This window comes from Cibotium barometz, chromosome 31 (assembly GCF_041138505.1).
Source record: "Cibotium barometz isolate CiBa-2024 chromosome 31, ASM4113850v1, whole genome shotgun sequence".
Taxonomy (NCBI): Eukaryota; Viridiplantae; Streptophyta; class Polypodiopsida; order Cyatheales; family Cibotiaceae; genus Cibotium; species Cibotium barometz.
The window spans coordinates 16,719,871-16,791,191 of NC_141076.1; the positions used below are offsets into that span (position 1 = coordinate 16,719,871).

The window sequence follows — 71,321 nt, forward strand, 5'->3', positions numbered from 1 at the left end:
TCCTTTGTAATACTCTAGTTACACTATCACGCTTGGTGGGTTGAGAAGAACCTATCTCAATTTCATCTTTACATGTAGTAGGTACATCTAGCTTCTTCCCATGTACAAGCCTTGTTTGAGTCACATGTGCTTGTATTTGCCGAATGCTTCCTCTCTTGGGCATGCTGATTGCTCTGGGTGCAAGTGTTAAGTTGATGCATGAAGTTAAATTTTTGAGAAGGATCACTTTTCTGTAACTCTCCTCCTTCGATCTTTGAAAGGATGCGTCTCACTTCATTGACACAAATCAGGACTTGAATATTGGCCACTCCACAACTTGCGGTCACTACTTTCATGAGTGCTTGTGCCATTATCTGAATCAACCTCTGAGAGCACAAAATCACGTATGTAGTCTTCAAGGCATTCCATGTACAAAAATTAGCAAACAAGAGCAAAGTGACTAAAGGTGATGGGAAAGTGAGGTAAGAACATGTGTATGATAATACTTTCCAAAACCCCTAGTGTACTTAATCGGTTCACCCCTAGTTTACTCTATAACCAACAAGAAACTCCTAGTTCACTCCTAGTTTACTATATAGCTAAGAATCTTCAAGTTCACTCTTAATTTACTCGTAGTTTACTTACTTAGTTCACTTCTAGTTTACTCACGGTCCCGTTTATACTTTGGTGTCACTTATACATGTCAAAAATATAGTGATTGTGAGCTAAGACAGTTATTTGCAAACTTTTAGGCTCACTTTTATGAAATCTCCTTTTACATCAAGTATTCACTTGTAATCTCCGTCAAAGTTTGTGCCATACCTAATTTACTTAGCTGCCAAAAAAAAGTTACACATAGTTGACTTATGCATCTAACGGTGCAAATGCATCCACGATTGTGATGCCTCATTTTAGCCATTGATTCCTCCTGCGCCATTTAGTGACGAGGGTGACAGGTCCCCTTTAAGTGTGGGGTCAACACGCCTGTCCGTAGCCCTAGCGCTCTGTACTAGACTAGAGTCTAGTACACAGAGTCTATTCTAGTGTATTTGTACTTCCCAGAATTAAGAAAGAAAAACTGGTTGTATTGCTAGAATTAAGAAAAAACTGGTTGAGATATTAGACAACCTTTATTTTAATTTAAGGAATGAATTTTCATATATATATTTTTAGCTATAAAATTTTGGCATATAGTAGAAATTTCGAAAACAAAAACCTAATAGATTTAAGACTTGTCCTTATTTCAATTGGTTGAAAATATGTTTTTCTCCAGCACTGGTGCATGGCTTCCTTACATGCTCTCAATAGTCCCACCCGATTGTTTAGGATTATGCTTGCAGCAATGCTCAATGATTGTCCCTATTTTGATTGGTTGAAAAATATGTTTTTTTTGAGCACTGGTGCATGGCTACCTTACGTGCTCTCTATGGTCCCGCTTGATTGTTTAGGACTATGCTTTATAGCAATGCTCAATGAGCATTGTTCATTTGCTAACGACGTCATAAGGTTCATACAGATAGATCAATGAATACATGTGGCCTTCTCTAATTGATCTTCTATGGTTTCAAACAGGGCTGTGGTTGCTAGCCTTAGGGCTCATGGCATCATTTGAAACACTTTCAATTTTCCCATGTATGACCCACAAACTAGCACAAGGACATTTGCCTTCTAGCTATGTAAAAGGAATGTGCTCTCTTGATGTGCTAGTGATTTGCCCACTAGCCTTCCATCATCCCCTCATTTTTTTTTCACTTGTTTCATTCTTGTGTGATAGTTCAATATAATGATGTTGTTTCCCTAGTCTCTAATGTCTTATGTCTAATCTTATGTTTCCACTTTGTTTGAAATTTATTTTCTTGCAATTTATTTAGCCCCAACATCAGAAGACTAATAATGCAAATGAAACATTAAAGAGGTAATACAAGAATTTGTGGAGAAAGTATTAAGAATAAGTATGAGGGGATCATTATTGAGAAAGTATTTACTCTCTAATGATATAAACGGGTTGCATCGGATGGAATTGCAAGGAGAATGCCTTATAGTTGCAAGAAGAAAGCACAAGGCAAATGCAACGTTTTAGTTTTAAAAAAATTAAGTTGCTAAACTTAAGGTGCATTAAGGTTGAGGGGATTACTATTGAGAAAGCATTCACTCTCTGATGATATAAATGAAAGGTCACTTTTGCAAAAGGAGCAAGCCTAAGGACAGATGCATCAGATGCAGTTGCAAGGAGAAAGCACAAGGCAGATGCAACGTTTCAGTTTTAATAAAAAATTAAGTTGCTAACCTTAAGATGCAAGGTTAAGGGGATTACTATTGAGTGAGACAGTATTCACTCTAATTATGGTATAAATGCCAGGTCGGTTGCGCGCAAGGACAGATGCATCGGACGCAGTTGCAAGGAGACAATTTAAAAAAAAACCTTTATATTTAAGATTATCCAAATTTACTTAGAAGTCACTTCCATTAATAAATTGATTTTCTTTATTTACTCATTTTGTAGGTCCATATTCTCTCAAAAGATGTTAATGCACACTTTGCTTCTACATGTGTAACTTAAATTTGACTTGTGTAATTTTATTATGTCCACACTCATCATACTCTTTTCTGTTTGCGTGCATGTTTTTCTTGGTGCTTTTCACAATGAACCCCATGAGGTTACACCCCCATGATGCTATGCTAATTGTGAGATGTGGGATTGCTTGGTGTAGCATACATAGACTTATTCAAGATCCTTTATACTTATGGTTTTTTTTCCTGTATGTAAAAAGACTCTCATTTTTTTCCATTGTTTTGGCTCTCATAAAATGGCTTGTCGCTTATATCTAGCTGAAATAAGGTTATTTCAGCCAAGTGTAACCGTGTTAGACTTATTCAAGTTCCTTTATGCTTAGAGCATTTCCCTATATGTAAAAGACTCTCATTTTTCAAAGTGTTTTTAGCTCTTTGGGAAGCCCTAGTGCCATGGAAAGAATGCAGGAAACAACCCATTATCATGGGGCTTTGTCCAACCGCACTTGGGAGTACAAACAGCTTAACTGAGAAACTAGTATGCCGTGGCCTAGCTCACAAATGCAAAATTAGGATGTGTCACTCACCTCATGAAAGTCAGTTGCCTAGGATTCTTGTAGGTAGCATTGTCGTTGTGCAGAAGCACCCAAAAGCTCCACTCTATCGCCACCTGTCGTACTCTAATGGAAGCTCGACCCGCCTCACAACTCAATCTCACACACTCACTCTCTCACATACATGCAAGCAAGTACACAAGAGCTCAACAAGCAAGAGGCAAGCAAGTAAGCAATATTATAAGATAGTAGAGAAGAAGAGCAATCAATAGCATAAGATAGTAGAGAAGAAAAACACTCTATCAAATTAGCAGACAATGAGAGGTTGGATTTCCTTTTGCCTTCTTTCCTTCATTTCTAGGGTTTACACGATTTGGGCAGACAAACTTAAAAAAAAGATTCTCGGGCTCTCTAGCCCACCTAGGCTAGTGTAAACACTCATTCAAAGGTAGTAACCTCAACTCCTTGATCTTGTGATGTGCCTTTCATACACAAGCGACAAGCACAAAATATATAATACATGGCTTTTAAGTGAATTCTATCCATTCTGGTGCCTGTGGTACAAAGAAAGTGAAAATGATACGGTGGCCAGCATCAACGCCATAGACGTCTCTAGCAAGGATTAGCATGCCCCCCTTCCTGATGTAGATTCCACCCTCATAATATGTCGATGTGAAGATGAGTTAATACCACTTGTGAGATGGAAGGTGACGATAGTGGGATAGACAAATCTTGTGACATGAAAAACGATTCAACCAGTAAAATGTTCCTGTAAAAAATAACATGAAATATAGATTTGAAAAATAGCATGTTCGTTTGTTGGTTATGACTAGGTGAACTTAACTAATGCTATGAAGAGGAAAGATAAGACCAATTTAAATTATAGGTTAGTAAGTAATAAGCTTATATACACCTAAACTACCCATAGTCACATGCCTATGGTTATGGTTTTGTCTCAAGATACTCAGACCCTTCTGTACTTAGTGGTAAAAGTGAAGGTGATTCGACTTTTGTTTTTTTCTTTTTCTTTTTTCCCCCTTTTTTGTTTTAATAAATAAATATAAATAAGGATAAGGCACCAACCTGCAAAAACCATGGCAATGGCCTAGAGACCTTTGCTAAGAGTATCTAAGGACCACCAGGAATCTCTTGATTACGGCGATGGCTTAGCCTTTTCCTTTTATTTGCTTATTGGTGACATAAGGTCCTATCCCATGAGAACCAAGGCATCGGTCTCAAGGCACCACGATGGGTAACCAAGAGTCCTGCCCCATGATCCTATATGATAGCGATAGTTATCTTCTTAGTCCTTGTTTTTTCTTTTCTCTTTTTTTTTTAGTATTATAATTTTTTAGGCCTCACCTAAAGTTCACTAAAGGCTAAGTGGGAGTACTTGGCATACTCCATGGACATATTGTAAGGTCAATAATAGTCGAATAGGGAAATTATGAAGTCTAACAATAATATGGGCTTAGATTTCTTCTAGGAGACAAGTAGAAGGTAGTTCTAGAGTCATTGAGTTAGTTTTATGAATGCAAGTTTGCAAAGTAAAGAAATAATTTTAAAGTTGAAGTTAAGTTAGGGTACACATGAGAAAGTGGAAGAATTCAGTCCATATTGAGGTTGTGTGTCCTTTGCTGCATGGGTTCTTCAAGTCATAGTATCTGGATTTGGTGCCTAGATTGCAACTCGATAACCTATAAAACAATTCTATCTAGAAAGCTCATCGTCAAATAACCATAATGGATAAAGCAAGCTGTGATCTGACATCACTTGGATAATCTTCCCCCTCACTTGGGCTTCCTAAAACATAACCTTCTGGTGGATGTGTAGGCAATGGTCACAGTGTATTGCAGCAGCTATGGAAGGGCTTAGGTATTATAGGTAAGTTGGCCAAGCATCTTACTCCCTGAAAAGCATCGATAAACTCACCTACTATGCTACCCAAAATGGAGATGGTGTTGGTAATAGCATCTCATAATGTGGTGACATGAATGCAAGGTAACACTCTTGCCTCCATTGCTCAATTGCTTCCTCTTGGAGTGTTTGTATACTTGGTTAGGTCCACCAACCACGTATAGAAGACTTAGGTCATCATGCCCTGTGGTGTCACTCCTACCATGGATTAGAGTAAAGTAGTCCCATAGCGTCAAAAATATGTCCTACATTGCCAACAAAGATGGAACACAGAAAAGAGCATACGTCGTTTACATGCATGGCATGGAGAAGTGGGATGGAATTGTAATAAAAATAAATCAATGAAATTATATCCACAACAAGCCACTCCTAAAGGTGCATAAAAGTAATGAGAATAGGTCTGCAAAGGTGGTATGCTAGACACTCCTTGTTTGATAATACCATTCTTTGACAGCTTGGATCTAGAATAGGTGCACTAGTGTCACACGCCAAGTGAAATCCATTGCTTGAGACTTGTAGGTTACGCAAACAAGTAATGATAATCCATTTGCTATCTTTTAAGCATTCTCTTTTTCTTAGATGTGTGCTCAGCTTCTCATCTTTTTAGTTTTTTTTGTTTAATGTTTTTTGTTTGTTGGTATGAGTGCTATTTTACTGTACATGTGGGAATTGTTTTTTCCAACAAGTTACCACTTTATGTGAATTAAGTTATCAAGGAACAAAATAGTATTTTCCAAGTTCTTGCTTTATGTGAATTAAGTTATCAGGGAACAAAATAGTATTTGGGTTACAAATATAAAAGTTGGTTGTATGACCCCTTCCTATTTCTCATCATTCATGGACTTCTTGAAGGGTGATTTATGCCTTTTGAAGCTGGTTTTTCCATTTTTCTTGATGATGAGGTAGGTGCGATGAAGAAAACTTTGGCATCATAGGACTGTTAACATTGAGGCGTAAGGGTGGCAAGGGACTTTCATAAGATCGAATCGAGCTTATTGGTTCTTCCTATGGAAGAGATGTGGGAAGTATTATTTTGGGTGAACATCAAGCATCTCCAATGTAGTAGATTCATTGTGAGATGTTTGTTGAGATAAGGGTGATGTTGCTGAAGGAACTACATGTGAAGCTTCTCTTGTATTGAAGTAGAGGAAACTAAAGTAGAAGCATGCTTTATTTCCCCCCTTCTTGACGTAGAGTCCAATGTTCGAAGGTTTTTGGGAATCCAAATTTTTTGAGGGAGAGATGGCAAAGATTCCATCATGACCTGCTTTCCCTTGTTTGCTTTTGAATTGTTGGAGTTGGTAGCTGTTGGTGAGGCTTGTATGTTAGCGTCACTTGGAATGACTGGTTTGTGCTTTAGAACCCAAATTCAATTGTTACCATGGTGGAAGCCTTGAGCTTGAAGAGGATGAGTGGGAATCCACCTTGAAGTAATTTTAGGTTTGGCTTGATTATAGCAACAATTTTGCCTAGGCTTTCAAGCTTTTGGTGGTCGAGGTAAATCAAGTTGAGTAGCTTTGGAAACCCATTTGAAGGTAGGTTGTGGTTCTTCTTCATGGAAGACACGGATGCAGAGTTGGTAGTAGATGTTGGTATGAAGGATGTAACCTTGGGTTAAGTTAATGGTGAGGCTTCATCCTTGTAGCACTCATCAAGTGCTAGGTGTTGTAGCACATTGGAAAGGGATTTTTTCCATGGAAACATTCCCTATGGTCAAGTCAATTCTACATTGAGCTGTGTTTATCTAGGTCCATCCAAGAATGACATGTTTCAAGGTTTCAGGAGGCATGACCAAAAAATTGCCGACCAAGTGTGTTATCACCATATATGATAGTTTTAAGCGAGCTAACCACTTTGGTATTTTTGGTGCTGATAGCTTCTACTCTCGAGTTTTTTTTTCAAGTTAAAGTTTACCCAACTGATTCTATGTGCAAAAGAGAGTAAATTATAACTACCACCTATATCAAGCAGTGCATTGTAGAAAACCTTACCATAAGGGCTAGGTAATTCAATCAGTGTCCTAAGAGGTGGAATATGATCCTCCTTATCATTTACTACCTCTCCAATATATGCTTGTGCAGTAACACGTTGATATTTACTTCCCAATGATGTTGAAGTTTTATTTGTCTCTCTCGTGCTTCCCTTTTTAGGCTTGGATCTTTTTTAGTGCAGCACATTTCTTGGTAGCTAGTTTGTCATAAAAAATATGCAAGTCATCTTATCTTTAAATGCAATGTTCATGAGTCTTTGAAATGTGGCTGGTGCATTGGTTAGGCTATATGACACAACGTGATAGGCATACACACCATCTTCAGTGATAAAAGTAGTTTTAGATTGTTCCTCGGGTGTAATAGAGATCTAATTGTAGCTTAAGTAACCATCTAAAAAGTTGTAGGCCTCCTTGCTTGCGACTTGTTCAAGCACATGTTTTGAATATGGTAAGGGGTAGTGATCTCTGCGCATGGTAGCATTCACTTTCTTGAGATCCACATAGAATTGACGTTTTCTATTTTTCATGGGCACAATTATAATGGGTGAAACCCAATTTGAGTGTTCAATCTCATAGATAAACCTGCACTCAATGAGTTTGTTCATCTCTTCTTTCATAATTTTGGCTTATTTGGGATTCATTGGATAAGGTCGTTTATTGGACTGGTCTAGCATTGGGCACCATAGGGATGATATGTTGTACCACCTCTGCATGCACTCCTTGACTTTGGGTGAGGTCTTTTGCTATAAAGACTAGCTTAGGGTCTTCCCAAGGTTTAGTCAAGTCTACTTCTTTGACTTTTGTAGGTCTATCAGAGACTTCTCCATCCTCACTATCACGTTTGGAGTTTTCAAACACTAACTTGCGAGATCCCCAAATGTGTAAGACTTGTAATGTTTAGGTGATGGATGCAAATTAGGTTCTTGTTCCTTTTCTTCCTCTGCCTTGGTTATTGCATCCTCTTCCTCTCGCTCATTTTGTGCTAGCTCATAGTTTTGTTTCCATCGTGGCGAATGACTAAGTTTTCGTTCATCATAGACTTTCACTTAGGCTGTATCAACTAAGGGTGATCTACAATACATGACCTTTGTTAACTCTTCTCCCCAATTGTCTATAAACTTTTGGTGAATGTCTACTACCCCAATACCCCAATGTATTGTAGCCATTGGATCGTGGTTGTTCTTTCATTCAGTCTCACTCAAGTGTTTGTTTGCCTTATAATGTTTTCTTTTCCTATGTTTTCTCAGTGGATCTCCTACTTCGTGTTGAGAAGATTCCTCTTTTGGTTCTGTTTTAGTTTCAATTTCAGGTTTGGTTGTGGTAGTTTTAATCTCTAGTGTTTATTGTGGTCTCATTTTGGTCTCAGTTTCAGACTCTTCATCAAAGATGTACAAATTAGAGGTGGTTGAATCAGAGTCTTCCTTCCATGTGGACTCAAGCTCACTGTACTCCCTAATTTCCTTAGTGTTTGGGTGTATGGCACTCATCATTTGCAATGGTACAACCTTAGGAAGTTTCTTGCCATCTTAGGAGTCACCCATGTTCACTTACCCCATGTGTTTAATGTGGCCATCACTTGAATCCAATTCAAATCATATCCCTCGTCTATAGTGTGTGGCTTTCTCTAGGATTGTGTCAGTATCCTTTTTGTTGCAAGTGAAGCAGTATTACAATGGAACAGAATGGATTATGGTATTATATTGATTATAGGTTGGATCTTTCTCTAAGATTGTGTCAGTATCCTTTTTGCAAGTGAAGCAGTATTGAAATGGAATAGAATGGATTGTGGTGTCAGATTGATTTCTAAAAATTCCACCACTACCCATAGGATATATGTGGCCAGTCACAAGATCTACTCTAAGGATTGAGTCATCAAATTGTAAGCAGACATGGTTCCTCGCCCAGTCAAATGAACCATCTTAGCTTCATGCATAAAAGGTCATCCTAAGATCATCATCTCATAGGAGTCGGGTTATTTGGTAAAATCCATCATAATGAAGGTATCCTTCACTTGATGTTTCAACACTTTAATTTTAAGATCTCGTAACATCCCAATAGGCTTGGCAATTTTTCCATTAGCCATCTTAACTACAATGTCAGAGACTTCAAGCCGAGGTCTACACATCTTTTTTCAACACTTCCTGGTGATTAGACTCACTCATATGCCACCATCTACTAGGACTCCCATTACTATGATTACTTTAGTAGTGACGCAAAGGGTTACATTAGTCTCATCACTCTCAACGTATTACCCCAATTTGTTCAATAGAATTTTGACTACAGATTTAGTCTGGTCATCATCCACTTGAGGCTCTAGCACACTTCCATATGAAGGACGTGGCTTATGCATGTCTTTGAGATTGGTGGTAACCCAACATGAAGTTTCCCATTGAGGAGAGATTTCAACGCATCAAAAAGTTTTGGGTCTCCACGTAAACGTGCAATGATTGTGGTTTCTCTTTTTGAATCCATGATTCCATCAATTTGGGAATGCTCAATATGGAGTACCCACCATCACCTCTCTACCATATAAGGGCACTAGGGTGAGGTGGGAATCTTCACCTCTTTGATGACGAGGTCAGGGATCTCATAATTGAACATTCTCCTAAAAAGATCAGGATTCATGTTGCTTGGGATAGGTAAGTTTTCATTTTCTTCCACGATGACACTAGGAATGTCATCCGAAGATTTGTGGGTTCTGATGGGTTTTAGATTATTAAGATGAACAGTGCCTGAGACTTGCACTAGTTATTCACTATCGCCTTTGTATTTAGAAGGTGCATTATGAAAGATTGTGTAGATAAGGTTTGTGTGGAAAGGAAGAAATTGGAGTAGTTGTAGAAATTTGTGTGTGTGGAAGTGTGGGTGAGTACTTGGTATTGCTTAAAGGAAAGCTACAATTTTGTTGATTTCGTTATCGTGGGATAGCAGTTTGGTAACACTCGTTTTTCTATTTTTTTTCCAAAAAAATCATGAAAATCACAAAAAACAAGGGGTCATTGGTTGTGTGGGTGACTTGCATTACATTCCTTTTGATAGGCACAACCTTTCTAGATCTTTTGGGCAGAGAAATCATACTCCAAATCAATCAAAACATCATTCTGTTGACTCGACTGTTAACACGTGAACGTGGAGGAAAGCATTTCATGGTGTGAAACACATTTCACGATGTGAAACATCGCCCGCCCTTAGCGCCGAAAATTTTGGGATTACCTTACTAAATTTAGTACGTCTTGACGACATGATTGACATAAGAAAATGGAAAAGTTTTCTCGTGAAAGTGCAGCAAAACAATTCACAACGTGAAACACAATCTGCTATTTCATGACATGGAACGAAGATCTGCTATTTCACGACATGAAAAGGGTTATTCACGGAGTAAAGGATTGTCAGATCAAAGGTAAGAGAGGGTCATACATGCATTATAGGAGTCTCCCTGAACCGGATTAATGCAATTCTAAACCGAAAATTCAAAGTGTGAAACACAAGTTGTTCATGGCATGAAATACATTTCATAACATGAAATGCAGCCTACCATTTCACGACGTGAAACATAGCCTACTATTTAACGACGTGAAAAATAAGTCTAACAAAAATCCAAGCTTAACAATTGGAGTAGTGGATTAGCCTTTTGAATTGTATTCTCATGCACTTGAGGTTAGGGGAACTTATTGGAGACAACCTTACCCCCAAAATGACAGTGCATCTAATCACCCAGGTTCCTCCTACTAGAGAAGTGTTGGTTTAGGTCGCTCAGCAGGTACTCAATTCAGTGTTGTAGCTTGGAGAAATCTGACCACTACAGAAACTAGTAGTAAAGAATCTACGGAAGAAGGATTAAGATTCTCCAAATTTGGAGAGGAAGGAAAACTAGCTTCTCTTGTGCAAAGTCTAGTGGAATCTTTGATATGGCCAGGGGATTTTTTGGTCTCCAACACGGCACAGAAGATGAAGCACAATTTGTGGACACGGGCCCGTCAACAAGCACAAGACGTGGTAAAAAACCGAACTTACCAACACATACATCCCTAACGTTTGGACCCAGAAACACTAACCCCTTGAGACCTAATGAAATGACTCCTAGGGTCAGACGGGACAAGGAAAATGCTAGCAAGACGGGTCAAATCTTCTTCCCCACATCTGAGGAATTAGAAGTTGAAATAAAGATGGTAGAAGTAGAGCATCAAATGCGAATTCTAAGCTTACAAAGGCAAGTGCTTGATACATGAAGAATGATGGCAGAACAGAGGGCGATTTGGTAATTTAAATCTGTTATGTCTACGTAGCAAGGAAATAGAAACATTTAGAGAAGCCATGGATAATATGGGGATGGTAATGGCATAATGAGGAATACCAGCCCTAGAACCCATAAATGAGGAGCCCAAGGCTGAGGAAGACCTTAAATTTCCCAAAGAAGTGGACAATCTACCTAGGGCATCTACCGACGGAGAGAATCGGCTCTACACAAGAGAGGACAGAATCGTCTCTACTCGAGAGAGGAGATAAACGAAGTGATCAATAACTCCACTTTCTTGCAAAGCATGGAACTCTTAATTCAACAAAGGTGGGTTGAGGCCACTAATAATGAGCCAGGTGATGAGGAATTTCCTAGACCCAGCCATAGACCTGGACTGGATAGATGGGAACTACGCAGGTGGAGGATGAGGTCTAGGTAGGGGGGGTAGCTCCTCAGAGGCCAATAATAGATGAGGTCTAGGTAGGGGGGTAGCTCCTCAGAGGCCAATAATAGATCCCCACATAGATCTAAATACAGCTACAAGGGCGAATTTATTGAATATGGATGCAGAAATCCGTAGAGGCATGGTAAGGGAACTAGGCATGACCCTTGAATCCATCTCAATCCATCTCAGATGAAGCCACACATTATTTTAAAACTCTTGAAGAAATTCACAGGAGATGGGGACCCTATCCAACACATAGAGATCTTTGAATCAACATGCGAAACATGTGGGCCGGTGAGTGACGTGACTATGATACATGCCTTCTCTCTAACTTTAGAAGGGAAAGCTCACCAATGGTATCAAACCTTAAAGCCTGAAAATAAAGTCAATTTCACACGGCTTAAGAATGTGTTCATACCGAGCTTTGCTCAAAGTGATGATAGGTGGACTTCTATGGCTCAACTCCATAACATAAAGCAAAAAGAAAACAAATCTATGCAGGATTATATTTCTAAGCTCAAGCACTTAAACTCAAGTGCAAAGCAAGGGAAAGGCTAATTGATGATCAATTATTCCATTGCTTCCGGCGGAGAGGAGCCCGAGATCATAAGATGCATGATTATCTGGTGTTAGCCTGACCGACTGCTCTCGATACGTGCTATAAGTTGGCCATTGAATATGAAGATAAAATGCTTGAGTCGCTGTCGCAACTAGAGATGCAAAGGCAGCTTCGGTGATAGCAGCATCACGAGTCTCTAGTCATCACTTAGGACGTGGGATCCAAGAACAAGCAAGTTGGCAACATGACAGTTGAAGAACTTAGCACTGCCATTTTGGAAAAGTTAAAAGTCAGGGATGGGATAGAAGCATCAAGGAATGCTTATCTCTACCCCCGAAGAGACTTGATTTGGTGCTGAATCTGTAGACAAAATCATACAAGCACTAAAGGTGCAGGTACCCGAGGATCTAGCCTATACTAACAATTGCCAGCACCCAGGGTGCCTCTAGCCTTACCAGCACCACCATTGCAATCCAATGTGGCTGTAGGGCAGCCGAATACATCCTACTTTTACTAAGAGGAATGTTTAGGATGAAGGACATGTCGCCATTACCGCCACATGTTCTACCACCACAACCACCACAAGCCAAGAACAACCAGGTGTTGATCGAAGAACCCTTGGAAGAGGGGGAAGCTATGCTCGAAGTAGAAGTGAATAACGAGTTATACGAGGAACCAATTGATATTACACCGGAGTATTATGTCTTACAAAATAGCATGCAAGTACCAGTGTTCCAAACCACGATAGTGGAAGGGAAAAGACATAACATCAACTATATGAGAAGGGGACCCATGCAGTGTTATCATTGTAATAAACCTCATCATTGAGTAGCGGAGTGTCCTTTTAAAAATGTGGCTAATGCTATTCAAACTCAGTCGATATAGCAGCGTAGACCAACACAATGCCCACTCTTTCGTGTGTTAAGTATGGTGTTGATCATCTGATCAAGGACTTCCCATATCGCGCTAACATCAATGCCTCTACATCTAACCATGCCACCATTAGGATTGCAAGTGTGCAGCCTGGAAATATCGCACCAATAAATCTCCTGACACGTGCACAAATGAAATAGGTGGACAAAGGGAAAAACCCATGTGGTATTAGAACCTCTAAGACTAGGAGAAGAACAAGAGAGAAAAAGGTGGGTAAGGATGACACCTTGGTCGTAATTCAAGATAGATCCGAGGAAGATACCATGGACACCAGTTCCACCCAATCAAAGGAAGGAGGCGATCAAGTGTTGAGGCCAGATGAGCAAGCAAAAGAGAGGCCAACAACCCCTAAGGGTGTTGGAGAGTATCCAAATGCCGAGGAGGAAATAAAAAAGCTTGAGGAAGCAAGGTCCTTGTATAGGAGTGTCAACGTAACCATGAAGTCAAATTGAGGGCTAGTAGGGCTAGCAATATAGTGTATCCACGGAATGAGATGTTAAAGGAAAGAAAATTGGATGTGCCTACTCCAATCCCAGAAGAGTCCAAGGAAGGGAGACTCGTAGTGATTTGATGGCAAGAATGTTTGCACAAAGGAAGACCACAAATTGTCAAACCATTGATTCCCTAAGATTGAATATGAGACAAACACGTGGAAGGAGCTCTCACTTGCTAGAGAACCTAGAGACATAGGCAGTCTCTCAGCAATACTATCTACGATTGTCAAAATGTTGCTTAGACCATTACTACACAATATGCTGGCATTGTGGGCAGATTTTAAGGATTGCGTAGAAGGGAGAATGAACCCAATGAAGCCAATGACCACGACAAAGGAGGACCAGACACCTCTCTCAAGGATTGGGTGGAAGGGAGAATGAACCCAATGACCACGACAAAGGAGGACCAGACACCTCTCTCAGGGAAAAACCAAGAACCTAAGAGCACCCAGATTCATCCAAATACTTGTCAACCAATTGGGAAGGTATTATGAGAGTGATGATACAAACACCACAATTCCAATCCACCATAACGGGTATCAAGAACTTGCTATCCTAGATGGCAGCATTATCACCAAGTGATGTTGGGAAAAGTGGGAAAAATCGGAGTTAGATAGAGCAGACATAATTATTAAAATGGTAGATGGATCCTCAAGACTAATGGGGTTATTGCAAAACCTTAGGTTAAAGGTATTTTCATTCCATTATCATCACACATTTGTTGTAATGGACTTTCTGTGCGCCAACCAAATTCATATGATATTATCTTCGGCAAACCCTTCATGAGGGAAGCTAAGGTGGTGCATGATTGGGCATTAGACCAAGTGTACATCCGAAAGGATTCAAAAATTTTGAAGATCAATCTCCATACATGGAAGGCACACCCCATGGAAGGGTAATTGTTTGGGGGAATGAACCACATCCTTATAAGTTTGTCAACCAGTTAAAGAACAATCATGGGAAGAGGAAGAGAATGAGATGTACACATCACTTCCACCTCTCTGGACTTTAGTGAAAATTGGATGCATGTACTTTCCACCATAGATGTGTTGCCTCTCCTAGAGGAACAAAGTATGTTGAATTGAGAAAGATTCCCATAACCTCAGTGCATATGGTGGACATGCAACTCATGGAAGATGAAACATCAGGATGAAGCCTCAAGCATAGAAGTACTTGATCCACATGGTCACAACAACACTCAGTGTCTCAAGAAAAGAGGTATATCGCTTAATGCAATGCCCTGTTTTTATGAAGTAAACCCACGAACGCCCAGTGGGTAAGATATCTTGATGTCACTAAGGTGCATGATGAATTCTCTAAAAACTGGGGTGAGGAGTTAAGATAACCTTGGAAGGAAAACAAGAGGAGAAAACTACGCTTCAAAAGCTTGATATGCCTAAACTCACTAAGGAAGGACAAAGAAAACAAAATGAGGCTCTGCTGAAGTCGAGCGAGAAGCAAGGAAGGTGATGGCTTGGACAGAGATGATGAGGATGACAAGCCGGACCTGCTCTCTCAATGCCAGACCATTCCAAAACCTACACCATTGATGAACGGAAAGTGGTCCAATTAACTGCCAAAAGAGTAAAGGAAAATGGCCAATCCACGTCTTACGACGAGGGGTCAGCAGAAGTTAAGGAGGTAGACATTGCAGAGCCAAGGGAGGATCCCAAACTTGTCTACATTGCTAATGACTTGACTACTGTTGAAGAAGATGAACTCATTGCCCTCCTAAAAGAGTTCAAGGAGTGTTTTTCTTGGAGATATACGGAAATGAACGGCGTACCACCCGAGGTGGTTCAACACACTGTCCTGATCATGGAAGGATCAAGACCATCTAGGCAAAAACCATATCAAATATGCAGCTATTTAACGCACAAACTGAAAGGAGATGTGCAGAAAATAGAGAGAGAAGGGGGAGATGGAGAGGACACAGTATTGGGTCCCAATTACCCTCTATAGGGCCCCCACCACGGATGGTGTATTTGCTTTATTAGAATGATGTAAATCTGAAAACAAATACAGAAAACTTGACCCTTTTCTTGGCTGTAAAATCCTGCCCTTGACCTTCAGTCTCCTTCACCCCTTTGCGTTAGCAACTTCTTGGCTGTCCTGGCCCTTGTTTGCTTGAGCACTTGGTGAATTATGAGATGCCTTCATTGTTTCTTGGCTGGAGTATTTATACTCCCCTTATCATCCAGTCGGCCAGCTTTATAAAAGCCTCACGACTAGGTCTTTAGAAATAAAATGCTTTCACATTATGCAAGTTGCTGGCCACTCTGCGCATGCCTGCTGGGACAGTGCCAGGCTGCTGGGCACTCTGCGCATGGGTGTGGGACTGCCCCCTACACCTGGCCGACCTGTTGGGTAGGGTTTTTAGCCCTATCAGCTGCCTGTCCCAGAAGCACTAGGGCTGGCCGACAGCCCTTCCAGCCCATGCCATAGCTGGTGGTGGGCACAGCTTGGGCCCTCCTGGCCCCTTGGGGGTGGTTCTACATCTCCCCTATGGGCTGGCTCCATCTCTACATGCAAACCTACATGCCCACAGAGGTCTGGCATCCGGTTGCAAACTAGATACACAGAACATCTGACATCATTCCAGAGGGAGACTCACAGCGCGGACTGGCACTGTTTCATGTGCAGGACAGTGCACACCTGACCTTGGACTCATGTGCAGGACAATGCACACCTGACCTAGGATGACTGAGATGGATCCCTGGCTGACTCGTCCCGGTCTGGGCTCACATGGGACCAGTTCACCATCCCAGGTCCTGCACCTTCTGTACAGAAATGTCTACGTGGCATCCAAGTGCGGGATGCACGTGACATCCCCTTCTGCTTAACTTGACGGAAGCTGCATAGCCTCCAAATAATCCGTCAATAATGCCGGATAGTCTTCGAAAAATTCTTTGTCGAGCCATACCGCTTCATGAGTTCCTCGGTCCTGAAACTTCGTGAGGAACTGTCGTAGTCTTCGGCCTGAGCCATGCTTGAAATGGTGCAGAAGGATCTGTTCTGGAACCATTACTTCTGCTTCATCAATAATGTCTGGTTCCGCTTCGTCTTTGACCTCTGAAGGGGGTGGACCTGCATATGGCTTTAACCAACTGACATGAAATACATCGTGCATAGTCCAACTCGAAGGTAGCTTTAACTGCATAGACACCTCATTAATCTTTTTTCGGATGGGAAATGGTCCGAAGCTCCTGAAAGACAACTTTGGGCATCGCTTGCCCACCTGCTTCAATCTTTGCTTCATAATCCGAAGATACACCCAATCCCCTTCCGAAAACTTCATGTCCCTTCGGTCTTTATTGGCCTGTCGAGTGTAGGCCTCTTGCGCTTTAGCCAATCTGTCTTTAACGGACTCTAGGATCTCCTAGTAAGACTCCGTCACACTGTTCGCCTCCGGTACTGAAGACGAAGTCCTGGTTAACAACGACTGGAAAGGCCTTCCAAACGCTGCCTCATATCGAGTCCTGCCAATAGCTGAAGAAAAAGAGTCATTCAAAACAGCTTGAACTAAAGGCAAAAACGATTCCCACTTACCTTGCTGATCGTGGACATAACACTTCAGCACATCAAAGGCCAACTGGTTGTATATCTCTGTCTGGCCATCTGTCTGTGGGTGGAATGCACTGGAAAAATTCAACTTAGTACCAAAATTATCAAACAATGCCCTCCAAAAATGACTGGTAAACTTGGCATCTCGGTCTGACAATATGGTCCTAGAAATCCCGCCAATCGAGTACCAATGCCGAATGAATAGCTGGGCAACATCCTCGGCGGTCACATTGGCCCTTCAAGGAATAAGCATAACAAATTTGCTGAACCTATCAACAATAGTTAAACACTGCGTATTATGCTTACTCGGACTGGGAGGCAGATTTGTGACAAAGTCCATCGAAATGTCCTGGAAAGGACCCTCAGGAATCGGCAAAGGCTGTAACAACCCTATCTTCTTTCCACGAGGAGCTTTCACCTTTTGACAAATGTCACAGCGTTGTACATATGTAAACACATCACGCCTCATCTTTGGCCAATAGTATTGCCGTTCTAATTTCTCTAGAGTCGAATTCATGCCTCTATGACCACCTATAATGGTGTCATGGGCATTGTTGAAATTTGAGCTGAATGATGAGCTATGGTGGATCAAACACTAGAATCAGCATAATTAACAAAGTGATTAGCAAGTGATTAAGACGTAATTAGTGAATAATTAGCACATAGATTAATGTAGGCATGGATACTCAAAAACCAGCAAATTCTCATTAGGGCTATGCCTCAATTTATAGTGTTTACATCAAGCATCAAATCCCCTTGATTTCTCCATGATTCACTCCCTGAATATCTCCACCTCTTGCCTGATTCTCTCCACCTCTTCTCTTTTCCCAGATTATCTCCCAGAATATCTCCACACTCCTAAATTCCCTCATGCTACCCATTATTCTCTCCCAGTAGATTCTTCTAACCTTTTCACAGGTTCTTTCACAATTACATCTCCTCTTTTACAGCCTCTATCCAAGAGCTTGTTCCCACACACACCCTTTTCACTTGTATATTTCAACACCTCCCCTCAAGTGAATAATCCTAACACACCTGGACCCTGTATCAAGTTTCCCTCTTACTTGATAGCCCGCGACCAGTGCCTCAAGTCCCTAAACTCCATAGTCCTTGACACTCTCTCTCTCTATGTGTCCAAGGCTACTATAAGTGCCCGTGACCTTGACTAAAGTGCTCACACATACATCTACCACTTGGCCTACATCATCGGTGGCTCAGAGGTGGTTTTACTTTGTTGGGGCAGGTTACATTGGGTTGTGGGCTCTCTCTCTCTCTCTCTCTCAGAAAAGATGATCCGACTCCACTTCTCTTGGAGCCTCCATGAAGTTTGCCGATGTCGTTCCTTCTTCACTGGGTTTGCTGTAGCAGTCTCTCGCCATGTGTCCTGGCTTTCCACATTTGTGGCAAGTGAAGGTCCTCCCTCCTACTCTGCCTCTTCCTCGTCCTCGTCCTCGAGAGAATCCTCCTCGTGTGAAGAATGCTTTTTCCTCTCCTGCTGTTGAGTCGAGCTCTTTCTTCTCTTTGCCTCTGCTCTCTTGCTCCAGTAGAGCTGCTTCTATCTCGTGTATCTTCAGTTCAGGCACATTCTTTAGTGTTGCTACAATGTTTTCATAATCTCCTTTATCCACACTCTTCAAAAGTACAGCTAATGCTTCATCATCTTCTACCTTTTTGCCAATAGCTGCCAGCTGTTGCTTAATGCTTTTATATTTGTTCAAGTGTGTGATTAAGGGTTCACTTTCCTTCATGTCCAATTTGTAAAATTGCATTAATAGATTTATCTTGGAATTTTTTGCTTGTGTACCAAATAATTTATTGAGTTCATCCCATGCATCTTTTGCCCACTGTATCCCTGTGATATGATGGATGATCTCATCATTTAAACTGAGTGCAATAAGCCCCAATGCTTTTTCATTCCTACTCTTCCACTCATTTTCCCCTCTCTCTGGGCATTCATCTCTCCCTTCAACTAATCCCCACAGATTTTTCCTCATCAGCAAATACATGGTTTTTGTTTGCCATGTATAAAACTGTTCTCCATTAAATTTGGCTATTTCCTGTGCTGAATTCATGGTGATGTGAAGGGGGTCTTACCTCTTGATCCAAAATCAAGATTCAAGGGCAGTGTCTACCCTTTTACAACTCAATCTGGTGTTTAATAGATGATTACAACAATTTTATCAGCATAAAATCACCAGAAATTACATTAAATTGAGAGTAACCAATTTGTACGGGATGGTTGGAGTATCAAACCAACTCCGATTTGCAATCTGAAGCTTTAGGGATCTGTATCAGATACCTAATGGTTAATTTGAACCCTCAATTGCACCAAAGTACAGTGATTAGCACTGATTAATCACTGATTAGCAAATTAATGCTCTGGTTTGTGTGCAGAAAACAGAGTATGCGGGGAGCTCAGATCTGGTGCCTTCCACTTCAAATGAGCTCAAATGCTTTGAAAGGCATCAATAGCAATGAGTCTAGTAGAGGATTAAGCCAAGAAACATAAGATTTGAGCAAATAATGAAAGCTTAATCTCTGTTTTACCAAAGTCACCTGCAGATTTGATGAAGAGCTTTGGTCTCTCTGTAGACTTGATGAAATTGATTTCTGTCTTCACCAGCTTGTAGAGCATGCTTGATTACCCTTTGTGCTAAGAGGAATTAGAGAGTTTTGACCTGAGCAAAGAGCAATCTTCATTCCACTTCAGAAAAACGGCGCCGGTTCAAACGTTGATTTCTGCTTCATTTCTGCGCGGTTTGCAGCGTGGAGTGGATGAGCTTGAAGCTAATGAGGTTAGCTATCTTGTGTATAAAGCATGTGCCCTAATTTTATGTGTGCTAGATGCTAGAGACCCTCCACTGGCTGGGGGTGAAGGGGAAGAGTGAAAACTCACTAAAAACTGATTTTTTTGCTAATTATCTTACTAATCCTGATTAATTCACTAATGGGCTCATAAATCTAGTTGATTCTAGGCATGGCTCTGATACCATGTTGAAATTTGAGCTGAATGATGAGCTATGGTGGATCAAACACTAGAATCAGCATAATTAACAAAGTGATTAGCAAGTGATTAAGACGTAATTAGTGAATAATTAGCACATAGATTATGTAGGCATGGATACTCAAAAACCAGCAAATTCTCATTAGGGCTATGCCTCAATTTATAGTGTTTACATCAAGCATCAAATCCCCTTGATTTCTCCATGATTCACTCCCTGAATATCTCCACCTCTTGCCTGATTCTCTCCACCTCTTCTCTTTTCCCAGATTATCTCCCAGAATATCTCCACACTCCTAAATTCCCTCATGCTACCCATTATTCTCTCCCAGTAGATTCTTCTAACCTTTTCACAGGTTCTTTCACAATTACATCTCCTCTTTTACAGCCTCTATCCAAGAGCTTGTTCCCACACACACCCTTTTCACTTGTATATTTCAACAGGCATCATGGAGAAGAGCTGCCCGGAATGACTTCATGACACATAGTCGGTCTTTGTAGAAAAGCCAACCATCGCGTATCAGAAAATGGCATGGTCCTGTGGCGTCCAATGCCTGTTCCCACTGTGTACTGAATTCCTCGGAATCCGCGTACGTATGCTTCATGTCTTCTAGTCCTGTACCAACAAGGTCAAGTCTAGTGGTCTGAATCGCAGATACTTGTCCCTTCCTACTCAAAGCATCGGCCACTGGATTGGCCTTTCCTGGAAGGTACTCAATCATGCCACCGAACTGCTGGAATATCTGACTCCAGCGGTGTTGTCGATCACTCCACTGTGCACTTGGCATCGTCTGAATCCAGCGCAATGCCTGATGGTCAGTGCGAACCTCAAAGTCACGGCCATACAGGAAATGTTTCCAATGTTCAAGGCCTGAATAACTGCTAGGAGTTCACGATCATAGACTAAGTAGTTCTTTTCGGCGGGCAATAACTTACGAGACATGTAAGCTACTGGATGACTATTCTCTTGCAATACACCTCCAATTGCGATGTTACTCGCATCGGTGATCACTTGAAATGGTACGTCCCACGAGGCAAGGGCTAAAAAGGCGCTTCTGACAAAGCCACCTTGAGGTTCTGGAATGCCTCCAACGCTCGTGGAGTCATTCGAATCTTTTGCCTTCTTGTTTTCACTCCCTTTAGCAGATCGGTGAGGTCTGCCGAGAGATCAGAAAACTTGTCAATGTGGGTGGAATATGCCTGGCATATACCCACAAATGATCTAATGTCATAAGCGGTCTGAGGTACTTCCCAGTTAACAATCTCGGCCACTTTAGCCGGATCAAGTTGAATGCCTTCAGCACTAATTATATATCCCAAGTAATGTACCTAAAACAGATAAAATTCTGACTTCTTTTCATTGACATAGAGCTCGTTGCTTTCCAACAACTTAAGGACTTTCTCCACATCAATGTCATGCTGCTCAACTGTAGCTGAAAATATGAGTATGTCGTCCAGAAATATGAACACACACTCTCCAATCAACTCCCGGAAAATACGCATCATCATGCGGTTAAATGTAGCTGGGGCGTTCGTCAATCCAAATGGCATAACCACAAATTCATAGTGGGCCCGTTCTGTACGGAAGGCTGTCTAGGGGATGTCCCCCTCTACAATCCGTACCTGGTGGTACCCACTCTTTAAATCTAGTTTGGAGAACACCTTAGCTCCATTCAGCCTCTCGAGAATATAGTCAATTCGAGGCATCGGGAATCTGCTCTTGATAGTTAGCTTGTTGAGTGCACGATAATCGACACACAACCGAGAAGACCCATCTTTCTTCGTGACAAACAAGATCGGTGCTGCAAATGGCGACAAGCTGGGGCGGATGAAGCCAGCTTGCAACAATTCTTGGAGTTGGCGGTCCAACTCCGATTCCATTGCCTTAGAAAGGCGATACGGAAACTTGCTCGGGGGTTCCGAGCCTGGGAGGAGGTCAATCCTGTGATCCTCCGGTCTGGACGGGGGAAGCTGGGGAGGGAGAGTGTCCCGAAGAAAAATCTTCTGGAACTTTTCATGGAGAACCGAGTACTTCTCGGAAGCACTGGCCACCGTCTAGGTTGTCTGGATGTAAATCATCGCACACTGTGTGCCTTTCCTGACTGCTCGCTTAGCCTGCAAGTGGCTTATGAGCGGAAAGTTTGGAATGCCTGGCTCACACTTAATGGTCACCGGGGTGTTTGACACATTCCGATCTATCTGGAACGTGTGCTTGTCCCACTTGACATCAGGATGAAACTTGTGAAACCACTGGATACCCAAAATTATGTCTGCTCCTACAAGAGGGACAACCATAAAGTCACGCACAAACTCTATGCCCTGAATCACTAACTTAGCACCTAGAGCTTCATACTTGATGCTTGTTGTCATACCTGTGCTAAAACCCTCAACTTGTTTGTCCACCAGATCAGCTCGAAACGGGCACGCCTAGCGGCCTGTTCCGTGATCACTTCCTCCGTGTTGCCGCTGTCAAACAAGACAACGACTCTCTGGCCACCTATGTAGCCAAAGGACTTGAGCAATTCGTTGCGCTCATACTCCTGGTCATGGGCACCCTTATCTTCGAGCTCCCGGCTAATAATTGCTCTAACTGAAGCACGGGGGTTGAAGAACTAGGGGTAGCCGCCGCTGGGGTCTGTGTGGGAGCTGTGCTCACCACCACGGAAGCTGTGGAGACGGCGGCGGCCTTTGGAGGCTTCTTTGGACAATCCCAAGAAGTATGTCCTTTTGTGTGACAAAAGAAACATCTACCCTCCTTCTAGTACTGAGAAAGCTCCTCAGCACTCAACTTGCCACCTGTCTTGCCTACCTCCGCTTTCTGGTTTGGAGTAAGCTTAGACGCATTGTTCGAGTTCTTGGAGCCAGAGGCTCCCGGGCTCTGGCCTGGGGAAGACCCCGTCTGGTTCTGGCTTTTGCCCCCCGAGGCGTTAGCCTTGGGAGAAGCCGGCTGGGAAGTCTTGGGCTTGCCACCATTGTGTTTCATTTCTGCACTCTGCGCAAGCGAGAGTGCGTCCTCAAAGGTGGCTGGCCTAAACATACGCACCTCCCATTGGATTTGCGTGTCCAGGCCATACAAAAACTACCCTTTCTTGTCCGTATCAGATAAGCCTGATTGCAGACACAAGGTCGAAATTTTATTGGCAAACTGAAGGACTGGTTGCGCATTCTGACGCGATCCCCTGAACTCGTCTTCGAGTCGCTCAAGGTAGTGGGGCGGTAGAAACCGCTGCTTAAGGTCGCGGATGAACTCGTTCCACACATAAGCTGCCATACCTGCTCTGGTGTGGGCATGAGCCCACTGAGTCCACCAAGGAATGGCCTCACCTTCCAAGTACCAATTAGCTAAGATCACTTTGTCAGTATCTGTTTTCCTAACTACGGCAAAGTAAGCTTCAAATTGATGTAACCATGAATAAAGAGTAGTGGGATCGAGTTTACCATTATACTTACTGAAATTCATTTTCTCGGGAAAATTATTCGAGGGCGCTGCCGGTGTCAATCTGGCGTCCAAAGCTCTGAGATAACGCTCGTGTTCCACTCGTTGCATGGCGTCGTCTTCTCGTTGTCGAATCTCCAATGCACGCATCTGCATCTCAAGCAAGGAGCTTGGCTGCGGCTGTGACCCCGCGAGAGGGTCCCTGTGATGAGGATCTGGTATCTGGGATACGGAAGGAGAGGGAGGAGGAGATGGAAAACGCGACACTGGAGAGCGAGAACGCTCCTCCAGAGCCAAAATCCGCGCCTTCTGCTCATCCAACTTGGTTGTCTGGTCTGCGATTGCTCGCATCATCTGCTGGAACATGTCTGTGACACTCAAGCCGGGTGCCCTAGCTGGGCTGCCTGGTGCACTCTGGTCCCATGGTTCTGGTTCTCTCTCGTCGCCGAAACTCGCCATAGCGGGAAAATGCAATTCCTTTTCGGAACGCAATCTGACCATCCACTATCTGTGTGGGAGACTTCCGGAGGCTTCCGGAGGCTAAAAACCAACCGTCCTTCGAGGGACAGGAGTCACTCCGAAAGGGGTAATCCACCGGCGTCTAAAAACCAACCATACGAGCGAAAAAATTTTCTGGTTTTCTTTGCTGAATCTTTGTCCTTGAAGTAGGCTCTGATACCACTCTAATATGCGGAAGCTTCGGAGAAGGATCGGTACTTCAAAACTCAGAAATCTGCACTCTTTTCGCGACGGAATTAACGCACAAACTGAAAGGAGATGTGCAGAAAATAGAGAGAGAAGGGGGAGATGGAGAGGACACAGTATTGGGTCCCAATTACCCTCTGTAGGGCCCCCACCACGGATGGTGTATTTGCTTTATTAGAATGATGTAAATTTGAAAACAAATACAGAAAACTTGACCCTTTTCTTGGCTGGAAAATCCTGCCTTGACCTTCATTCCTTCACCCCTTTGCGTTAGAAACTTCTTGGCTGTCCTGGCCCTTGTTTGCTTGAGCACTTGGTGAATTATGAGATGCCTTCATTGTTTCTTGGCTGGAGTATTTATACTCCCCTTATCATCCAGTCGGCCAGCTTTATAAAAGCCTCACGACTAGGTCTTTAGAAATAAAATGCTTTCACATTATGCAAGTTGCTGGCCACTCTGCGCATGCCTACTGGGACAGTGCCAGGCTGCTGGTGGGCACTCTGCGCGCATGGGTGTGGGACTGCCCCCTACACCTGGCCGACCTGCTGGGTAGGGTTTTTAGCCCTGTCGGCTGCCTGTCCAGAAGCACTAGGGTTGGCCGATAGCCCTTCCAGCAGCCCATGCCAGGTGGGCACAGCCTGGGCCCTCCTGGGCCCTTGGGGGTGGTTCTACATCTCCCCCATGCCCACACTAAGGGTGTAAATCTTCGCACTGGGGGGGGTAGCCCTATGGGCTGGCCCCATCTCTACATGCAAACCTACATGCCCACCGAGGTCTGGCATCCGGTTGCAAACTAGATACACAGAACATCTGACATCATTCCAGAGGGAGACTCACAGCGCAGACTGGCACTGTTTCATGTGCAAGACAGTGCACACCTTACTTTGGACTCATGTGCAAGACAATGCACACCTGACCTAGGACGACTGAGATGGATCCCTGGGGCTGATTCGTCCCGGTCTGGGCTCACATGGGACCAGTTCACCATCCCAGGTCTTGCACCTTGTGTACAAAAATGTCTACGTGGCATCCAAGTGCGGGATGCACGTGACAATCACTAATCGTAACTGTATCAAAAAAGAATGGGAAGCTAAGAGTTTGTGTTGATCTCAAAAATGTCAACGCAACTACTAGGAAGGACCACTACCCATTACCATATACGGAGTATGTATTAGAATGGGTAGCACAAGTGAGGAAGCTTATAACTTCTTAGATGGGTTTTTAGGCTACAATCAGGTGTCCATTGCACCAGAAGACCAACATAAGATGGCCTTTAACACGATGTGGGGGACCTATGCTTATAAGATTATGCCTTTTGGCCTCACTAATGCAACGGCAACTTTCCAATGATTGATGTGCACGGTCTTCAAGGACTACTTGAAAATGTGGATTGAGGTATTCATTGATGATCTTTGTGCACACTCATGATGGACGGAACATATGGCTTGCTTGAAGAAGGTATTTGAGAGGAGGTGTCGATTATATCGCATATCCTTAAACCCTTTAAAGTGTCAATTTTGGGTCAAACATGGTGTTATCTTAGGGCACATTGTCTCTAAGAATGGTATTTCCACTAATGAGGGCAAGGTGAAGTTAATTTCCCCCACCAACAAACTACAAGGGTGTGCAGTGGTTTATGGGGCACATTGGGTATTATCAACGATTCATCATATTCTATGCTAAAATTGCCAAGCCATTGTATAGACTACTCAATCATCATCTTTGAATGCCAAGAAGTATATGACAAGTTGAAGAAAGCACTGGCAAGTGCACCAATTTTGAGACCACCCAACTAGGACCTCATACTCCATGTACACATTGATGCATTGAATTTTTCCATAAGATGCGTATTAGCTCAACCTGGGCAATTCAAATTGGACTATCCAGTTTGCTTTGCCAGTCGTTCGCGACAACTAAATGATGCAAAAATAAACTACACCACAACTGAGCGGCGTGAAGGGTTGGCTATAGTTTATGCTGTTAAGAAATACATACATTACTTGTTAGCACAAATTTGTATTCTTTGTTGATCATCAGGACTTATTATATCTACTAAAAATAAGCCATGCACCACGGGGAGAATCACACAATGCTTTCTTTTACTCCTGGAATTCAACTTTACGGTCATGGTGAGAAAAGGAACACGACATGTTTTGGCAGGCCATATGTCTAGAATTCAAAAAGGAGAACTTGCAAAACTGGCTATGACGATGACCTCCCAGATGCATGTCTGTTCAAAATTAATATGGCGTCTGAGTGGAGCGAGGAAATATTTGAGCACCTAGCTCATGGTTTTCCACAAGATCGGCCCTTGAACAAAGATAAGATGCATCGGCTTATTAACCTGGCTGCACCATATCAATTGATTGCGGGAGAACTATACAAGTTGGGCAAAGACGATATCCTCAGGAGGTGTGTGCAAGAAGATGAGTTTGTCACGGTATTAGAAGAGTCACACTTGGGAATAGCCGAAAGACATTTTGCTTAAGAAGTTACCGCTTGCAAAGTACTTCAAGCAGGGCTATGGTGGCCTACGTTATTGGAGACGCCATAGAATTTGTGAAAAGATGTGAGGAATGTCAACCATTTACCATTCCACAACAGGACATAATGCCCCTTACCCTTGTGATTGTGAGACAATCCTTTGAGAAATGAGGTATTGATTTTATTGGACCCATTAGTCCAGCAACGTATCTGTCCACCACAAACTCGTTGTGATCATGGCCATGGATTATTTCACCAAGTGGGAAGAGGCGAGAGCCTCTAAAAAAGCTGATGCTCGAACTACAGCCAAGTTCTTGTCTGAACATATCATTTCTAGATTTGGCTACCCACTAGAATTAGTCAGTGATCGGGGTTCACATTTCATCAATAAGGTGATTGAAAATTTACTTATGGGATTCCTTGTAATCCATTGGAAATCATCACCTTATTCTCCACAGGAAAATGGCCAAGTTGAGAGAACTAACAAGATTTTATGTGCTATCTTGACCATGACCTTAGAAGCCAGTCGAACGGATTGGGAACACGAGCTAATTGCCGCACTATATGGGCCTATCTATGTCGTGTAAGGTAGTGACGAGATACACTCCCTTTTGTCTAACTTATGATATTGATGCGGTAATGCCTATGGAATTCTTAGTTTCGAGCCTGTGTACTGCAATACAAGAAAGGCTTACAAAAAATGTGTTAGCCGAGAGGCCGATTGACTTAGAAAAACTTGATGAAACGAGGCTTATTGCATCGCATGGGCTTATGGTTGAGAAATTACGGAGAAAACATTGGTTTGACCATAACCTAAAACACAAAGAACTAGAAACGGGGGACCATGTCCTTATGTATAGTATTAGAAGCACCAAGAAAAAGAAATTAAAATACAAATGGTTACGATCGAAATCACCCCTCAAGGGTCAATCCGAATTGAAACCATCAATGGGGTAGAAATGGAGGGATATATCAATGGAAGTAAGCTCAAAAAATATTATGGACCTTTGACCCTGGAAATACTTGCACAAGAGCATCTTCTAAAATAAAAGAAAGATCTAGTCAAGGAAAAAATCAGACAAGCTCAAGAGGAGGCCAAGGTAAGGGAAGCCAAAGCAAAAGAGAGACTCCAAGGGAGAACGCTACATGTAAACATGGCTTCACTCACCTTGCTTGAAGAAGAGGATGACCTAGATATTGAGCCGGCATGTCTCACTGTTGTAAATGTCTCTACAAAAAAGTGTAGTCACACAAAGATCATTGCACTGATTGTAAATGTCTCTACAAAGGGTAGTCACACAAAGATCATTGCATTGATTGATACGGGATCAAGTCATAACTTGATTTCCTATGAAACATGGGTAGCTCTAAACAAGCCTCACCTAGAGGCAACTAGTGTACAGGTTTGCAGTGTGCATTTATCAATTACGCAAACAATGGGATTTTTTAATGATGTTAACATATCCATCACAAATAATCCCTTGGTTGGAAAGGTATTTGTTATGCCTATAGGAACCATGGAAGAGGAGATCTTGGACGATCCTGGATTTGCACTAGTAACTGTCACATCTAATGGGAAAACGGGCAGTACAACTCAACAATGGCAATGACACCATCACCATCCCATTATGGAGTTCCTTGAATAAGGGAAAGTAGGCAGTTACATGTGACATGGAGCCGCCAATGCCAAGCAAAGCGAAAGAATCAATAGAACAGGCATCCACCTCAAACCAGCATCACCATTCAAGAGGAACACAGAAAAGGTAGCAAATATATCCAATCATATAATAGTGGGTTCCCAAATCCAAGCTTCAAGCCCAAGGATACTATGATAGTGACAAAACCTCATGGTGGGTATCAGGGCAAAGACACAAAGCTACATGCAAGAGCCAAGGGGATCCAACGAGGGAGAGAAAGCAACAACCCAAGCACGCCCGAATACCACTTGACATTCAAAAGAGGTGGGTAAGGAAAGACTTAATAACAGTGCAGGGCTACTATCAAGGAAATGCAAAAATATGGGTACTAAAAGCCAACACAAGATCCAGTGTGGCATTTGCCTCCAACAGAACAAAAAAGATCCATAGGCACAAGAAGAATCAAGGCCTAGATATATCAAGTGTCAAGGCAGCACCGCAATTGGTTTGGAGGAAGAAAACCATTCACCCACGTAAACAAGGGAGTGCAACACCTCCAACGTCACCCCAAAAAGAGATCAGGCAGAGCCAAGTTTCAAACAATGGAAACACTGAAGTGAAGCCACATGCACAAGAAATACAATAGGTTCATGAAGATTCAGTAGATGTACTCCTCTACTAGATGGAAGGAAAGTTAAGAGGTTCTCACTCAGAATTGAAACATCTACAACAATGCCTACCCACCACAAGCTCTAAAGTATCAACTTGGTTTCCCGAGAAATAAGATGGAAGGAGATGATAAAGAGTCCCCAGATCCAAGCCATAACTTCCAATTTAAATGGGTACAAGGTAAAGGGTTATGCATCTCATGTCATAAAATGTCCAACCCATTTCATGCTGTGAAACAAGTTCATACATTTCACATGCTCAGTTCTCCTCCTCTTAATGCATATTATTTGATTTTGGAATGTTTGAGCATATAGGACTCCCTAGGGTATCAACAAGTGCACGCTTCAAGGACAAGAGTTTTTCACACCGTGAAATGCTCTGAGCTGTTTCATGTCATGAAACACTTTGAGCTATTTCACGTCGTGAATCGCCTCATGCTAGTTGATGCCGTGAAATGGTTAAAAAGATCCCACAATTTGTCTTCGGACACATGGCATGCCCAATAAAGATGGTCACTGGTGCCGATGGCTAGAACATAAATACATCATCTTTCCTCTTTTGTGTACTTTCATCATCATCTTCTTCGAGAGCTTCTTCTCCATCTACTGATTGATTGTGATTGTCGTCTCTGCACTCCATCCTCCTAGCACTTTGCCACATTCATCTCTCAGGTAGGAGCTCTAAGCTTTGGGTGGTTGCAAGATGAGGGTACTCACTTTCGTTCACTCTCTCTAAAATTGGGACATCCATGCATCTCGGGCGGAGTACCTCGATCGTGATAGTGCCGCGAATTAAAACACGACATGTGCCTCCCAAGCCTAAATCGACATATCTCGATCGAGATGCCAACTAATGCCACGCTAGCAGGTCCGGGTCTCCAGGCGTCATCCATGTCACCAATACATGTCACCGCCACCACATTATCTCGATCGAGATATCTATGCCACTCGGATCCAGATCAGGGCCATGCTGTATACCCCTAGGCATATTTGACTAGCACATCTCCATCGTCCACGTATCTCGAACGAGAAATTAACATCAAATCGCGACCATTCATTGTTCGAGGTAATGGGATACAATCTCCACCGTCCCCGTATCTCGATCGAGATACTGAGATCAAATCTCAACCGTCCAAATATCTCGATCGAGATACAGAGATACAATCTGCACCGTCCAAATATCTCGATCGAGATACGTAGATGCAATATCCACCGTCCAAATATCTCGATCCAGATACGTAAACGCAATCTATACCGTCCATTCACGTACGTTGGAAGATGCGATCTCAGCCGTTTAAATATCTTGATCGAGGTATATAATGAATCTTGACCGTCGACATACCGTGTCGTGGTAATGACTTTAAATCGTGGCCGTCCATGTACCTCGAACGAGATAGTAATATCAAATCTCAGTCGTCGATCCTTCCCCAACCCTAAAATTAAGTGTGTATCTTGGCCGTATGTTGCACTAACCCTAATATCCAGAGCGTTAATCTTGCAAACCCTAAAATTAAGTGTGTATCTTGGCCGTATGTTGCACTAACCCTAATATCTAGAGCGTTAATCTTGCAAACCCTAAATTGCATGATGTTACCAAACCTCGATCGAGGTTATAAAACCGAAAAACTTTTTTTTTTGCCTCATTGTCACAAGTCGTTTTCACTCTCCTTGCTCTCTTGATTTGGATTAGCATTAGTGAGCCCATTAGCATTGTTTTATAGCTTCATTAGTGCTACTTAGCACTAAGCATTAGACCCTTCACATTAGACCCTTCACATTGGACCTTTGTGTTTGGCTTAGGTTTTAGCATGGAGTCACACGAGGAGGGCCACGAGGAGGGCCGCTCATCTATTGCGGACCTCATCGCGGAGATAGACCGCGAGTTAGCGGCTATCCGTAGGAGTGCTAGAGACACACCGTCTACATTACATATCGTGGCAGACTTGGAGGCGATGCTTTCGTCCCTTCGTAGCCTTCACGATATTGTTTATGTAGATGAGTGGATAGCCCACCATCGCGCTGCTCCTGTGTCACATGGCCTGACATATCGTCGCTTGTACATGGTTCTCATTTGCCAAAGTTTATCACAATCTTCGAGCATCTGTTAAAAGATTGTGAAGGGTTATGAGCACTACGGCTCAATTAGGCTTACCTTGATTTTTCGTGATAAGCACTTCGTCTAATTTGGCACAACTGCGCCATTGCTGGTTCTTTAGCCCGAGTAAACACCCCGCGGTTTCACATTTACACTATAGCCAAACTACGTGACTTTTATGGTCAATACTTGCTCAGCTTAAATTTAGTCTCTCCGAACCAAATGTGTGATCACCACATGTGTTATTCTCGTGGCGCTACGGCGATAGACGTGTTCACTAGGCACAACGGCCATAGAACGGCTCTCTTTCGAAGGATTCGGCACTACGTCCGTGGGATTTGTTTCTCTCTTAGCACGCGGCGCTACGGCCGTGTGCGGTGGGTCTCTTTCGTGGAAAACGGGCACTACGGCCACACGGCACGACGGCCGTGTTGGGCTTGTTTCGTGGGGTGTGTCTACAAAAGAACACATTTGTTTGTCACTACAGAACAAACACAAATTTGTCCGAACAAAACTTTAACTCTAGCAAGACGACGCTCGCAAAAGTGTAAATTGAAATCTGGCGCTATGCTTTCAGAGTCTTCATAACAAAATAAAAATGGTTGAGAGGCTGTGCCCTGCCAGATCTTTCCTCCCCATTCAAGAGAGGATTCGTTTGAAAATTTCTCATTTTTAATTTCATAAAAATGAGCAATAAAAATATATTTAAAAAAACATATAGATTTTTTAACCCTTTTTTTTCTTTTTTTTCTTTTTTTTTTCCTTTTTTTTTGCTGCTGTCGCTGGTGGTCGTTGATGGCCGCGTGGCCACCCGCTCTGCTGGCCGCCCGCCTGGCCTTTGGCTGGCTGCCCGCTGGGCGCCTAAGACTGGCTGCCCGCTGGGCGCCTAAGGGTGGCCTGGCCGGCTGGTCGGCTGCCTCAGCTGGCCGCCTAGCTGGCCGCTGGGCTGGCCTGGCTACAGCGCCGGGTAAGGCTTGGCCGCTGGGCTGGCCTGGCTGCAGCACCGGGTAAGGCTGGCGGCCGTGGGGCTCTTCGCCCCCCCTTTAGATGGCGTAGTTCCTTCTTCGCACGACTGGCGCGCAGGCCCTCTACGCCGACGTGAGCAACTGCATACAGCAGTCAGAGATGGACGAAGCATTCCCCCACTCCCCACGCTCTTCAACGTTTCCAAGGCCGCCTGGCAAGCCCAATCTCACAAGGGGGGCTGCTGTTCGCCTTCCCCCACACACAGTTCAACGAAATGCTTTTCGTTCCAGAAAAGCTTCAGTCAAGTCTTCGCTGACAATGGGGCTGGTTTCGCCCCCCACCCCCACACACGGTGTGGTCTGCGCCCCCCCACCTCTACATAGTCGACAGAATGGTGACTTCCTTTTGTAACAAATTCAACGCAGAAAAGAAAAAAAACGAGATTCACTTACCTCCAATTCGCTTGATGTGTGTGATGGGGAGAGAGAGAGTTCTTTCCCTCCATTCTTCCATGGCTGCCTCCTTCCACACCCTCCATTCGAGATAAGGATAAGGAGACGAATGGTCGAAAACCATCGAGTGGGCTCCGGTCCCCCGATCACGCGCGGGCTCTGACAATCCCATCGAACCACGCTCTGATACCAGTGTTACATTCCCGTAACGCCGCTACGGGCATTACCACAAGAGGGGACGGCCTCTGGCTCACCACCCAGCCATAGAGGAAGAATGAGGATTGCCCCTCATCCCCCAGGCTATATAGTGTGTGGCCTGCCGTCCACACTAGCCTGGCCGCCCATGACTCCGCATGGGCGTCCTCTCCCACTGAACCCCGGACATGGCCATCCGGTCTGCCGTCGGTCACAGGCATTACAGCCTACGTGACACGTGGGATGAGGCCTGGGACGGGCAAGCCCCTTACTATTTCGTGGTGTTCGCATCCTCGTATGGCGGCACATATCTATAGTCGATATGTTGCCGCATATGGGAGGATGCCGAACAACCGCCAGATTCCCATATACTTTGCAAAGCAGTTATATGCGGAGTTTGTCTTAGGGGAGGAGGTGGATTACACCAGCCATCGTCCGGGTGGTGGTGCTGGCCGAGGCCGTCTCCAGAACCAGGGTAGGTGGCCTCCACCAGCCCTTCGTGTAGCACCTACCACAGATCCTTCATTTGTGCCATTGTCGACAGTAGAGGCTCTTGGCACCCAGGTCGGCATTGACGTACGGAGTACCACGGAGAGCATCCAGCACGTGGTGCGCCTGTTCTCACGATCTATACCGACGACAAATGTCGAGGGATTTACATATATATTACGTCTTAAGTTTTTTTGGTCATTTATCTACATGTTTATATATACTTTTCTATATTTTTACATGAGCAGCATGGTTGATTGTGTCACGTAGGTTCCCACACCTACCACTGAGAGACTCACTCAGGAGTTGGTAGAGGCGAGAGCGGAGATTGACCGCCTCAGAGCTGCATTACAGATGGCAGAGGCAGCTACTGCAGAGGCACAGCATCTGAGAGAGTCCGACAGGTACGTTTCTCTTGCACGTAAAAGAGTTATAATTAAGGTCCTAAGTTATAAATTTCTTTAAGTAATACCTAATGAGAGACTAATCAATTATTTTAATGCTTTACTTTTTTGCGTAGGCTCGGACCGAGGTAGAGAGCTCTAGAGCTGAGGCACAGCATCATCAGATTATGGAGCAGATTGCCCAGCATAGGGCAGAGCAGTTGATGTTGCATGTTCGAGAGTTTCGTAGATCCTCGGACGTGACAGTGCCTTACCTACCTTTATATCCACGGCCTGTCAAACAGAGGTTTTTCGACGACCTCTCCCGCAGGATGCACCACCCTTCCTACGTGATGCGTGCTGCGCTTTATGTATCGAGGACATTGATAGTACAGGTGGATATGCCCTGGGATGTGGACATATTTTCCACTTGTCTTGCATCACCCAGGAGCTAGTACGGTTCTCAGCATGCCCCTCCTGCCGTGCACGCGTCGACCTAGCGACGTACAGAGTTTTGGGCATCGATGATCTTCACCCAGGCCTCGTTCGAGTAGATGCTAGGACTGGCAGGCCTATTGATTTTACATCAGCTATTGACTTGGGACTCGACGCCTTCGACGATAGAGCCCAGGAGCCTGAGGTGCCTCCTGAGATTGAGTGGAGCTCACATGAGTTTGATGCTTACCAGAGAGTCCTACATGAGAGCCAGATCACAGTATATGAGCGCGTGAGTGGTGCTGGTCCTAGTGGCACCTCGGGTGATGGTGCTAGCGGCAGTGCTGCTTCTCATGAGCAGCGTGTCCTTACAGCAGAGGAGCTTACACGAGCAGAGTGGCAGACACGTACCATTGCAGATTATAGATTTTGGGTTTACAGACAGAGGCGTCTTGCATTAGCACGACGTAGAGAGAGAGAGAGGGCCATAGCAGCTTTTGGGACTCGTGAGCTCCCGAGTACACCGGCACCAGCTCACGATCCTGCCTTTGAGGCAGACCTCCCCGCAGACATTCGACGACCCCCGCAGCCGGCACAGCCTCCTCGACATGCACAGCAGCCTCGACGCGCATGCAGTTAGAGATGACGATTTTGATTGGGTTGCCGTTGATAGTGACTAAACTCAGACTAGCTGGGTTAGCTCACTTACATTGTACTTAGATTTTTGGGCAGTGACTAACCTCAGACTAGCTGGGGTAGCTCATTTTCATTCTGATGTACTTATTTGATGTTTATATCATTATGAGTTTTTTCATTATTGAGTATCATTACATTTTAGTTGATGTTCTTGATTTTATTATATTTTTTAACACTTTGGCTATCATATTGTTTGTTGAAAATCTCCATGCCATCGTACCCAAACATGCTCTGATGGGGACCAAACTTTGCAAGCATGGGGGGGGGACCACCCCCACATGCTTGCAAAGTTTGGTCACAATCAGAGCATGGGGGGGGGACCACCCCCACATGCTTGCAAAGTTTGGTCACAATCAGAGCATGTTTGGATTGGTAATTAGCGCCCAGTGCGGGTTTTTGAAGTCTCTTGGTGCTTAAGAGGCCATGGAAAATCCGGGCCTTCCCCATACCATCGTACCCAAACATGCTCCGATGGGGACCAAACTTTGCAAGCATGTGGGGGTGGGTCCCCCCCACATGCTTGCAAAGTTTGGTCACAATCAGAGCATGTTTAGATTGGTAATTAGCGTCCAGTGCGGGTTTTTGAAGTCTCTTGGTGCTTAAGAGGCCATGGAAAATCCGGGCCTTCCCCATACCATCGTACCCAAACATGCTCCGATAGGGACCAAACCTTGCAAGCATGTGGGGGTGGGTCCCCCCCACATGCTTGCAAAGTTTGGTCACAATCAGAGCATGTTTGGATTGGTAATTAGTGCCCAGTGCGGGTTTTTGAAGTCTCTTGGTGCTTAAGAGGCCATGGAAAATCCGGGCCTTCCCCATACCATCGTATCCAAACATGCTCCGATGGGGACCAAACTTTGCAAACATGTGGGGGTGAGTCCCCCCCACATGCTTGCAAAGTTTGGTCACAATCAGAGCATGTTTAGATTGGTAATTAGTGCCCAGTGCGGGTTTTTGAAGTCTCTTGGTGCTTAAGAGGCCATGGAAAATCCGGGCCTTCCCCATACCATCGTACCCAAACATGCTCCGATGGGGACCAAACTTTGCAAGCATGTGGGGGTGGGTCCCCCCCACATGCTTGCAAAGTTTGGTCACAATCAGAGCATGTTTGGATTGGTAATTAGCGCCCAGTCCGGATTTTTCAAGTCTCTTGGTGCTTAAGAGGCCATGGAAAATCCGGGCCTTCCCCATACCATCGTACCCAAACATGCTCCGATAGGGACCAAACTTTGCAAGCATGTGGGGGTGGGTCCGCCCCACATGCTTGCAAAGTTTGGTCACAATCAGAGCAAGTTTGGATTGGTAATTAGCGCCCAGTCCGGGTTTTTGAAGTCTCTTGGTGCTTAAGAGGCCATGGAAAATCCGGGCCTTCCCCATACCATCGTACCCAAACATGCTCTGATGGGGACCAAACTTTGCAAGCATGGGGGGGGGACCCACCCCCACATGCTTGCAAAGATTGGTCACAATCAGAGCATGTTTGGATTGGTAATTAGCGCCCAGTGCGGGTTTTTGAAGTCTCTTGGTGCTTAAGAGGCCATGGAAAATCCGGGCCTTCCCCATACCATTGTACCCAAACATGCTCCGATGGGGACCAAACTTTGCAAGCATGTGGGGGTGGGTCCCCCCCACATGATTGCAAAGTTTGGTCACAATCAGAGCATGTTTGGATTGGTAATTAGCGCCCAGTGTGGGTTTTTGAAGTCTCTTGGTGCTTAAGAGGCCATGGAAAATCCGGGCCTTCCCCATACCATCGTACCCAAACATGCTCCGATAGGGACCAAACTTTGCAAGCATGTGGGGGGTGGGTCCCCCCCACATGCTTGCAAAGTTTGGTCACAATCAGAGCATGTTTGGATTGGTAATTAGTGCCCAGTGCGGGTTTTTGAAGTCTCTTGGTGCTTAAGAGGCCATGGAAAATCCGGGCCTTCCCCATACCATCGTACCCAAACATGCTCCGATGGGGACCAAACTTTGCAAGCATGTGGGGGTGGGTCCCCCCCACATGCTCCGATGGGGACCAAACTTTGCAAGCATGTGGGTCCCCCCCACATGCTTGCAAAGTTTGGTCACAATCAGAGCATGTTTGGATTGGTAATTAGCACCCAGTGCGGGTTTTTGAAGTTTCTTGGTGCTTAAGAGGCCATGGAAAATCCGGGCCTTCCCCATACCATCGTACCCAAACATGCTCCGATAGGGACCAAACTTTGCAAGCATGTGGGGGTGGGTCCCCCCCACATGCTTGCAAAGTTTGGTCACAGAGCATGTTTGGATTGGTAATTAGCGCCTAGTCCGGGTTTTTGAAGTCTCTTGGTGCTTAAGAGGCCATGGAAAATCCGGGCCTTCCCCATACCATCGTACCCAAACATGCTCGGATAGGGACCAAACTTTGCAAGCATGTGGGGGTGGGTCCCCCCCACATGCTTGCAAAGTTTGGTCACAATCAGAGCATGTTTGGATTGGTAATTAGCGCCCAGTCTGGATTTTTCAAGTCTCTTGGTGCTTAAGAGGCCATGGAAAATCCGGGCCTTCCCCATACCATCGTACCCAAACATGCTCCGATGGGGACCAAACTTTGCAAGCATGTGGGGGTGGGTCCCCGCCACATGCTTGCAAAGTTTGGTCACAATCAGAGCATGTTTGGATTGGTAATTAGCGCCCAGTCCGGATTTTTCAAGTCTCTTGGTGCTTAAGAGGCCATGGAAAATCCGGGCCTTCCCCATACCATCGTACCCAAACATGCTCCGATAGGGACCAAACTTTGCAAGCATGTGGGAGTGCGTCCCCCCCACATGCTTGCAAAGTTTGGTCACAATCAGAGCATGTTTGGATTGGTAATTAGCGCCCAGTGCGGGTTTTTGAAGTCTCTTGGTGCTTAAGAGGCCATGGAAAATCCGGGCCTTCCCTATACCATCGTACCCAAACATGCTCCGATGGGGACCAAACTTTGCAAGAATGGGGGGGTGGGTCCCCCCCACATGCTTGCAAAGTTTGGTCACAATCAGAGCATGTTTGGATTGGTAATTAGCGCCCAGTCCGGGTTTTTGAAGTCTCTTGGTGCTTAAGAGGCCATGGAAAATCCGGGCCTTCCCCATACCATCGTACCCAAACATGCTCCGATGGGGACCAAACTTTGCAAACATGTGGGGGTGGGCCCCCCCCACATGCTTGCAAAGTTTGGTCTCAATCAGAGCATGTTTGGATTGGTAATTACCCACCCCCACATGCTTGCAAAGTTTGGTCCCCATCGGAGCATGTTTGGGTACGATGGCATGGAGATTTTCAACAAACAATATGATAGCCAAAGTGTTAAAAAATATAATAAAATCAAGAACATCAACTAAAATGTAATGATCCTCAATAATGAGAAAACTCATAATGATATAAACATCAAATAAGTACATCAGAATGAAAATGAGCTACCCCAGCTAGTCTGAGGTTAGTCACTGCCCAAAAATCTAAGTACAATGTAAGTGAGCTAACCCAGCTAGTCTGAGTTTAGTCACTATCAAGATAGAGATCTAGTCAGCAGCACCCTCTCTAGCTCTCAACTGCTCTAGAATGCTCTCATGGTCATCCACTCGAAGCCGAAAACGAGGGTGAGAACTGTGTTTTCGGCTCTGTACTCGAACAAGAGTGAGCCTGGTAGCAACCACTAGATGAGAGAACTGAAATGCCTCTAACTCCCACTTGCACTGCTGGAACTCAAGACTCCCCCGATGAAGTCGAATCTGCTCGTAGAACCGGCCTGCCACAATCATGCTATGGGCGTCATAAGAAAACCCATGATCATCCACTGTATCCTGGTCAAGCATGCACTTTGGCCTAGTGCAACTCATCAGATAGTAGTCTACTCCCTTGCTATTTCCCTCACTGGCAATAACAGCAAATACATCACCCTCCTGTAGCAAATCTGTCAGGTCATCATAACTGACCATGAACGCAGGACCTGTGTGCTCATTAGACACCACTGGTGGATGTGAAGGATGCTCGGGGGAGAGGAATGTCTATATCCATGCATCTGCCCATCCTCTCGAGGCACAATGTGACCAATCGCCATCCATACATGCTCCACAGAAGCATGCAAACCGTCGTGTGTAAATCGTGGGGGCCGCCATGCACGTGCTCCTGATGGAATGTAAGCCCAAGGTGCCAGGTACTGTGTCACAATCATGGGAGGCTCTACGGTCAATCATGCCACCATCCACATGCCAAAAAAATCTCCTGACAATCCGAGCATCACGTTTGGGGTACGATGATGCTGCACTCCCACACAAATGTTGGGAGCACCACTCGACTACGTGGCCCGCATCTCTGAACCGCTGAGCATTCTATCGCAGCTGATGACGCCTCAAGGCACGTTTCACACACGCGCCCGCACCATCATGCTCTCCCTTCCCATGACCAGTCTCAAAGAATGATCAAATCACTGGGATACTAGACTGCACATGCCACCTACAAATCCATAAAAGATAGTCTTAGTTATTGTTTTCTTTAAGATGTTCTAGTGAATTTAGTTTAATTGTAAATGTAAGAAAGCCATAAGTACTACCTGTAGAGCCAATAGAATTGACGTGATGACTTGAATTGTGCGCCACAACCATCCGACCAAACCCATCGCTGGACATGTCTGATCCCACAATCTCCTAAAAAATCGTCATGGAGACGAAAACAGTGTTGCACAAAATGTGCATCATGTGAACGATCATCACTGATATAGAAATGATACTCTCGAATAATGACACGGGTCTCGGGGGTACTCGCTATCCCATCTACATGAGCCTCTGCATGTCGATAGCTAATGTGGACCATAATAGCAACCTGGTGAGGTAAGCAATACATACGTTTAGGACACAAAAAATCAAATAAGTAATGTAGCTCAAACATAAAACAAATATTACAAAATATAACCATTACCTGCTCTGAGAAGTAATACTCAGATTGTATCTCTTGAAAAGGTGTGAAAGTGTAGTTCTCTGCAAAATCAATCACAGAGACGACCACACCAATAGGAAACTATGCTAGGCATGCTCGGAACTGACGATCCTGCCACTTGGCACAATGACTGTGCCGTATGTAGGGGTAGATCTGCTCCCTAAATGTGGCTGTGAAGTGACAACATGGTGTATGTTTGTCCACGAGCTACAACTTCCTGGACTGTCCACCACTCTGGAGCTGGTGTGTCACATACTCATAACGTTGCCATGCCACTATCTCTTGGTCACTTGCATCAAGATCTACCATCTGTAGATGTGCAAGTGAACCACATGATGTGCAATTGCTCTCCTCACAAGGCATCCTATGGAACTGGGCATCCTCCGTGCGTGCACACAAAAGAGAGGATGAAATCACGTGGACTACGAGGCAACTCTCTATGCCCACTAAGAGAACGGAACACATCATAAAAAAGTTTGAACTCAACATGGTAGTGACAACAACATGTGTCACGCTGACGTGAGTACCTCACAAACCAAGGCTTACACCCCTCAAATGACCTTTGCCCAATTTTAAGCTCTGGATACGAAGCCACAAACTGAGAATACAACTCAGTTTGGGTCATTTCAAGAAAGCAAGCACCGTGCTCAATGAACACTCCTCTTGTCACTCTCTTACGCAAAGCTTTCTTGAAAACTGGCGATGCACGACAATTCTCCTCCCAAAAACTTTCTATCAAGGTTCTAGTGGTTTCATCTAGTAGGCGATCATGCCTAGCTACACGACCACTACTCGCCCACATAGCACTAACCTCATTGGCATCTAAACTTTGTCGCCTAATAGACCCAACTCTAATTGCGTGTGGTGCTATGGAAAGGATGCGAGATGTGGCACTAACCTTACCCTTCATTTGGGAGCTACTTATGGCTACCACAATAGCCCGTCGAGCAGCCAAAGCGTCCGCAGAGTTCCTCTTCTTGTTAACTATATAGGAATGACGAACACTTTGTAGCACCGCCATGCCAACTCTCCTCTCTCTTCGACCTCCAATGTCGGAAAGCGCCCTGCAGTTGGCCATGTTGGGCAGATCAATCAAAGCATCAAGCACACATGCCTGTGATGAAGGCGTGAGGTCTTTGAAATAGGAATGGAAGATTGCATGGTGCCCCTGACTTTGATAGTTCTTTCCTATCCACACGAAGGGCGCCCAAAGGAGGGGGGTGGGTTCTTGTAGAAGAGAGGACTCAAGAAGGGCGGGTTCATGTGGATTATCTAAACTAAGGGGTAGTGGAGGGGAAGAGGGCGAAGGGAGAGGAAGTGGAAGAGGAGGAGCAAGGCTTGGATCATCGCCAAAACGGAAGGTGTTGCTCGTTGACGTGCTCTCCACTCTCTCTTTCTCTCACGAGCTACCCTTCTCCTGTCCTCCTCTTGAACTTGGTGGATGGGGGGGAGTCTAGTCCTATCACGTTTCCGACTCCTACGACTTTGAGAACCCATTCTCAAGGAAGCTAAGAGAGAAAATATTATAAAGGCTCAATGATGGGATAGTACTAGAGATAAGTGTGGGATAGTACTAGAGATGTGTGATTATATAGGAAATATAGGTTATCCACTTCAAATCTCATTGGATTTCCTATCTAAGATTGATTGGATAACTAAGATAAACATAAAGATAATTAAAGATAAACTATTATCCACTTAAAAATCAATATTATTTATAATATTTATTAACAAGTCTAAATATTTATCATTACTAGATATATAAATATATCTTTAAAGATATCTTTTATTTTATAATTATATAACTGCTTTTTTTAAATAAAGTATTTTTTTCAAATTTTATTCAAAGGTTTATTCTACATAAAAAATTTTCAAGAAATATTAAATTAAAAAAATTATTTTTTTAAATTAATAATATGATCTTTAATAATATTTTTATTGATCTAATCCCAAAATATAATCCTTTAAAATTAGTGATTTTAAATTCTTTTATTTAATAAGTTACATATATTTTATTATTTAAATTTCTATATTCTATTTCTCTAAATTACTAAATTAACTTTTCCAAAAATATGTTTTTGAAAAAAGAGGGGAGGTGGGAAGGAGATGCCACGTGTCATAAGCGTGTATGACACGTGGCATTCTCTTGACATGTGGCACTATTATGGTTGATGTGGCAATTCCATGATGTGGCATGCCATGTCACCATGTGCGAGGTGGCATGCAAAGGTGGCAAGATGATGTGGCATTAATGATGACTAGGATGATGAGGTGGGGAGTCAACTAGGTTGACCATGTTGACATGGAGGGTGGAGGTGGCAAGCTGAGGTGGCAAGCTGCTTATGTGGATCCTCTCGATGCTCATGTGGACATAAAGTGGCATGCATATATAAGATTTGTGCCTACCCAAGCCTCACACATGGAATGAAACCTAAGCTGTGAAGTTTACCAAGCCTAGATTTCCAAACCTAACTAGGATTGGTTTTAGACTTGAAAAGGGGAGAGTGGACACAATATGGGAATTTTCACTTGGGAGGATTGAAAATGGACCTTCCCATACTCAATTCAAGCCAAAATTTTTTTAATAAATTCATGGCAACAAGAGTATTGATCCCTTGAGTTTTTAGATTGAAAGATTCAATATTTAATTTTCTAGAATTAAATATTGATTTAATGGGCCTCTGACAGTCATAATAAATTTTCCAAAGTAAATCTACAAAAATCCAACCGTTAGATTTGTAATTTTACCTTATACCCACATTATACTAATCTTTCCCAATCTAATCATCACTAGATCCATACAATTTGAGCATTTTAAATGGTAGATGTGGTGGGAAGATAAAATAGTATGTTTTTTAATAATTCTAATATATTTTAAATAATATAGAAAATAGTAGAACACATCAAAAATTACTCGATAAATCAAGTTAAGCTCTATGTTATTTGTATTTGTGATATGCAAAGTGGGAACATCATATGAGTAATAATGTAAAAGTTATAGGTAATTTACTCACATTCACTGTACCTGTCTAAACCTAGGATAGGGCCTGTATACAAACTTGGTTCCCAAAGAAAAAGGGATTTGTAATTATTGGATATTCGATCAGATTATAGTTTTAGGTGCCCAACTTTGCATATGATGTTTCGTTAGAAGACCTTGAAGTGAAACTCCTTGGCTAACTATGAGAGATTGGCTATTCTTCTTGAAAAAATGCCAGTTTTCCAGCTAAAGCCAAGGGCTCCCACTACATGAAACTAGATAACCTCATCTTGCAACCACCCCTTTATGTGATTCCTTCAATCGTTGGTTATCATGCGATCATGCTTGAGACTGCTTTCACATACTGACTGGTTTCTCATTGGCCATCATGCTTGCATTTGCTGCCTTTCTTTTCCCTTTTATTCTTTTGTCTTCCCTTGCATTGTTTCAATCAATACTTCCTCACACTCAAAAAAGGATGCGAGATTGGAACACGTGAAATAGGAGTATTGTTTCACGGCATCAAATCCCCATCTGTACTTTCATGTAAAATACATTGTTGTCCTGCATCCACCTCTTGGTGATCACTCATGCAATAGATACAACTCACTAACACACCTTACAAACTTTTAGCCATGAAATATACTATGCTATTTCACGGAATAGCTGTTTCACGAATTTGATATTTCATGGGTTAACTATTTCACGGAATAGCTATTTCACGAATCTGATATTTCACGGGTTAGCTATTTCATAAATCTGATGTTTCACGGGTTAACAATTCACGCCATGAAATATACTCTGCTATTTCACGGTTTTCCATATCACAAATTAATAGTTCACGCCATTTTGCTCTTTCACGCTTAACAATTTCATGAATTCACTATTCCACGCCTACTAACACTTTTGTGTCGTGAAATGTAATCTGTAATTTCACGTCGTGAACTCCACTCTGATGTTTCACGACAAATACTAATTCATGTAGTCCATTATTCCCTGCTAATTCACCACATCACTCCATTATTGTTGTTGCTCACACTGTACTAACACTCTTTCAATCATACGTCACCAATTAGCACACCACTAACATAGGAGCTCCTACCAGTCAACAATGACTGATGCTCTATTGTGAATATGATAGATGGATACCACCAAGGACTCTGGCTCGGAGTTTGAGGGAACCCCGGCTATGACTCAAGCCAGTGCCATAGGATCACCGACTGAAAAGAAAAAGAGAGGACCACATGGGGCAACAAACTAACTTATTTGGGGCCTTATGCTAAGGATCTCAACAGTACCATGCTCTTGGAAGCCATCCAAATAGAATAGGGAAAGATTCTCTTTCAATAGTACCACAGCCCAGAGTGCCTAAAGCTCCTCAAAGATACAGATGTCCAGTATAAGCTGGAAAAGATGGGGCTGGGCAATATGGCAAAAATACTCCCCTGCACATTCAACCAATCCCTATGTGCATAATTTCTAACATCTTACGAGACAAAAATACCAAAAGAGCAACGATCAAAAAGCTGGATGGCTCCACAGAACAGGTACACATCTAAAAAGCAATGATACGAGAGACGCTTTAACTGCCACCTTCCATTCCATCCCATCTTCATCACATCGATCATATACCAATGGAAGATGTATTAAAGAAAGTTTCCTACAATTCATATGGTGTTGAATATGAAAACATCAGGGAAGAGGTAGATGAAAGAGCGTGCAGGGCCATGTTAATGATCATGCAAGTAAAGCCGGTGGATAGATATAACAGAATACCTCTTCACAGAATAGCAAAGGTGCATGAAGAGAAGGAAGAGGATTGGGCTTGGTTCATACATAAAGAAATGGAGCACTACCTAAAGTCCCACCAGTCAAAGGTGTGCAATCCTTACCTCCTCACTAAGACACTTAGCCATGCATGCGACATCCCAATACCCCAAGGAACTTAAGAACAAGAAGTATTGCACACCTAGACACAATAGGGGGTCATGACAGATCTTGCACACCTTATAGCAGACTTGCACAGCAAGGACAAGCTGTCCTTAAAGATACCAAAGAGATCATAAGGAAATAACCAAAGGAGTCAAGGAAGGTAAGAATCCACACAAACCAAAAAAGATGAGAGGCATTGTACAACAAGTGGAAGTGGAAACCAAGTGCCTGGAAGAGGAGGTTGCCAAGGACATTGCATCATATCAGGTAGCGTTGGCAGAATAGTAAACACCATTAAAGGTAGCCACCACCCCTGACCCCCTGAATTGGGAATTGAAAGCATAAGCTTCACAGAAAAGTTATCCTCGGAATCCGTGGTTCTAGAGTCAGTACTCTCAACACTCCCTCCCAGCCCCGCCACTTTGGTTTTCAAAAACTTATCACCTTGACATGATCTAGTACTCTTAGATATGCCCACCTCAGCTGAAATAGGTGTGTCCCAAGAATGGGAGCAACAACAATTTCCACAGGCGAAAGTAGTAAAGGAGGACAAAGAAGCCTCATGAAAGCATCTAGAAGCTACTTCCGGGAAGAACAAGAACAAGAGGCTGACAAACGTAAAAGGAACGAAGAGACAGTCCTAGCCCTAGAAAGAGAAGAAGACATCCTTCTTTGACTATACGGAGATGTCCACAGATGCTGGTACATTCCTCAAAGAGAGTATGGATGTCTTGACAACTTGCTACCGATTCCAATTCCATTAAGCAATGTGGCGAGGCACACCAAATTGGCAAACCCACACTTGGCCGACCTGCTGGAAATCTGCATTGTCACATTTATGGATCGGTTATTATTTCTGCAGGTGGTGCAAGCAGCATTCACAGTCCATACACGGGGTGGATATACAATAATAGTAATAGATGATACCAACCCCCTCCTGGTGGACTTTGGAATATAGCCTAATTGGCGAAAGGAGTATCTCACATTGCCAGAGTAAAGCTTTTAGTACTAGTGATCCCCACCAACACAAAGAGTGGACCCACTATATATGCCAATCAAAAGGCAGCTCACTCCTTTATAGTTCCACAAGGCGAAGCAATGGGATTCCCACGTATGCTACAACTTCCCTCAATTCTCGTCATCATCATTTCAAGATATAACCAGTGAAAGAAATCAGATGCTAACATGGATACAAGCATGGCGTAGAATAGAAGATCCCGACATAGTGGATGTGATAAGATTTTTGAAGTTGATCATAGTTCTTATCGATCGACCAAAGGAAAGGTATGATGGATATAAGGCAAAGAATTTATGCTTTGACATGAACATAGGCTCAGATAAACACAAAATGATGCTATATTATCATTGCCTCAGGTGTCTACTAGGATATAAGGCAGAGAAGTTATGCTTTGACATGAACATAGGCTCAGATAAACACGAAATGATACTATATTATCATTGTCTCAAGTATCTACCAGGATACATGCATGTCACATTTGAAGACATGGTAGACACCGGGTTCTGGACATCACACTCAGCATTTAGAAGAACCCTCAAAAAGCTTCAATCACATCGAGACTTCTATAAACATGAGTTCGGCGACCAGGTCTTTTGACCTAGGTAAAGGTTATCGAGGAACAGAACCTGCATCAGGTAGGGAGGGATGTTAATCCCATTTTGGATTAACAAAGATGCTCTTTTGTTTGAGGACATTAATAAGTATTATGTAAAGGCACTATAAAGGTTATACATTATGAGATACTGGCCAGCCAAGGCTTTAGTTTTTTGTGTAATATAACAACCTGTGAAAATCTCAAAAATTGGTTGATGTATTCTCCCAATCTTGAGTCCTTTCCAAGCCCTCTTGCATGTTTGCCAGTAGCACACCCAAGAAAATCATCCTCAAACACCACTAGCTATAAAAGGATATTACATGCAATGCGCCACATAAGCCAACTAAACAAATGCATTGAGGAATAAAACATGATTAATGATTAATACTATAAACATACCTTCTGATTTTCATCATTAACACAAGTAATTCATCTATCCATATGTTGATCATTGCATTAATTTGCCGGACAGATGAGGACTCCCCTTCCCTTCCCATATGAGAAATATTTAGTCTTTGTTGAATAGTTTGAAATTCCTCTTCAATGGAAAGGCTCACTTCATCATGAAATGCATCCTTGTACATCATAGCTAATGTCTTGGTAGTAGATTTAAACTCAATATCCTTGACATTTGAATCTAGCAACAGATATTTATCTGAATTTGAATCAGCAAAATCTTCATCTTCCTCTAGATTCTATGCAATAATGGCAAGACAATAGTCCTCCCTTATGCCAAATAGTTCTTGAATATCTATAATTAAAACATATTCAAGATCAACAATATGAAATGTAGGGAGGAGTGGTGTCAAACTCCCTTCGATTGCTCACGTTCATATATAACAAGACACTTGTGCCAGTACAGCTTACTAACACAAGAATAGAGGGGGTATACTTGAAGTGCCTCCTTCAAGGGAAAGATTAACATAACAGATGTCACAGAGGTCTCGCATTCTCGTGACATATGCCTCAACACCCAAAGGATGCAAAATGAGAATTTGCATTCAGCTAGTTAGGCAAGGTTGGTTCGTGAAGCTATTACAAGAGAAATTCAAGAATCCAATGTTAGGGCGCTTAGGTATTTGTCGCCTAGATTTATGTCTGTCTTTCTGTTTGAGGTAGTCTACAATACTTCGCTTTCAAGCAAGAGGAGATTCGGATTCTTTCCAATGAGCTCAAGGAGGTCAGTGATAGAGTTATTATAACTGTTCTCGAGTTTGCTACATCCTTTTCATCGTCTTGATTGTAAGGTGTTTTTCTTGCCCAACTAAGTAATTTAATGTTATCTCTTCTATTGCAACCTGATTTTATCAAATCTCCCATGGGACATGCAAAATCGTGCATATCTACTCGACTCCCTCGTCTCCTCGGTTATTGTTTCAGAGGAGACTTCTCTCATGGATGTATGTCCATGGTTTTTACATGTAGATTTTGACCGGGTGGAGGTAATTATAATGGCATACCATCAAAAGTAAGTGTCATGCATTTTTCTCTATACTTCAGTATTGTGTTGTAGATTAACTGATTGTCTTCTTCCATGACATTTCACTCCCTTAATTGACTGTTGTGGTTCACCCTGGAGTTTGATAGCTTAAGATATAGAAAGAAAGCGATGCTACTTGGCCAATTCAAGCTCAAGCTTTCATGACACCATGAGACAGTAAGTCTACAAATAATAGAGAGAGAGAGAGAGAGAGAGAGAGAGAGAGAGAGAGAGAGAGGGCTTTCAATATTGATAACCTTCTTGTGACCTACAGGTCAGTAAGGAATTGAATTACTAGTCTCAAGGCCATCACACCCAAGAAGACTTCTTTGTTGACACATGCATTTTGAGATGCAAAATTCCAAAACAACAAGATGGCCATAGTTGTGGTTCGAGGGTTTGCTACAATGAAAGGTTGCTTACTAGATAGAGACTATTTTTAGATTTTCATCAAGCATTGTAAGCATGCACTTTTTTAAAATGATATGTTCGTTTCCTTTTTCATGTTTTGATGTCACAAATCTAATTATTCCCTTTCATGTAGGATACTAGATTAGCAGGGTACATCAATTTGGATCTATGACTATTCAAGTCCGAGAGCATTGAACATCTAATCAACAAATTTCATGATTGACCTACTTACATACAACCTACATTTGTGCCTCTCTCCTTACCACCACCAGGGCCAACGCCTCGACAGTATCCCCAAATACCCCAACAATCCTCACGAGTTTGGGTCAATATCGATGAAGATGGGCAACCTGCATCTCCCCAAGCAGATGCTTCAGCTATCCAACCTACATCTACGGCCCCTGAGGAACCTACAAGGCCCCAAGAAGACGCTTTAGCAGCCCAACCTACATCTACCCCCCTCTCCCCCCATGAGGAACCTACATCCCCCCAAGCGGACAGTTCAACAGTCGTATAGCTTTCTCTTTCAATGTAAACCAATGTAAAGAAGATTTTGAACCAATGTAAAAAGATTAAATTTTGGATAATGTATAAAATTTTGGACAAGTTTTTTCTCAATGTCTTCAATATGGCCGGTACATTATGTTGCAATGTTTCCTATTACATAGTCGGTTACACTATGTTCCATTGCTTCCTATTACATAGTTCGACTGCACCAAGAAAACTTGCTTGTTGGTGATGTCTATACATGAAATGTTCCTTTCTTTTTTCCTTGGAACTTGTTTACACAAATCATAGTAATGTGTCAATAATAATGATTAGGACATAAGGATGAAATACTTTTGCATGTATTAATAATGTGTTAATACTTTTGCATGGCTAGTGTGATTGACATACCTTACAGTCGTTGCACTTGAACACAAATTATCAGGCACTTGTAGCTCATCCTCATTTGCCAAGTCAATTCTCACTTGACGTAGGGAAATGTTTGACCTTACATTAAGTATTGTCAGAAGATCGTGCTCAAACGATACCTCTAATAGAGTCAATGGATTTTCAATGTCATCCTTCAAGTCCTGATCAATAGCTACAAGATTTTCATTCACATAATGCCATCTCATGTAATGAAAGGCTCAAATAAAATCTGAGAGCCAATCATATATTTATAGATAATAGACTTCCACTAGATTTTGCTAGTAACCCCATTTTTTTCTTTCACATCCAAGTTTTGATCCAGGAAATCCAAACATTTCTTTGATTTACAGATAAACATTGACATTTTTTTTCTAACCTCCTCATCATAAAAGAAGTCAACAAATACATGCAATGGCATAAACACATTTATTTTCACCTGGCAACTTGCCACATTTGGTCGCATACATCTTTGCACATCTTGATATATCTTTAACCTATAGCACTCACTTGTTTTTGCAATTGGGATCTACCATTCTAGATTGTTGAATGGAAGAGGTGATGCTTTTGGAGAGCCATAATCTGTAACACTGTGAGGTGTCATATAAAACATGTCATAAAAGAAAACTTCTCTCTCTGCCAAAACACCTACTTGATCTTCCTTTGTATTGCTACTTACCATCCTCGACATAGAGAGTCCTATCATGTGCATTTGTTTGTAGTTTTCAAGCTTCAAAATTGAATTGTAGAACAAAATTCAAGGCAGGCAAATCAATCGACCCATGATCTTCCAAATCAATGGAGTCTTACATGTCTAGACCGAAACCAATGGATTGCAAGTCATGCCTCATCAAGCTCTTTTGCTATTATGAAGGTTTATGTAGCGGCATTATTTATGATACAAAGATTACATGGATAAATGTTTTTTTTAATGACCTTCTCCCAAATTTGTATTGAAAGATTATCTTTTTCAAGTCCTAAGCCGCCCTAAACATAGCTATGTCACCTAATCCAAGGCATATTTTTTATTTAATTCTCTATGATTTAATTATTTTTTTTCTAATTTTTTGAGATTTTATTGGCTGCTGTTTACTATTTTGAATGATTTTTTACAGACTTCTTGGTATTTAAAAAAAATTCTCGTAAAACCTAAAAATAATTTAAAACCAATGGTTGTCTCTTTTTCTTCTAAAAGTTGATGTTTTACATCAAAGTTGATACAAAACATCAACTTTTAAGCTGAGTTGATGCTTTGCATTAAAGTTGATTTAAAACATCAACTTTACCACAAAACTTGATGTTTTGCATAAAGTTTCAGATGCTCCGGAGAAGAAAGTTAGAGGATCGGAGGTCGATTTTCACAAACGACCTAGCATCATGAGATGCATCGACGATTCCCACTATACTATCTATCTATTTCCAATCTACCAGGTTTGAAGGATATACATCTGTACAGACAAATACAAGACAACTGATAATACAAAAAAGAAACTCATTACATAGACATAATATAAAATCATTTCAAAAAACACCCACTTATACAGCTTGGTCTATAGAGTGGGATGCCATTAAGTAAATGTTGCAAACACAACTCTGAGTACATGTAACCATATTGTATAAGGACTTCTTTGATGCTTCTATCTGTGTTGGAGAACTTGAAATCTTTAACTCTACCTTTGTACGTACCGATGAGCTCATTTGTTATCCTTTTTCTCTTCCTCGTCTACAACATAACCCAACTACCAATAGAGATGGAGGTAGGAATCCACCTTTGATTATCAAAACTGTTGTATATTGTAATAGCTCTAATAGAGAAGCTCGGATGCCTAGGTCATGTGGTTGCCATGGAAAAAGAGAAGGGATAAGAGAATGCAAGAGAATAGGAGAGGAAATAAGATAACCTCCAAAACGTGCGAAAGTAAATGAGCTAGCAGTAACCGTAGCTTTCATAAGAATTAAGAAACTGACAATATACACTTTGATCTAAGTATTTTATTAGGCAATTCGTATTTATTTATTATTAATAAATCCTTATAAAGAATATATGAAATATATCTAAATAGAAAAAGTTCTATTGGTCCAAACTCTTTATCTCTCTAAAGAAGAAAGGCCCAAAATTGAGTCCAAAATAAGCCTAATGAAGCTGCTATAAACATGTATATCAAACATATCTTTATATATTATGGTTTGTCTCACAGATTTTAAAATGAAGACTCTAGGTTCTATAGTAATTTTCAGTTTTTCTTTTTCTCCATTTTAGGCACTAAGTTAGACTTCTCCATAGAATGAATGAATAGACTGAGATTTCCAATATCATTATCTTGGATTTACTTAGAGCCTATATAACCAACTTTATGATATAAGTTATCTTCTACAGTTTACATACAACAATACCCCTTATTCAACTACTAATGGTCGCACACCTTTCGAGATTGTGTAGTATGGTAAAGTTCTATGTATTATAATTATGAGACTTTCCCAAAAAATTGAAGCTGCTAATCAATTCACTACAGAATTTACTTGCATTTTGAGTGAGGTACATGATTCCATTACTAAAAACATAGTTGCGGAAAAATGGATAATTGACAAGAGTTACCTAAAAATATTCCTTCCCAAAATGCGTGAATGCTCAAAAATGTCTTAAAAACACAATTTTATAAAAGTATATCTAGAATTCAATGTATACATTTAAAACGACATAAATTTTAACACTTTTTTCAAGATTAAGAACACTTTTTTCAAGATTAAGAACATGTGTGATCTCTATAGATTTATAAACTGGTATTGTTTGTGACATAAAGATAAACTTAACTTACAAATGGCATAGGAGTCCACACAACTTAAAGAATATCAATCTTTTTAAAGTAAAAACTTATTTTTTAAATTTCATAAATAAAAGACACCCTTTTTAATAGACTTTCTTGGGACTAATTTCCCCACTATGCATAAATATGCACATTATTTGACAAGTACTCAAAAAATATTAGAATACATAACATTCATTATAAGCTCCATAATTTATGAAAAATCCTACAAACATCCTTGAGTCTATTTCTAGACCCAAATAACAAAGCCTTGAGTATATGGTTACCTTGACGGTTTGCATGACATAATTATTTGATCTATTATATGTAAGTAAGTATTGGATGTGATACACAACCAAATGCTAAGAGTTTAAAGAGGTCAGCTTATAAGTGTGAAAAGGTAGTCCTCTATTCATGCATATGTAGAAGATGGCAATTATGGAGACTTTGAGTAAACCTAAGCATGTTAAAGAGTAGAAATTTGAAATACTTTTTTTTTATAAGACAATTTTGGAGAGAGACATCATATGACCTATGGGTGTAAATTTTGACCTAGGTAGACATTTGTTATGAAGGAGATGCTTTCTATGCAATATGGGTATATGGAGGCAGGAAGAAATCATACCCTATATCGTGTGTGTGTGTGTGTGGAGTAGAAAAAAGTCATAGTATTTGTATGTTGATGTTTGATCAAGATAGCTTTGTCCAATATCATGAACTTAGGCGTGATGATATGTATAAAGGTAGTGTAGGAATGAACTCTGAATGTAATTATTTAGAAGACATGCGAAGGTAGTCTTAACCCATGCTCCACTAGAGCTTATTCCTATGCTCCCATGCTCACAAGCCCAATGTGAGTTAACCTCCTAGTAAATGCACACATAATGTGCATATAACACCTCTCTACAACCTAAAACTATTAGAAACTCTAACCATCTACCCAAGATTTAAAAAAAGGTTAATGCCATGCTAAAGCTCTTCTTTCCCACAATACCCATCAAGCTTTGATACCAATATGTTGGAAGGGGCTCATCAAATAAACATCATCACAACAAGCTAGATTATGAAATAGAAGAGCCCCACTAATTGTGTATTCAATGTGTGTGTGTGTGTATGTACCAAATACTACTACTAGGCTTGCTTACATAATCATGACTGTTCAAATCCTCTACCCATTATTATAATCATATATCTTAATCTACAACTATACAAATGTCATAAAATGAGAATGTATCTTAGGTGCTAAGTAAGTGAACATTATCCTTCAACTAGAGAAACATGCCATTCCCTTGTTTAGATGAGCACTTCCAATGTGAGGATAAGCACCATCTTATGCACCACTATCCTCAGGCCACGGCAGCTGAGCAGAATCATCAACCACATCATTTTTGAGCTACCCAAAACAAACCCCCTTGCAACAATTTGTTCAACCACCCTTGATATATGGATGCGGAAATCACAGCCCACATTTCCCTTTTCTTAATTAAGCCAAAAAAAAGAAAGAAACAAAGGTTGAATACCAGAACTGCAGGTCGAGCTGGGGTGCAGCTGTGCTGGAAGGAAGCCAGCTCTGAGCTGCAAAACTGATAACCCTCAACGAACCCTAGGGTGATCTGGATCATGTAAACACATGTATATCCTAGAATCATAACAAGCCATTTTACAGATCAAAAACCCTCAGTTCACATCCCTTTGATGCTTGGATACATCCGGGCTGGAGCAGAGCAGGGATGAGGCAGGGAATGGCCGCTGCCCCCCACCCCCGACTGAAACAGGCGAAGCCCGTACGCAGGCCGTCAGCATTTTTAAGACAGTTTATTCCGTTCATAAGCGATCTACGGCCAAGATTAACTTAGATCGGGAATTGTCTAACTCCTGGGGCATGACGGAGTTCGAATGCAGCTGTTATGAGGCTACCGGAGCTGGCTCGGAGGAGTTGCAGAGCGATCACAAAACAAGAGCAACCACTCATCGGTGGTGAAAAGCTCCCTGCAGCTGAACCCTAAGCTGGGCAGACGGAATACACCCAGCTGAGAGAGACTAGAGCGAAAGCCGAAACTAGAGAGAAAGGGGCGGGGCGGGGCGGGGACATCAAGACCTACATAAGCCAGAAACATCCAAATAAAAACTATCAATTTGTTCAATGCTCCAGACGAAAAGATGTATTCCCCAAACAATCAGAATAAAGACAGCGCTTCAAAGTAACTGGGACTAAGCACTAGAAATTGAAGGACGTGGCGGGATTATGAGTTAAATATATCATTTTTGTCCCTCTAAAATCAAGACTAACAAATTATAACCAGGATTTTTAAATTTCAGTTTGGAAAAATACACCACAAACCAGGGTTTCAAGCACTGATTCCTTTTGTGTAAGGGACAGGTTGCTCTCCTTGGGTGCCCAACACCCTAAATGTTGGAAGGGATAACAAAAATTCATGGTTGGACTCGGACCATGATAAAAGCTACCTCTGACAACAAAATCTATAAACTCTAGAGATGTATGGTTTCCATTGTCAACTGCCTGCCTTCTACTTCCAAGCAGCACACAATAATGAAACCTTATGTATGAAGCGTGTGGTGCATAGTGGCAAATCCCCATTCAGTGGGACAGTCTGATGAGTGAGAACGTGCACAGATCCACTCTCACATAAAAATTTGCTCAAGGCTATCATTGAAGGTATAGTTCTACTAATGTGCCTAACGCAGAAAATGCCACCTGTTGCACCCACCATCCCACGAGACAACTTCCAACTCAGTACGCATGGCATTAAGGCTAAGGGTTTACTTGACAATGGGAAGGCTTAAGGGTTTTGGGTTTAAGAAGCTCAGATTATTTAACAAGGGAGGGCCGTGATACTCAACTCCAGCATGTATCATACACTGTGTGGTATGAGATTCTACTCCATGTAGTCGGCACTTGATGGAGAGCTACAGTGAGCTTGACATTCATGGCTTTACATAAGGAGAAGCAGGGTGCATTCTCTGGGCCAGATGGCTATCCAGAAATGTGTGACTTAAGGCCCATCAGTAGAGCTTCCTCTGCCAAGCAAGGGTTCTTCAAGCACCTCTTCAACATCCAGTGAGCAAATCAATGGGGGTTCGCAAGAAAAAATGTTGATGCTCTCTGCTGCTATAACTTCAATTCTTATTTCCCTTGATTTCCCCCACACAACAAGATACAGTCCAATGACGATCAGAAACCCTCCCAGCAGGCTGCACAAAACCAGGATACGGGCATGTCATTGTGTGTTAAGCCAACACAACAAGCATGTGAACGTACATTACAGCCCCTTGCAAGAGCATGGCTACTAACCTTCCCAGATAGAATGTTTCATGCAAAAATAAGGAAGACAATATGGCTACAAGGACCGTCTGCAACGGTTGATAAGATGCAACAAGCACAGGTCCTCCTTCATGGGCACACCATCCTTGTAAAGTCATTGCTATCCCAGAGGCCACAAGGCCCTGCATTCACATCACAAACCAGAATCAAAAATAGGATGGCCCCAACACCATGCATAGTCCTTTTTTAAACATCTCCCTCACACACATTGATTAAAATACTTCAAACTGTCTGCATGAGCAAGTGCCCTGTCACATACCCCATAAAAAACAGCTGGTAAATCAGAGTAAAAGGTTGAAGCCCATGTGGCAAGGTCTCTCTCTGTGCACACAGCAACGACAGCAAGTTGAAGGGTTCCAAAGGCATATGTGAATGTTGTTGCAGATAATTGAGCAGGATAATCCCTCAAAACAGGAGTCTACACCCATAATAGCAAGGACTGTAAAAGAGATGACAAAGACAGAGCATGTTTGATGGAATAAGCATAAGCAACCATAGTCACACCTGTAAGATAAACCAAATGGCCCAAGTTATGCAATTTCCAAGAAGACAGAGAGTTCCCAGTTGCCATGAGATGAAAGACGAAGTATCAAAAGGGATGTGAATAGATCTTCTGATAGGGGTGCCTTGAACTGTCACAACTGAAGGACCTCTGTACAAGGCAATCAATATAGCTCCGCCCACACATATGGTGATCCCCAAAGCTTTAGCCTGACCCTCCCTTCTCTTGATATGGATCTTCTCAATGCTGAAGTGATGCCAAGAACACCATAAATGAGTGCCTTGAGCTTCACAATGCTAAGTTATCTTGCAGCATATGAGTCCAAACAGGTCAGAAGGCTGTGGCTTACCCAAGAGATGCAGACATCCCAAAGGTCAATGCAGGAATCAAATTCTGCACAGTGGAAGCAAATGTTGCTGATGTGTAGTACAAACCTGCAAGAAAAAGGGTTTGATTGATGCAAACCCTGCAGCAAGACCAGGCCAGCAGAGTTAATAGAAGACATCAAGCTAATGCAGACATAATACAGAAAATCAAACCGACTAGTCACCCAATCAAACCACATAGCTAAATCGTAACTTACCCAATCAAGCCACATAGGAAGAATTGAGACAATTTTAGAAGGGTTAAAGGCCGCCGTCGCTCCCTGCACAATGAAGATATACAATCAGCTGAAACACAATGGTTTTTGAGTTAAGAAACTGCTTCTTTATCCCTGCCTCCCTTCATGATAATAGGAAAACAAATAAAAACAAAGGATTTTGATGAGGAAATCTATTTCCCTGCATACACACATATGAAGGAAGTTTGCTCATATTCTTGAGAAACACATCATATTACTTGGCATGCTCTCAGGATAGCCTAGCCTTGCAGCCATGCACCTGTGCAACCACTCCAATAGAGAGGGGTTCTCCTTGCTAAGAAGTAATGGTCTTGCGCAGGCACATGCACGCAGCTGCAAGCGTGCTCAGATAAAGTGGCGCCTTGATTACCCTCATTCTCGTAACTTCTACCTAGCCATGGACCATACATTGGTCTCCGTGAGACCCTGAAACCCTTCCTTTTACACACACACACCCCAACCCTTCCTCCCCCTCCTCCTCCCCCTGCCCCTCCCCCTCTCTCCCACTCTATATGTAACATAGCAGTTCACACATCGGGGTACTAATTGAAAAATTTTGAGTTCGAGTTGCATTTCCTCCACTTCGTTGCAATCGTATGGATCACATGTGATCTATAACTGATTGGGTGTCATCTCTTGAGGTGTTTGGCGGAATGTGATGTTAATACATTAAGCCAATGAGCCACCATTGACTTAACGACATCAGTGCCACAGCATGCAATGAAAACATGTCTATACATCAAAAGCGGCTTGCAACTAACAAAAATGGTTAGGAAACGGCAAGCATTTCACATTATATAGTATATGTGAGGTAAAATTGTTTCAAAATGAGGGGAGAAACAGAGGGATGCAAGGAAATTTGGGAAAATCAAAGCTTAGAAGGGAAATCTTGAGAGGAGATTAGGGAATGGGAAATGGAAAAGGAAACGATGACTTGATCGCCTAGTCGAGTTCAGATAACGTGGAAGAAGGCGACGCACCTGTCGAGGAAGAAGGCGAAAGGGGCAAGGACGAGGGTGGCGATGGCGTTGCGGTATACCGGGAAGACGTAGCGGCTAATGCCGTCGGAGAGGGCAGCGCTGGCGAGTACCTGGAAGCCAGCGTAGAGAATCTGCACGGCCGCGGTGGCGACATGGACCCGGACGCCGCCCAACACGGAGCTACTCTTGTCGGAAAGCCAGGCTCCAACGGCGCCCATCTTGCCCAGCCCGGAGAGCAGAGAGCTCCGCCCATTGTACTCCGCATCCATGCTTCTTAGGCCGGCAATTCTACCATTGCATCTCTCTCGGCTGCATTTCTTACAGTGCCAGGGTTGTATAGTATTTCATGCTGCTCGCCCGTGCGTACGAGGCGCGTTGTAGCGAGCAGCCGAGCAGCTACTTTCCTCTACATCCTCGAGGGCTTCTGGCATGCAGGGTCCGTTTTGATTTCCAGGCCCCCTCTCGTGGGCGCTTAGTGTGAGTAAGTCGCATTAACTCACACTCTTCATACGGTGCACTCTTAAATTCACCTCCCAAATTCTTTTTTGGGATCAATAATAATTATTTATATATTAACTAAAGCTGTTCAAAAGCTGTCGTACAACCAAGTCATGGTTACAACTTACTACTCCTTCTCAACCTCATTAATTCGAGGGGCACGCTCGGGAAAGGGAGCGGATCAATTCGAGTGAGACATGTGGCGCATGCAAGTGAGTAGTGGGTTAGTGGCACTCTTAATCCGCACCAGCGAGTGCATGTCCCTAGTACGTCGACAGGTGGTCGACTACTTGGGCCTTGCATGGCAGAGCCATGTAGTCGATGGCATCAAGGTGAGGAAGAGGAAGCGAATGGATGGGGGGACTGGAGGACATTGAGGCGGAGTGTTCCAAGAGGAAGTGCGTGTCGGATTGGTTGGATGAGAGACTCTATAATCAAGTGAAAAATAGGTATGTCTGAAGCTTAACCAGGATTTCGTCATCAGAAGCCAAATAGGCTTGTTTTCGATGTGCCGCGTATTCATCTTTTGTCCGGGTAAGCCTCCTTCGAAGGGTGAATTAGGTAGATGGCTATAGGAGAGTATCATGCATGACTGTGCTGTTTCTAAGATCTTTTACTTGGGGAAAGGCTTCTTCAATGTTCTGTTTATTAAGGGCCAATCAGTCTCTAAATTATTTGCTAAAGGGCCTTTGTTCTTTGGGCAACGTCTGGTGCATGTCTTTCCTTTTGATAAAAGTCTGCAAAATGCTTGTCCTGTATGGGTAGAAGTAGTTGGTCTCCCCCCCTGGCTTAGGCCTGCGCTGCGTGATATAGCTTAAACCCTAGGTTCTGTGTTATATGTCCCTGGTGATGAGGTCAAAGGGAGGCAGGGTAACAGCGTATCACTTGGAATTCATCCATTGAAACCCCAAAATCGATAGACATGGACCTAGGTCAACTGGGCACTCTGGAATTAGGCCTTAAATTTGGAGCTTTCCCTAGTGCATGTTTCCACTGTGGTGTGTTTGCTCATATTGCCAAAGACTGTCCTAAATTGGTTGCTATTAGGGAAGAGGTAAAGGAGGATAATTTGGGAGGAAGTGACAAAGAGAAAAGTCCCCGCGAAAATCAAAAGAAAGAAGAAAAAGGAAAGGAAGTAGTGATGGAAGCCGAGAAAAATATGGTGGAAGGGGGTTGGGCTAAAGTTAAAGGAAAACCCAATGTTAGGCAGGCTAAGGCCGAGGCAAGGCTCAACTTAATCGTGAAACTGATAGTAGAAGGCATGGGAATAGTGAGAATTTGAGCTCTATTTTATTTGAATCCTTTACCTCCGAATTTTACACAATTTAACTTTTAAGGTTTCATCCAATACTCAAGAAATAAAGTGAGTTATATCACTAAAATTCTAGAATTTTGAACCTTTAAAATCAAGGCTAGGCAGAATTACAACCGTGGTTTTTGTCAAATTGAGCCATGAAAATTACACACCAAAGGACAGTTTTTTTCTTTGTTCTGACACTAAGAGTCTTATCAATTGTACATGTTTCCCTTTAAATAAATTGTTGAGCCCTCATCGTTAGTTCATTGCATAGCTTCACAAACAAAATTGTTTTAACTTGTCTAGTGCTACAAGTACCATTGAAAAATGAGCATGTATGACATCTCTACTGTTTCCTCAATATATACATGTACCAATGAAAAATGAGCATTTATGACATCTCTACTTTTTCCACAATACATATCCACAACTTAATTAATGATCATGACTCTAAGCCCTTTTACTAAAATTTGTCCCCCATAATCCATCACATTCAATGTGCAAAAAAATCCCGAGTACAGTGTAATTGCATCTTTAAATTTTTTAAAAATACCTTCAAAATTAAAATTTAAAGGTATAAATACCTATAAATTTTAAGAGGTTATAGAACAAAAACCTTCAAATTTTAAAAAAACTTTATTAAGTGGCCACCCAACCATTAAAATAACTAAGCTCCATCTCTTCAACCGAACAAAGGCTCATCCCATAAGGCTAGCAAGTGAATGAACCCTTTGTTACCTCCTATAGCCTTAGGGTCTAGATTGGTAGGGGGTGTGAATACATGCCTCACCAGAGTATATCCTCCCAACATCTAAAAAGGAAGTTATCATAGAGAGTTGAACTAGTGACTTCGCTCATCAAAGTGTAACAAGTGGTAAGACATGCCATGCTAGATGATGTGTATAACAATACTCTCATCGAAGTCTAACAAGTGGTGAGTGTATGTTGTGTTTGTTCCTATCACAATTTCATATTGGGATTAACTGTTGTGATAGGCAATTAATTGGAACAACTAATGTGTTTACATTTTTGAGATAGGTGATGACCAGTGCGTGTGCTGCACATGGAGGATCTTATCTATATCATCTCATATTATTATTATTTCATATGAGTTATTTTGTTGGCCATATGCCAAATGATTGTGCATATTATTTATGTGCACTTGTGTGTGGTGTTGCTATATTACTAGCACGTATGTTAGAGAAGTTTTGGTTATTTTACACTTAGTGTGTGAACAAGTTCTAGTGCTTGAGTTATTTTTGTAAAAGTAGAAAATCAAGCCCTATTTTGTACGCACAACTATTATTAGCTCCTTGGGCTATATTTTGAATACAGTTCTCAAAATACTCATGCTGTGAAAGTGGAGCTGCAAGCATGAGGGGGGGGATTGCACCCAATAGTGTGTATAGATGGCGATGCTTACTCTATTTTCATGTTCTATGATATGCTTTAATCTTGTCAATTTGATTTAAGTCTGTGCTTGGTTCATTGATGTGTATGTGAGTTTTGATTAATTAAGGTCCCATGACATAAATGTTGATTATAGAAGCACTGACTGGTAGCACTTCAGATGTTGATACATTAGATGAGGAGACTTGTTGGATACATAAGGGGAATTTTGGACTCAACTTTGGGCCCTCTAAGAAGTGCCAACTAAGCTTAGAGAGAGATAATCCAAAAAGCCTAAAAAATAAGGTGAAATTGATTTTGGGTGTATTTTCTCTTGGCATTTTCTTGAGATATAGAAGATATATTTCTATTCTTAAATGTACATAAAAATGATAGAATATTGCTAGTTCTTGAAGTCTTCAATCTGTTCATGTACTATATGTACTACATGAACAATGAATTGGTCAATTTTTTAAGTTTAAAATAGAATATTTCTTGAAATTTGAACCAAGGATCATCCAAAAATAGTTCGAGTTCCCTCCCTGCAAGAAATTTCACCTCAAATTTCGAAGGTTTTCGACTTCCCTCCCTACAAGAAACTTTACCTCAAATTTTGAAGTTATTGCATATCAAAGTTTACAGGTATTGGTACCTTTAAAATCAAGGTTTTTCTTGTAAATTAGTTGGACTCTTTACTTCTTTTTACTAATTTGGCACCTTTCTCTTTCCGTTTAGATTTTTCTACTAATCAAGAGCAAGGAGGAACACAGAGAGAATCAAGAGGATGGCAGAGGGATCAAGAGCAAGGAGGAATACAGAGAAAAGAGACATTTACAATCTGCACATCGAGCTTAAACATGAATATAACCTCTAAGTAAGAGAAATAAACCTAATACTTTGTGTACTGCTTCTAAAGAAATGTTGAGGATGCAAGGGAAGAAAAACATAGATTTATGGATTGATGGGAGGTTATATCCAAAAGACCCTTTTACAAACTCCACACCCCCATTTAGGAATACAACATCTCTCCTTAACTTTGTTGGAGATGGCTGTAATGGGCTCCTAGGATATACACATCATTTGGAAGCAACAAGTAATGTTCTTAAATTAGAAAGAGATTTGTTTGAGAAGGAGAACATTCATTTGAAGAAAACCATGGAGCATTGTGTGCAGAAGTTATTAAGCAATAAGGAAACCATTTCAGGGCTTGAAAAACAATGTCTGAATTAAGACATAAGCAGACCTCATTAGGTCTCCGTAAATGACAAAAAAAAACTAAGGGATATTGAGCAAATGAAGCTAGGAGGTGGTGGCATCAAGAAGAGAATACATGCAATCAAGTAAGCTCCTTTCTATTAACTGGTTTATTGTTTCTATTGTAATATTTTATGAATAGCAATCATTATTGCATATGTTCATGTATATCAATTTTTGCATTTCAATATGATTCAGATCATTATTGCACCCTGATAAAGAAGCAACGCGACAGGACCTTCTGGCACACATTTAAGTCTTCTTTTAGATCGCCACTAGTATGTAGAAGCACTGATGAACGAGAAGAAATATAAGAAGGTCTCAGAAAAGCAAATAGACGACTTTTTCAAAGATAATCAACTCAATCCACAGGACATCTAGGCAATACTTGATGAGGCTAGTATGTCACACAGAGGGTACTCAGCCATTTATAAGACTTTGTAGGAAAAGATGAAGGATTCTAGTATGAAAGGATCATTATCGCCAAATCCTTCTTTGGTAACGAAGAGGTACTGCAAGCACTAGGAATCCCATTTCATATTGAAGACACCTATGCTGCACCAACAGGAGATGTCGTCTATAATAGATACAATAATATTTTATATGACTTGGAGGCCTTACAATCATATGTTGTTCAGTTGTTTAAAGTTACTCCTAAAGAATGTGATGGTGTCCTCAAATTTGTGCTAAAGCTTGATGGTGTCCTCAAATTTGTGCTAAAGCTTGATGAGTGTCAAATTGTGAAGGAGAGAAAGTTAGAAAGGGTTACCATCACACTGATGAACAGGGCACTTGATACATCTATTCTAAAAGATGATCCTAGTAGATAGTTTAGTGTTCAATGTGAAAACAATATATTGTCGTTGGGATCGTTTGAGGTAAAATTTATTAGACTCGGATATGTTTGTGAAAAAAGAATTACATATAAAAAACACTAATGGGTGTTGCATTGAGGTGCCGTGTAAAATTCATTATAAAAGAAAACTCCTCTCTCTGCCAAAGACCTGCTGGATGTTTCTTTGTATAGCTGCTCACCAATAGATGCATGAAAAACATCAAGGATTCCCACAATACTATCTATAGGCTACCAATCAACCAAGTTTGAAGGATATATATCTATACAGACGAATACAAGAGAAGCATAAGTATAGAAAACATAAACATAATGTAAAAACATTTACTTACAGTTTGGTCTATGGGGTGGGATTCCATCAGGCAAATGTTGCAGATGCAGTTCTAAGTGCATGTAGGCATGTTGTATAAGGACTTCCTTAATGCTCCTACCTGTGTCAGAGAGTTTGAAGTCTTGAACTCTGCCTTTGTAAGTGTCGATGAACTCATTCTTTGTTTTTTTTCGCGTCCTAGTTTGCAACATAATCCAACTACCAATAGAGATTGTGGTAGGAATCCACAATCTCTATTGGTAGTCTGCAACATAATCCAACATAATCCAACTACCAATAGAGATTGTGGTAGGAATCCACCTTTGATTATCCATATCAAAACTGTTGTATACTATAATAGCTCTAGTAGAGGAGTAGGGACACCTAGGACGTTTGGTTTCCATGGAAGCAAATAGAAAATAAAAGCAGATGTAAGGAGATGGAAGAAGATGAGAGATAACCTCCAAAACATGCAAAATTTTTAGAGGGAAATCCATTCATTAAATGACGTAGGAACTTTGAAGAGAACATTTCAAATTTTTAGAGGAAAAAAGCACTTTTATTAAATGAGCTGAAACGAGGAAAATTTTTAGATTGAAAACCATTCATTAAATGAGCTGACAACACTCTATTTTTCATATATATAAAGAAATGACATTATAAAGTGTGGTCAAATGCATTTTGTATTTCTTTAATAACAATATATTCATATAAAGAATATATGAAAAACGTCTAATTATCAAAAGTTCCGTTACGGTGGCTCTGGTCAAAAGCCTTTTTCTCTCTAGAGAAAAAAGACCCAAAATTGAGTCCAAAATTCGCCTAATGTTGCTATTACTTTGGGGATGCCACACCATTCGAGATGTGGCTAGTTTCTTCTTCTTGGCACAAAGGTTAGTGGTATGGCTATTCCTCCTTTGATCGATTTGGGCACCTAGATGGTGGTAGGGCTATTCCTTCTTTGCTCTATTTGGGCACCCAGATGGTGGAATCACCATCCTATACCCTTGAGAAATGAGTAGGCATATAGACACCCATTTTTGATGGACTTTGCAATGTGGGGGTTGGTGCCTTCCCTGTCGAGGTTTCTTTCTTTGTGTAAGAAAATGGGATCTTGAGGATTTCAGTAGGAATCCACATATTTTCATTACCTTCATAGAATCATTGTGCTTGCAACAATAACTTCTTGGGAGACCATAACTGATGAGTTAGGGATTGCTACCTCCATAGTATCCTTGAGCCACCAATAATTTCTTTCTACCCACCTTTTGACACTATGAAGGTATCTTAACATTGACTTATATGGTGGATATACCTTCTTTTGTGAAAGTGAAGGTTTGGTATCTTTCTTGGTATTTGCTTTTGCAATGGAGTAGTGAAAATTTTTGGTTTGGGAACCATTAATACGATGAGGCTTAGGTTTTCATGAGACGGGAAATGGCAAGGTCACTTGGATAGATTTACTATTGTCAGCTATGGTGATGACCTTTGGTGTCGTCCCCATTGATATTTTAGGATTGTTTCAAGAGAGGCTGGGACGATGATGAGGTTTTGGTCATAGAAGCCTTTGAGTCCTTTGGCAAGGTTGGTTAAAGAGGGCTCTCAGAGTAGAAGCTTTATCATGAGGTACTACAGATGTAGGGTAGGTCTTTATTATCAATGGTGAAGAGGATTTGATCAGACAAAGGGTTTAGTGATGTTGAAGGTTGCGGAGGGTTTCCCTTGCCAAAGTCAAATTCAAGCTATGTTGTTGGTGTCGTGAGGGTATAAGGACTTTTATGTGAGAGGTTGTGAAGTTAGAGGTAAAAACCTAGTCTTTTGATGGTGAGAATGGAGTTGAAGGGATAGAGACTTTGTTGGAAAGGGCTTTTGATAGAGAAGGCAAGTTTGCAAGTTGAGGAATTTTATGGGAGGAGCCTTGTATTCTTTTACGCTCAGCATCATATAGATCTTTTAGCATACGGATCCTCTCTATCACAAAATGGTATCACCATTTCTATGTTATGGACCTTCAAGGTGAGTGTATTGCTAATGAAACAAGTTTAGCAATGGTAGCAATAATGCATTCCCATCCCAGGACTACATATGTTTCCAATACAAAATCAATCATATAAAACGTGTAGTTAAGGGGGTTAGTTTGTGTGTAGATTGTATGTTCAAAGTATCCCAAACATGGCATACTCATGTCCTGTGTAGTGAAGGGAATCCAATCATCAGGAGGATGAGCTTGTAATGCACGTTGACCTAATAAATCCAATGGTTTAAGGGTCATGAGATTTTGTTCATGCCATGGATATTGGGTTTAAACTGTGTTGATATTTAAATAATTTAAATCCTACATTAAACCTTGGAAGATTTAGGGTAGGGTCAAGTTTAGTTGTTGGTGCTAGGATTTCAAGCTCATTGGGTTTAGCTGGTAAAGATTCTATTCGTGGGCAATGGTTCCTCTTCTTGTAAGAGTAGTGTGAATATACTAACTGGGTGTTCTAAGATGACATTTCCCATTGATTGGTTAATAGAGTACTGATATACTCACTGATTATTTTAGTGTGAATATACTCACTATCCATAAATTACTATTTTTAGACAATATGTGTTCAAATGCAAAATCAATATTTTTACACAATATGTGTTCAAATCCAAAATCAATTATTCATGTATCCCATTAGCCACCATTATTAGGTTTGGTTAATCCTCTGTGCTGCACGTGCATGTGTTTGTGTGTTTGTGTGTGTGTGTGTGTGTGTGTGTGTGTGTTTGTGTGTGTGTGTGTGTGTGTGTGTGTGTGTGTGTGAGAGAGAGAGAGAGAGAGAGAGAGAGAGAGAGAATAACCTTACACCCATTCGTAGGGTGAGTAATATATGTAGCTCCAAGGTGGTGATCTTGATTCTAGGGTGGCTTCCATTGCATCTCAAGTGATAAGACACCTTTTCTCCCTTAGATTCGGAGCTTTGATGGCGATCTGGGAAGACTCTAGACTAAGCATGCACATAGAATGGTGTACAACATAGTGAAACTAGATCTCAATATGACTAAGAAGACTTCCAAACTAGTTTATATACAATAAATAGGGTTAGTCATATTGTAGGACATTGACCACCCTACATATTGGTCCATATGGACCAAACCTATGGCATCACTTGATTGGGACCATATTAAACTACAACAAAATCCTTCTAGATCCATCTAAGGTTGACATGGCACCTATTCAGGTCTCTCGTAGTAGGTGTCATGTACCCAAAAGTGTGACCAATCATCCCACACTTAAAATCTAGTACCTTAAGTATTGCAACACCTACCTCCCTTATGGCGACCCCACTCATCCACATAGAAGTGGTCAAGACATGAAAGGGTGGGCCTCTCAACTTGTCTCACTTTCGTAACAATGTCGGCTTGGCTATGGTTATTGAAGCTTTGGGTTTGGGTCCCCGATACTATTGCGTGATGAGATCAAGGCATGGTGGATTTTCTGAGCGGGTCTTCTTACATACGTGTTTTCTTCCTCGCCAAAAGATATGCCTTTATCCTATTTTTGGCTTGCCTCTTAGAGGTCCTTTTATGAGGTCACCTCATACCAATGAGATAGGTGCTGCAATAACCGGCCGAATTATTCCCATAGATGAGTTACCTTATACGTGTGCTGCTTGTGAGTGCTGCTTTTGTGACCATATGATGGACGGGCTTATGGAATTGTAAAAAGTTCTTCTATCTTGCTGTATATGTTCCAAGAGTGAATAAAGTTAAAATCTTTGTTCTTGTCTTGAGTCTTGCTCTCTTTGAGACTTTTCTTGGTGGTTACTCTTAATTAAAATTTCTCTTAGTCTCATATTCGTGCATCTTGCGGAATTACCCTCAGTTTGCGAGATGAGGACATCTCACGTTTTTCAAGTGGGAGAGAATGTAAGATTCCTCCCTAGCCTCTCAAGATGTCCAGCATCTTCCCGTGTAATTAAATCCCTCTTCAGAAATATAAAAGATCTTGTTTCTAATTGTTTTAACCTAGAGAAAGAAAATATTCTAGAGAGAGAATATTCACATTTTGAATATTTTTAGATAGAAAAATTTCTCATATTATTAAAATGAATTCCCCTGAAACAGAAATTCAAAAAGAACTTTCCAATGTGCAATTGGAATTAATTGGAAATGGGCCTAAGGGTCTAGATTTTCAGAAATTTTTGGATTATGGTCCAATTAAGGTTTCTGTGGGCCAATAGGATCAATCCATGTGTGGGGAGGAGATAAATCCAATTTGTAAAAGAAATTATCCAAAAATGAATAAATGCTCACATAAGATGAAGAGTTGACTAAGGACAAGGCTAATAGTTAAAAAGGGGAGATATTTAGAAGTAAATACTCACATAAGATGAAGAATTGACTAAAGACAAGGCTAATAATTAAAAAGGGGAGATATTTAGAAGTAAATACTCATATAAGATGAAGAATTGACTATGTACAAGGTTTATTAGTAAGAAACTATGAGTAATATAAAAAATATGAGATATTTTGGGTATAATGATTCCATTTTGATATATATGTAAGGAAGGGGAGTCCCTTCAATGAGGCGCCTACTTCACATGCTTGAATGAGTTTTAAACTCAAAAATAATGTGATATTTTTATCTCTCCTCTCTCTTGAACCAAACCAAATCAAAATGGAACCAAATCGAATCAAAAAGTAATCAAACTAGGTCCAAATCTAGTCTAAATTCAACCAAACTGAATCTGGAAAATTCTAGAAATCAGTTAGCCTTGGTTAGAGCCTCCCTCTCCTATAAATAGAGCATAAGTCCTTTGAAAAAAATAGGAGAATTTTACTATACTAGAATTATGCTAAAATAATGCCAATTTTTACTATTCTCTAAAATTCTCTCCAAATTGAAGAAATTGGAGCTTCCCTCTTTCTTCAATCCCCATTGGTGGCTCCATCAACATACTAAACCAATTGATTGGTTGGGGGCCTCTACCGTGAACAAAGAATCAAGCAATTTGTAAGGTAAATGGTGAATTTTGATCTTTTCTATAATTTCTTAATGTTTCTCTCTTCTCAACCCCTCTCAAGCTTGAGAAGCTTAATTGGAATGGTTTTTGAATGCTATTGAAGTTGATTGATGAATGGTAGTAAAGAATTACATAGATTGATGAATGCTATTAAAGTTAATTGTAGTAAAGAATTACATAAATTTTTATTTATGTTTAATTCTAATGGTTTTTATGTAATTTCTCTCTCTCACTCAAAAAATGGTCATACTCATGACCTATTCTCAATCCAAATGAAGCTTTTCATAAAGCTTTTCCTTAATCCAAGATTAACCTATGCTTGAGGCCAAATTAATGGCTTTTTTCTATGCTTTTAGTTTATGTATTTCATGAATATTGATGATTCAATCCATTATGGATTAATGATCCAATTAGGGATCATTCTAATCATTCCCTTAAAGATAAGCTTTATCTTTTAAAATAATTGAGATTTATCAGTCATAGCAGCGGAGCTATGGCAAAATTTTATAAAAATTTACACATAAAATAATTTCATTCAAAGCATGAAAAGAGGACTTCCTACCATATTCTAGGAATCATCATCCTAGATTAATTGAAAGAATTTTATTGTAATCATGGAGAAATTAATTTTTATGTTATGCATATTGATTATTATTATTCCTATGCATAAAGGATATAATTTTTATATTAAAAGAATGATTTTTGTCATAAATAAATTGTATGCATAAACCTATGCATTGATTTTCGTCATAAATAAATTGTATGCATAAACCTATGCATAAAGGATATAATTTTTATATTAAAAGTGTGATTTTCATCATAAATGGATTCTATGCATAAATAAGATGCATAAGAGAAATTCTTTTATTCTAAAAGTGTAATTCCTCCTAAATTGGATTTATGCATGGATAGATGCATAAAGAATTTAAATTAATCCAAAAAGTGTTATTTTTATTAATTCTTATTTTATGCATAAAAAGATGAATAAAGAATTTTATTTTTAATTCAAAAGAGTGATTTTCATCATAAATAATTTTATGCATTAGAGAAATTCTTTTATTCTAAAAGTGTAGTTTCTACTAAATTAGAATTATGCATAAAAGATTGATTTTTTCTCATTTAAAATGAATTTATGCATAGGAAGATGCATAAAAGATTGATTTTTAATTCAAAAGTGTCATTCTCATTTAAAATGAATTTATGCATAGGAAGATGCATAAAAGATTGATTTTTAATTCAAAAGTGTCATTCTCATTTAAAATGAATATATGCATAGGAAGATGCATAAAAGATTGATTTTTAATTCAAAAGTGTCATTCTCATTTAAAATGAATTTATGCATAGGAAGATGCATAAAAGATTGATTTTCAATTCAAAAGTGTCATTCTCATTTAAAATGAATTTATGCATAGGAAGATGCATAAAAGATTGATTTTCAATTCAAAAGTGTCATTCTCATTTAAAATGAATTTATGCATAGGAAGATGCATAAAAGATTGATTTTCATTTCGAAAGTGCTATTCTCCTTAAAATAAAATTTATGCATAAATAGATGCGTAAAGAAATCTTATATCAAATATAAGAATTCTCTTGTATTCTATAAATAGATATTAGGATGTGATAAGATGCGTATGAGAAGTGATAGGATGTGATAAGATGCGTATGGGAAGTGATAAGATGTGATAAGATGCGTATGAGATGTGATAGGATGTGATAAGAGGTGTATGAGATATGATAGGATGTGCTAAGATGTGTTAGGATGTGATAAGATGCGTATGAGAAGTGATAGGATGTGATAAGATGCGTATGGGAAGTGATAGGATGTGATAAGATGCGTATGAGATGTGATAGGATGTGATAAGAGGTGTATGAGATGTGATAGGATGTGCTAAGATGAGTTAGGATGTGATAAGATGTGTATGGGATGAGGTAAGAAGTGTATTCTGATGGGATAAGATGCATATGGGTTGTGATAGGGCGAGAATGGATGTGATGTGGATGTATGAATGTAGATGTGGATGTGAATGTATGAATGTGAATGTGTATGTATGGATGTATAAATGTGGATGTGTATGAATGGATGTGAATGTGAATGTGGATGTGTATGTATGGATGTATGGATGTGGATATGTATGTATGAATGTGAATGTGAATGTGGATGTGGATGTGGATGTATGGATGTAGATATGGATGTGGATGTAGATGTAAATGTATGAATGAGGATGTGAAAATGGATGTATGTATATAGATGTGGATGTATGAATGTGAATGTGAATGTGAATGTGGATGTGGATGTGGATGTATGAATGTGAATATGAATGTGGATGTGGATGTGGATGTATGGATGTAGATAGGGATGTGGATGTATGTATGTGGATGTGGATGTATGAATGAGGATGTGAAAATGGATGTATGCATGTAGATGTGGATGTATGGATGTGAATGTGGATGTGGATGTAGATGTATGGATGTGGATATGGATGTGTATATATGAATGCGGATATGGGATTGGATGTATGATGTGGATGTACGAACATGGATGTGTATGTAGAATAATGAATGTGAATGTGTATGTGAAATAATGTGTCGTCGATATGAGTAAATGGATGAGAATGAGTACACATATGAATGGAATGTGGAATAAGTAATGTGGACCGAGGAGGGATAATGTGGAATGTGGAATAAGTAATGTGGACCGAGGAGGGATAATGTGGAAAGACGAGAGTTCGATATAGAAACTGTATTTTGTGACCTGTTTGTAAATGACTGTTTTATGTCAAGAATGCTAGGGAAGCATTTTGATCGTCTTGTGGATTAAGGTCATGGAGACCTAACTGATAAAGTTGCAACTGCTGACGGAGAGTCAATGGAGGACGTCTCGCGTAGCAAGGTCGACCGAGGTCTTGACCAGCCTCGGTTTGATTTAAATGGTGAGCTTCCGGTACGGTGGATGAGGGACCAAGGAAGCGGCCTATGAGTGAAGCACGAGGTCACCTGCGAAGGATCCTAGAGGGTGCTGACCATACGGTGCTCGGGCTCTGGGTCACCGAAGATACCCACACGTGCGTCGTGGAAGATATTGGAACAAGGAGTAAGAGCTGTTTTTTGAAACCGGGCATGGATCTGGTTGATTGACCTTGCTGGTCCTCAACACGGATGAGTCCATGGCCCTCTTATATGGATCTGTTGATTGATCTTGCTGATCTTCAACGAGGATTCCATCTTGATTTTTATATGTGAAAATATTGTCGGTACTATGAGCTAGGAACTATTGAAAAGGCCCCTGAGTGAACAGGTGGTGAGCGTTCTGGTTGCCAATGATGCCATAAGTGCACCAATGAATGTATGATTGGAAATATGGATTCAACCAGAGATTTTGAGGA

At 41.5% G+C, this 71,321-nt stretch overlaps 1 protein-coding gene across 1 annotated transcript; it reads right to left on the bottom strand.

Moving 5' to 3' along the window:
- Positions 1 to 54,187: 54,187 nt before the first annotated feature.
- LOC147620553 (protein WALLS ARE THIN 1-like) lies at positions 54,188 to 57,834 on the bottom strand. Its single transcript, XM_086824781.1, has 7 exons — positions 57,341 to 57,834; positions 56,322 to 56,384; positions 56,088 to 56,204; positions 55,741 to 55,984; positions 55,496 to 55,654; positions 55,207 to 55,358; positions 54,188 to 55,106 (listed from the first exon to the last, which is right to left on the bottom strand). The coding sequence occupies exons 1-7, from the start codon at positions 57,607 to 57,609 to the stop codon at positions 54,908 to 54,910; spliced, it is 1,203 nt and encodes a 400-aa protein (XP_086680907.1). The 5' UTR covers positions 57,610 to 57,834; the 3' UTR covers positions 54,188 to 54,907.
- Between the last annotated feature and the right edge of the window lie 13,487 nt (positions 57,835 to 71,321).

Bases quoted from the DNA above. Each gene is read 5' to 3' on its own strand.
- LOC147620553 (XM_086824781.1), bottom strand. From the start codon at position 57,609: ATGGATGCGGAGTACAATGGGCGGAGCTCTCTGCTCTCCGGGCTGGGC. The intron at 56,205-56,321 runs GTAAGTTACGAT...GTCTTGCTGCAG, and splicing joins TTCCTATGTGGCTTGATTGG to GGTTTGCATCAATCAAACCC. The intron at 55,655-55,740 runs GTGTGACTATGG...TTATGGGTGTAG, and splicing joins CCATTTGGTTTATCTTACAG to ACTCCTGTTTTGAGGGATTA.